Source organism: Lygodium microphyllum, chromosome 16 (assembly GCF_053477565.2).
Source record: "Lygodium microphyllum isolate KBCC chromosome 16, Lygodium_microphyllum_v1.1.10, whole genome shotgun sequence".
Taxonomy (NCBI): domain Eukaryota; kingdom Viridiplantae; phylum Streptophyta; class Polypodiopsida; order Schizaeales; family Lygodiaceae; genus Lygodium; species Lygodium microphyllum.
Genome location: NC_141150.1, coordinates 109,985,504 through 110,057,592, shown reverse-complemented (window position 1 = coordinate 110,057,592; position 72,089 = coordinate 109,985,504). Strand labels below are relative to the sequence as shown.

Here is a 72,089-nt window from a genome sequence, read left to right as displayed (position 1 = left end):
TAGAAATCTAAATACTTTCAACACTTATTTTCATTCCTTCCAACAACAGAGTGAGTGCTCAAAAAATGCGTAGAAGAGATGAGCTACATTATATCGTTATGCAAAGACAATATTTCAAAGGGTACAGAACTCGAACCTACAATTTAATTGTGATTTTAACCAGTGCAATTGACTAATTACAACATATATACTCACATGCTTTGATCACAGTAAACCAAAATTATCAAAATTAAAAGTACACAAAAGTTTAAAAATAGTTTGTATTCGCTCTTTATAAGAATTTTTACAAGAACTCCACTATCTTAAGGATATGTGGAGAAGCACATTGCTTACATGTCAAGGATTGTTCACTATGAGTCTCGATCTTTCTATTATTTAACTTAAAATAGAAGTTGCACAGGGGCTCATTGGACATTAATTGGATTTCTTGTCTCAGAAAAGAAATGGGTCAATGACTCTCTATGTTGACTACAAAAGAATTATGACCATTCCACAAGATAACCACATCTATGAGAGTTGTATGTATCTCATCTCGGATATCTTGATCCAAGATGATCCACTCCCCTCATAAAAGTCGCCATCTTCTATATCAAAAGAAAATGCACATAGTTTTTCTAGCGATGAAATACTTGTAGCTAAAACCAAAAATATGATAGGTAAAAGTGACCAACACAACAATTCATCTAAGTAATACCTATATCAATTAAATCAAGGTATAAAATTCAATAAAAAAGATTTACCTGAATGCAAGATCTGATAGGTTAACCTTGCACTCGATCATCTCATCAAAATGTGTTATTTTGACTTGCCATGACTCACCCAATAGCTGACTCATCCATTCCTGAGATGGACACTTGCATTGATAAGTAATCTTTGTTTTCTTCAGAACCTCACATGAAACAAATAAATGTGCAAACAATGAAAATAGAAGAAACCAACTAAGATGCACATCTTTGGAGCTTGTGGTAGGTTTCGTAGCACTATTGATGTCAGATTTTATCTTCATTAACAACTCCAAGCTACCAATCAACCATTCACAACTAGATAATGGTGGCAATGGGACATGTTGCAATCTCTGACTTTCTACTACACATAATGAATTATAAAAAAAGATATTTTGAGTTTCAACTTGACTTGCAAAGTTATTATCATAGATCAAAGAACCTATATCTTCATGCCAAACATGTATCTTGCCACTCAAACATTCCACATTCTGCCATTCATGCAGAGTCAATAGATATAGAGTTATCAGTAAAAAACATTTGAATTAGAACTCTACAAAGATTATACAAAACAACTATGATACAAAAGAATAAACAATGATAAAATTTAGAAACTTACTGTTTTGTTTATATTTTGCAATGTGGTTCTTGTCGTGCACACAAATTTGTTTATGTGTATAAATATGTTGGATCAACACTTCTGTTATTATACTTGTTCCATTAAACACTTTTTAAAACTCTAAACAATGTTTGGGTTCTGCAACATCCTTATGCTTGACCTTGAAACTTCCTCGAGTACTTGGATACATCAAAATCCAATCCAACTTATAGTATTTATCACAAATCCAATTACCACTACTATCTTTCTTGTTGAAGACCTCCATTGCAAGTATGTTACTAATGTTTTTCCTTTGTGAAGACATCCATATTAACCAAATACAAAAGTTACCTATCAACAAGTTTTTATGTGCTTTTATTATTACATGTAAGTGAATTTTTCCATATATAGAATCATTAGTATAATAATATTTTCATGCACAAGCATCCCTTTGTCATTTCACATATACAATTCTAATATTATGCAATGTTATGAGACTGTAGCACCTGATGCTATCTCATGCTATTCCATGGTTTTAGAATCTAGATAAAAGTATCCTAACAAGATAAAAAACTAACAAGATATTTTCTTATTTATAGCATTTTATTTGTGAACATCTAAATATAGAAATTATTAACATTGCATACTTAATGTTCAAATCTATACTAGATATTTCTTCCCATCGATCCTAACGCTAGATGTTAACAACAATAATTCATTAAAAAATACTTAGAGCTAAAAAAAAATTACATTTAATCATTGTAGAGATCAATGCCTTGATAAACTTTGTAGCCCTCAATCCTAAGGCTGTTAAAAAAGAAGTCGATTTCTGGACAGTAGGTGTATCTCACTAAGATGGAGGCCTAAGATACAATAGCAAAAGGTAATTTACCTCAAAATATACATAATTTGCAAATGTTTTCTCCATATAAGAAGTTGGGAATAGTTAAAAATGTTGATAATATGCCATGTCACACTAACATTGGTATATAAGGAGATAAGTTGTAATTTTTCATATCTTTTGGACATATCAATACATTTACAATCTTTCTCTTCCTTCTTGCTCCAAGCTTCCATGGCTTCTTCATCTTTCCTGTCTTTCTCTCTCCAATTCTAGTCTTTCTCTCTCCTCGTCACTCTATTTCTCTCTCTTCCTGCAGTCTTTCTCTCTCCTCTGCAGTCTTTCTCTCTCCTCTTCCTCTCTCCCTAGTTCTCTCTCTGACAAGTGGTATCAGAGCCTTTGGTTCTTGGTCCCAATTAGTCCCTCATTTTACCTAGTTACAACTTTCTAGTTACATGGAATTTTGAGTCACAGGTACACAAGTACGGGAGCAGTAGGGGAGTTTCCAAAGCATCTCTGGACCACAAGGACTGCATGCAGAAGCATTAATGGCAGCTTTCTCGGGAGTTTACACCTCCAGACCACAAGGACTGTATGCAGAAGCATTAATGGCAGAAGCATTAATGTCAGCCTTCTTGGGAGTTTACACAACATCTCTGCTTCAAGACACGATGAATCAGAATTTTTAGTGGATACATTCCTTTCCTTTTAATCATGTGTTAAAGACGGTTCATCTTATCTAACTTCTTACAGCAGGCCCTCATTCAACTTCTTACAGCAGGCCCTCCCCTGCCTCTTCTTTACGCTGACTACGGGCCTTAATCTTCCAGTGTATTTCCCCTTTTGTGCTGCAGACCAGTTATGCATCCTTGGAGCCGAGCGTTAGTGCTTCTTCTGTTATCATTTCCCCTCCCGGAGGCAGCTCCAATGGAGGTCAGGCAGACAATACCTTGAGTGGAGAAAGCTCAGAATAGAGCGGGTCCGTGCTCAAGGAGCATGATTACATCGGCCTGGCAGAGGTCTCGTCTGCGGCTGCGGTGGTTAAGGAGCTCCTGCACAAGGAAGTTGATTGTGTGCTGACGGATCTCAACCTGAAGGAGACCTCCCTGATTGTCCTATGTTGAATGTGCAGCTGGATGAGAAGGCATATGCATCAAAGGCACTGATGCTGCCATTTCATGAACCGGGCTTTTCTGATTTTGGATATTGTAAGACTTGAAAGCTGAGATTGAGCTTCACCATATAGCGGTTCATCTTGATATGCATTTTCGTCACTTCGACGGCCTTTGTCGAAATCGAGAGGCGCAGTTCGGCCACCAAGGTAGCCACATCTTTGGACCATACTGCATTGCCATAGCCATACATACCCTTGGTCTCGAATAGCCATCGCGCATGATCGAACTCTGAGGTATGCTTCCCCATGAGCAACGGCGGATTGTTGGCCTTGAAAGATTTCAGCAGAGAGAGAGCAATTCCGACTCGGGTCTGCTCCTTGGTCATAGGCGGTCTTCTTCCCTAGTTTTTTTTCAGGAGCCTGGGCCGTCAATGAGCCGTCACTGCTATAGCAGTTGCTCATCTTACTCTCTTGTTGTGTTTCCAGTTGCTCCAGCTTCATCCTGCGGCAGATGTTCCAAGGTCTGCGCCTGAGAGAAAGAGCTCTAGTGCTTGTTGCTCCAACAGTTGTCGCAGCTCTAGGTCGCTCAGTCCCTTGTTTTGGGGACTTGAGGAAGGAAAATACAAGACCACTCTCTGGCCAGCCTCCCACTCGGTCATTCATTAAGGCTGGAGAAGGAACTGGTTGGCTTCGACCTGCTAATGATGCTACTGATAATGATGCTACTGATTTTGGAGCAGACAACAACCATTAAGAGGGCGAAGGGATGCAATTGGTGAGAGTACTCCTTAGACCAAGATAAGGCGAAGTGCTGTGGAGCTGTTCCTGCATCTGCAAACGACGACCATCTTGTTCCATCCATGCATTGTCATCTCCCTGCTCATCCTGCTCTCCTTGAGCTATGCTAAGGCCTGACCTCTGAGCTTGGCCAACTTTTGTTTGTTCCTTAGACAGCCAGCTCCTATTATTCATCTTGCTGCCAGTTCTGCTTTCTTGTTCTTAAGTGTGTCCTTCAAAGCCTCCAGCCTGCCTCTTCTTTTGCAGCATATCAGCTACATTTTCTTGCCTGCAGCCGTCCTTTCTGACCGAAGCTATTCATCTATCTCCCTGAAGTTCTCTCTTAGTTCACAAAGTGAACCTTCAAGCTCAATTTTATCAGCAAGCATGTGCAGCTCAGGATTCCAAAGAGATCTGCCTGCTGTATAATATGTTGCATTTCCAGGTTGGGGAGTCCAAGGGTGTTGACTCTGGAACATTCCAAACTCCTTGCCAGCTCCCCAAGCATTTAGAGGAGTCATAGATGCACCATTTGGAGCTTTGTAACTGCTTTCAAACACATTTGAAGTTAATGGAAAGCCAACAGAGAGAGAGTTGTCTCTTGATCTAGACTCCATATACATGCCATCTCCATCCACCAAAGAATTTCTACATTCCCCCCTCAGTGATTGAACCAGTGGCTGACACATTTGAAACTACTGGTTCAAGGGGCAAAGCATTTATTCGAGTAACATGAGGAGCCAATATAGCCAATGGAGAAGGAACAGAAGAAGGTAAAGGCCCATGTAATATGTCCCATGTAATATGTTAGCTGGTGCAGAGGGGTTCCAATTATCCCCAAAGGACTCCGAAGCTTTTGTTTGGTTCCAAGAGCTAAATTGAGCATTTCCAAGAGATGCTGAATTGCAGATCTCATCTACAGATTCCTTTCGCACTGAAACAGCATCTACAACATTACCGTCAGAATTCACTTGGTTCAACTTTACTGATGGCCTGAAGACAATTACTTCATCTTATTCCTCACCTGAAGTCAACTTCAGTGAGGACAACTCTACCTCTCTTGAAAGATAAGAATCTACTTGCTTTTCATTCAGACTCACAAATCCTATTACTTCATTTGGCGTTTCCAAATCCTTTGAGACCAAACATTCATTGGTTGACACAAAGTCACCATCCCTCATTTTGTCCCTCTTAACTTTGTCACCATAAACATCATCCTGGCCCCCTTCCATTCTGTTGGAAGTTCATCCTCTTGCAGGATCACATAAGAGACTTAGATTTGCAAGCTGATCGATCTACTGCAGCTTTCTTGGTATCACCATAATCATCATAGATCTGAGGAATTGATGTGTCTATTTTGAGAATCACAGTCGTGTGTAGGCTATAATGATGATGTTTCCAGAGCAGAATGAGGAATTGATGTGTCTGTTTTGAGAATCACAATCGTATGCAGGCTCTAATGATGATGCTTCCAGAGCATCTACATCCTCTAAGAGAGTTGTCAGATTTTCGTCGGTCTATTCTTTTGCATCAACATCGTCTTGAGTGCAACACTTCATCTTCTTTATCGGCAATCCAATTGTTTTTATTGTTGCCTTTCTCGCCTCTATGAAGCATCTACTGGGTTATACAGTGGCATGACTCCATCTTTAGACTGACCAATTCTGAGACAGACATTGCAAGGAAGACAAACAGAAGTCACAAGGAGGAAAAACAGACTGCTCCTTCAACTGAGGATCACATTGTAGAAGTTTATTAAAAAAAAAAAGCTTGAGGATAGTGGACTCTCTGATATCTACTTTCAAATTTAGAAAAAACATTGAGTCTTGGTTGTTGCTACAGCTGTTGCAGGGACAATGGCTCCTGAGATCCAGTAACTTCGTCAGTTACATACACTACACATGCTACCCTTGCATTGTGAGTCCAAACCTCAGCAACAACAACATTGCACTTGAGGCTTGTGAGATTAGCAGAGATATCTGACAACAGTCCTGGTCGATCAGTGCCAGTCAACTTTATGGATGTGTGTTCAGCAATTGATTGAACGCCCACAGTATGCCAGAAGTACTCAAAACACTTGGAACAGGGCCAAAACAGGGTGCAGTCCAAATAGGGACAGATTTGGAAAAGTTTCTACAGAAATTAGTAGCATCATTCTAACAACAAAGAAACAAGTCGAAGTGATACTAGTTATCATAAGCTTCGAGTGGAGCCATTAAACGTCTCATTTGGACACATATTTCTCGAGCTAGAGACTATTTGGTACCGGCAGTTCACTAGCAGTTTACTGTGGACAGTTCTGGAAATTCTTAAACAGAGAGGGGTATTGCTACTCCTAAATTCAAACCAGGATTTCTAATTGATACTAGACATCCTAACCTTCGAGTCAAGCTATCATACACCTTATTTGGACTTCTATTTTTCAAGGAACAGCATATCTCTTCAACTTGACTGCAATGGCAGCAGCTAAGAACAATAGCTCCAACTCTAGTGAACAACGTTGGCTTCAAATACAGGCTAAAATGGAAAAACTTGGACAAGGTTGGCTTCAAACACAGGCTAAAATGGACAAACTTGGACAAGATCAACTTCAAACAAAAGCTAATATTGACAAACTTGTAGTTTCGATTCAACAATGTATTGCTCTTATGAAAAAAACAGCAGGACCTGAATCAAATGCTTATGCTCATGGCCAGCATCTATATGCTGATGGTACACTTGGATCAAATGCTTATGCTTATGGACAACATGTATATGCTGATGGTACACACTATGATCCACATGCATCTTATGAATATGAGCAGCAACAATATGCAAATGAATATGAGCAGTATGCAAGTACATCTGGACAGCATGTTAATGCTTATAAATATGATGTACCATATCATAATGCAGAGTATCATTCCATTGAACCTTGGCAGCAGAATGGTTATTATGGTCAACATGCTTATGCTTATGAGCATCCATCTCTTCAGCAAAATAGTTCTTATGGATGTAACAGAAATGGTTATGCTTATCAGTACACTTCTAGCTTTGATCAACAACAAGCAAGTGATTATGACCAATACAGTGGGATCAATGATCAAAGGCAACATGCTTATGTATATGAGCAGCAAACATCAGTAGAAGCAAATGTATATGCTCAACCAAACTGTTCCTCTGATGTGCAGCAGGGCTATTATCACCATATGCAGTATGAACAGCATGAGCAATATGGTTATGAGTATGGACAGCCATCTGTTGTACATGATGAGCATGGACTGCCATCTGTTGTACATGATGAGCATGGACAGCCATCTGTTGTACATGTTGAGCATGGACAGCCATCTGTTATACATGAACAGCAAGATGACTATGAGCAGCATGTCAAAACTATCATAGAGCTGACCAATGGTGATGAACAGGTGTGTAAATTGCTATCTAAAGCTAAACGTGTTAGACACCTTACTAGTGATACAATACGGGAACTGCATGCTGCGGGCTTATGCTATCGTTGTGCTAAGCCACTATCTTGTAATCACCAAGCCACATGTAGGGCAAAGTCTGCTAAAATAATCTTGCTATTTGAATATTATGATGTAAATGATGAAGAACATCTTGTTGAAGATGATGAAGAACATCTTGTTGAAGGCCATTCTGGTATGAGTCCACAACAAGAAGTTCAACAACAAGAAGTTAAACAACAAGAAGTTCAGTTCAAGAAGGCAGATTATGGACAGCATGTGGACTTGGAAGACCATCATGCAATGGAGACTTTGTTAGTGAGTACTATCATGATGATCATATTTCCAGCAGTATTTGATTTCGATCTTATGAAAGTTGAACCAATGCATGGCAAAGATACAACTTTTCCTTTTGATCCGGGAGGCTACAGGCTGATTTTGATCTCCTGTATAGATTAGTACTACTATTGAGTATTATAATATTTTCCTTTATCCCTTGTAATGCTGTACAGAGTAGTACTCTGTTCTATCCATCTCCTCTTTAGCTTGTTTCTAGGTTTGTTTTTTAGGACAAAAACCTTTTTGGGAAGGGATGGATTATAAGAAGTTGGGAATAGTTAAAAATGTTGATAATATGCCATGTCACACTAACATTGGTATATAAGGAGATAAGTTGTAATTTTTCATATCTTTTGGACATATCAATACATTTACAATCTTTCTCTTCCTTCTTGCTCCAAGCTTCCATGGCTTCTTCATCTTTCCTGTCTTTCTCTCTCCAATTCTAGTATTTCTCTCTCCTCGTCACTCTATTTCTCTCTCTTCCTGCAGTCTTTCTCTCTCCTCTGCAGTCTTTCTCTCTCCTCTTCCTCTCTCCCTAGTTCTCTCTCTGACACTCCAAATGCAATGATATTTAACCATGAAGTAGTTTTTAAAAAATGACATTATACCTGTAATTCTTTTCACAAAGAAGCCCATAGATGTTCAACAAGAAGTTGAGTTATTACAAGATCATTGTTTTTTCACTGTGAGATTCTTGGAGTACAAAAACAAAAGAAACCTCGTGTCAAAGCATACATATACCTTACATAGGCTTTGTCCAAATGGGTTGAAATTTAACCATGGAGCAACATTAAAAAATGAAAATATACATGTGGCTCTCTTTGTAAGATATTGAAGAAGTTGAGTTTTTAGAAAATCATTTTTCTTCAATGTGGGAGATTCTTGGAATACAAAAGCAAAGGAAAGCTTAGTATACATATAACTTGCATAGATTTTTTCCAAATAAGATGAAATTTAACTATGGAGCAATAAAAAAACAAGACAACATACATGTAACCTTATTTACAGAGAAACCCAAAGATGTTAAAGAATAAGTTGAGTATTTAAAAGATCATTGTTCTTGATTTTGAGAGACTCCTAAAGTACCAAAACAAAAGAAAGTTCATGGCAGAGCGTGCACATAACTTACACAGGTTTTTTCCAAACAAGATAAAACTTTACCATAGAACACCCATGGAAGAGAACAATATAGCTTTCACAAGGCTATAGATACGATAAGCAACAATGAGGCTATAAAATTTCATCGAGAAAGAAGAAGCGGGAAAAGAGAAATGATAAATTTGAGTTCCACCTAAGAAAGAGGGGGAAACTGAAAAGAAAAGATATGAAAATTCAAACATTAAAAAATGAGAAAAGAAAAATTTGACGCACTAACTTTCAGGAATTGACATCCTTGTATTCCCCACATTTCCCTTATTTTATTGTTGAGGGAAAATTTGGGCCAAGATATGGCTAAAAGATTCATGCTACATGAATTGGAATCCCAGCTCTCTCATTAGTTAGGTCTATTTTTGTATATTCACTCCTTAAGAGGCAAAAAAGAGAGTCCATATTTCTCTTAATGATGTGGAGGGTAGGATTTAATCACATTTTTTTCAAGATGAATAGTCTAATGATCTTGAGATCTTCCACATTAGAAAAAAATTGAGGTATTGAAAATGTCCTCTAAGTGACTTTGACCAAAATATTCCTCAAAAAATGGAGCCATAGTAAATTTTTGCAAATTAATTCCAAACTTGTTGGAGATTGTATATTTAGAACCTACTCCAAGATATTTCCAATGATATATGGGTTGATAAGGTTTGCATGTGGAATAGAAGTTACATCAAAGATTCCCTTTGGCCTAGGGAACATTATTGTACATGAATATTTTAAGAGAAAAAATGAATCTTTCTAGAATCTAGCCATTGAGGGACTTGGTTGACTAGTCCATCATACTCCTTGATTATTTTTTATATCATTTTCACAAATATTCACCCTCTCTTTACCCTTTTTTCTAGTCAAAGAATTGGGTTTGATAATGGATAGTATGTTCTCAGTCCTTCCCTTTACCTTGTTCCTATTGCGGCTTCTCTTACTAAATAGTCTATGTTACAACTCATTCAGATATTAATTTTTTTGCCAAGTATGATATCCCCTAAATTCTTATAGTTAGGTGAACCAAAAAATTATGTATGCTTTCTATTTCTACAATCAAGACAATTTCTCATTACCTAACAATGAGTAGGGTGGCCTATGTAAGGGTGCTATGTAAGGGTGAATCTAAGTAGTTGTAGGTACAAGCTCAAGTTGGTCAAGCATCATAAGCTAGCATATTGTGATCTATTGCTCCATTTATGATGGGACCTAAAATGATTTATCTTGTTGCCAATAGATTGAATTTAAGATATGTTGGTGGCACCATTGGTTTACTGATTGGATCAACATTTGGATATTGATTTCTTTACTTGCTTTGACAAAATCTAAGGTCTATAAGGATTTTCAAAGTTTAATATTTTTGTAGATTGAGATCCATTCTTTTATTTTCTTGGTCAAATGAAGCCAAGTAAGTGAGAGACAGACTTGTCCTTCAATGATTGGGTTGAGTGGACGATGTCAAGTGGTAGGCTAGGGTCTCTAGATTGATTTGAAGATCCCCTTTTTTGCTTTTCTTGTCAACAATGCCTTTTATGCAATCAAGTGATTGAGGGAAAATTTTGTCTTGCAATTATTGGTTTGAGTGGTCAAGATTAGATACATGCTAGGGTCTCTAGGTTGATTTGAGGACTTTAACCTAGGGACATCCCTTAAGAACACAAACCACTCTTAATTATTCAATTTCTTTGGATAAACTTTAAGTTCAATGGTTATTGTGGATTTCTAGAGAGAGGTGTTAGGCATAATGCATGACATTGGTAGTACTTAGTATTTTCCTAACCTCCAAGTGAAATGACAAATATGATGCTATGCACTTGCTAATACTATGACCTTACACAATGAAAAGTTCTACAATATTGTTATAAGGTTTTTATTGTGGTACCAAAGGTCTTTGACCCTTAGGGAATTCATGTAATGAATGAAGCTAAGGGGAGAGTGGGGAATGAGTTGAAGAGAGAGAAAGAGAGAGAAGCAGAGAAGGAGAAGAGAAAGAAAGACTAGAAGAGGAGAGAGAAAGAAAGAAAGAGAGAAGAAGGGAGAAGGAAGCCATGGAAGCTGAAGGTGAAGGTGAAGAATATGTTCTTGATAATTAGTGGTTTCCCTAAACTAGGACTCTTACACCTTATATACCTCGATCAATGTGATTGGGTGTCTAAACCCTAGTTATTATGTTCCCGCTTATTACAATCCATGTCCATCCTGAAAGTTTTTGCCCTAAAAAATGAAGACAATGGGAAGGGAGTAATAGATGGGCTAAAGGAGTGGGGTGTAGAGTACTACTCTAAGCCACATTACAATGAAAATGGGTGGGTAAAGACTAGGGAGAGCATGTTGTCCATGACATGCCTACTGAGGTAAAATTGTCATAACTTTTGATTGGCTCCTCGAAATGGGGCATGCCACATGTTGAGGGCATGTCCATGAATCCCACAGACCTTTTCCCACTAGTCAACATTTTGTAAGATGAATACAGATGTGTACTTTTTCAGCCCATGTAGGAAGAAACACGTCGCTAAGATTTGGACAAGTACAAAACTATTCCAAAATAGTGTACAATCTACAGGTAGGGTGTGGTCAAAAGGGGGCATAACTAGCTAGTCTTTAGCCCATTGGGCATCTTGGAGTTGAGAAAATTCATTGACAATAGTGGATGGGTGCAAGGAGGCTTCTTCCATGGGTAGGCCTTGCCATTTGATGAGGTACTCCTTGATGGATCGAGATCTTAAGTACTTATCTCATTGCCCAATGATTGCCTCAGGGATATACTAAATGATACCTTCTTCGTCTATAGGGAGAAGCTCTTCCACATAGTCCATTAAGGTGCCAATGAAGGGCTTCACCTGCTGGTTAACATGAAACACATTGTAAATATTGGTGGTAGGGGGAAAATCTAATCAATAGGCCAAATCATCAACTCTCTTAAAGATCTGATAGAGGCTATAGAAATGATGGGCCAGCTTATTACTATTGCCCTCTTAGAGAGTGGAAGAATGGGACTTAGGCACTTTCAAGAGGAGGACCAGCTTCCCTTCTTGGAATTCCAAATGCCTTCTTTTCTCCTCAGCATAGAGTTTCATGTGAGTTTGTGCCTTTTGAAGATTTAGTTTGCATTTTTGAAGCAGGGCATGCATGCAATCTAACTTGGCTTTGCTCTGAGGGTTGATCATGAATAATAATGTAGGGAGGGGAACCTTATACCTATATAATTCCTCAAAAGGGGAAACCCCAATGCTAGAGTGGGTGGAGTTGTTATAGGCAAACTCAGCCAAGTGGAGCCATGTATCCCAACTGTGTTGTACATCATGGCAAAAGTGTTGTAAGTATGTCTCAAGCTTTACTCTTTTAGTCAGGCCATCTGTCTAGGGGTGGTATGCAATGGATGGAGCAAGCTTGGTGCCCATAGATGTGAAAACTATTAGCCAAAAGTTTCTCATAGACTTAGCATCCCAATCATGCATTATAACTTGTGGCAAGCCATGCAACTTGAAGACATATTCCATAAACTAAGTGGCAACCTGAGAGGTAGTGTATTGTGTCTTAGTAGGGATAAAGTGGGTAGCTTTGGTGAGGCGATCAACTACCATGTATATATTTTTCCATCCTTTCTTGGTAATGAGGAGGCATGTGATGAGGTCCATAATGATATGTATCCATTTCCCCTCAAGAATAGGAAGGGGTTGCAAGAGGCCAATGGGCATGCTATCCTTATTCTATTATCATGGAATGCACTTGGTCACAAAATCCTTGACATCCCTCCATAAGCCATTTTAGTAAAAGCTATTGGAAATCCTATCATATATTTTGAAAACACCCAAGTGACCAGAAGTGGAGCAAGAATGCATCTCTTTCATGATCTTCTACATGAAAGGAGAAGTGTGGGGAATGACAATCTTGCCATGGGACCAAATAAGGCCATGCTTGAGTTGATATTGGGAGCTTTCAGTCATCACCCCATGTTGTAATTTCTAGAGGATGTAGCTAAAGTCCTCATCCAACAAATAAGCTTCTTGAAGATCTTCAGTCCAATCACTATGAAACTTTGAAATGGAGGATACTCTACATGCCCACATCCGAGAGAGGTAATCAACCACCATGATATTATCTTTGCCCTGAGTGTGAGAAATGTCAAAATCATAGTTTTGCAATGTCATCATCCATCTCCTTTTCTTAGGAGTTAAAGTAGACTGAGTTAAGAAGTACTTGAGGACTCGATGGTCACTCTTTACTTGAAAGCGGCTACTATAAAAATAGTGGTGTCATCTCTTAATAGCATGGAGGATAGCCAACATCTCTTGGTCATACACATTCATTTTGCATCTCCTTGTCATCAAGCATGCAACTCTCAAAAGCAATCATACCATGCTCTTGTAGCAAGAATGCACTAATACCCTACCTATTGGCATCACACTGAATGGTAAACACCTTGGAGAAATGAGGGCATATGAGGATGGGAGCTGAAGTAAGCATTTTCTTCAATTATTTAAAGCTATGATCAGCAGTGGCATCCCAAAAGAAATATTCATTTTTTAGTCAATCAGTCAAAGGTGCTACAATTGGTGGCATAATGCTTAATGAATCATCTATGAAATGAGGAGAGACCAAGGAAACCATGTAATGAATGAAGTAGTGGTGGATGGAGTGGGCTAGTCCTTAACACATTGCACCTTCTTGAGGTCAACTTGTATGCCATTTTTTCTAACAATGTGTCCCAAGTACTCCATAGATGTCTGCATGAAGATACACTTACTTTCCTTAGCAACAAAGAGGCGATGCTCTCTCAATATATCAAACACCCTTCTAACACGTGCCAAGTGCTCATCTTGCAACTTGTTGTAAATGAGGATGTTGTGAAAGAAAATGAGCAAAAACTTGAACACAAGGGGGTGAAGACTTGTATTCATGAGGCTTTGAAATGTGGTGGGGGTGTCAGTCAACCCAAAAGGCATCACTAGAAAATGATAAAGCCCACGATCGATTCTGAAAGCCATTTTTATCTCATCACCCTCCCTCATACAGATTTGATGGTAGACAGAGCACAGATCAATCTTAGTGAATAATCATGCCCCTTTCAACTCATCCAACAAGTCATCAATCCATGGGTTAGGATAGCATTTCTTCACTATGATTTTGTTTAAGTCTCTGTAGTCTGATGCACATGCGGAAAGAGCCATGTTTCTTTTTGACTAACAGGACAGGGGATGTATAAGGGGAAGAACTTGGTTCAATGAAACCCATCTCAAGAAACTCCTTGACTTGCTTTGCAACCTCTTCATGTTCACACTTGGAAAATATATAAGGTAGCTTGTTCACATGTTTAGAATGGGGCTTTAAATCAAGTGGGTGGTCCACTTATCTCTTAGGAGGAAGGGTTGTAAGCATTTGAAAATCCTCAAGTAAGGCCTACAATGCTAAATCCTTAGAGACTTTGAAGGACTAATTTGACTTTTTCTTATTCAAGTAGTGCAAGACAACCATATGTGAGCATTTCTTAAATTGAGTTGCTTTGCTATAATGAGCTGAAAATGATGCCAGGAGGCATATTACACGGTGGATTTCGTAAACTTTTATTACTGGGGCTCATACAAAAAGTGGATTCTTTGTGCGAGAAGTTGATGGGGATGCCTATCCTTTTCGGGCGTTTTGTTAATTTAGTGTGTACATGGGTGATTCCATAGCGGGTGATTCTGCAAAATACATATTTAAATTAATAAACGTTTATGAGTTTAGAGTGCGCACTTGTGATAAATTAAGGTTAGGATTGATTTCTAACCAATTAATTTATTTATGTAGTTGAAGACTGCTAGGTATTCACTTTTGTCGGTTTAATTGTATTATTTTACTAACGATTGTGAATGCTTCAGTTGATGCGTAGAGATAGCAGTGGTGGCAATGGAAAGCATTGGAGGATAGCGTGTATTCAAAATTTATCGTCAATATTTTGATGGGCGCATGTCTTAGGCATGGTGCCTATATTTTGTCGCACTTATTTATCAAGGCGTTTGATATTTATTTATTACTTTTGTATGCGCGTGGGTGCACGATTTAGATATTTGTATTTGGACATTATATTTGGGTACGCCTAACTTCTTGGGCACCCATTAGCTTTATTTTCTATTTGGCACAAAAGCAAACTCAAAAGCTAAAGTGTGCTATTTTGTAATTTGGGCTATTATTTGAGCTTGAAGATGATTAATACATAAAATACATGCTTTGTGGAGTGCTCACACAAGGCATGGGGGGAGATTGCACCCAATTGGTCTCTTGTTCATGTCATGCAAGCTTTCTACATTGATTTGTGTGCAAAAAGTAGAATTATTTTGTTCTTGGGGACCTTCTGACGCTCACTACGCGCGCTTACGGCATCCGATCTATGCACCAGTGGTATCAAAGCGAAGCTAAGATCGAGAGCTTCCAATTGCTTACCATCTTGCGTGAAGGCGGAGCTCCTGGAACGATCAATCTCTACAGTCAGTTTCATTGTGAACGGTCGATACGGGTGTATTCCTGGCGGTCAAGAACCCCTATCTATAGCCTCTGATCGCGAAGGATCGGCCTGAGGAGGCGGAGGACCACATGGATATCTCCTACATCAAGTTGTCTTCAAACAGAGATAAGACTCCATAGCCTAAAAGCTTAATGTCAATGGTTAAAAAGCTTAATAGTGAGCTTAATAAGAAGCTTTAAAAAGCTTCAACTCATGAAATTTAACAAACTGGTATCGCGGCACCTCAACGTCAGAATCGGCGCAAAAAATGCCCCCCTCCTAAATCGTCGACAGTTTACATTCAATTAAGCTTAGTTACTTAAGCTTCTCAATCATCTAAGTTCTGCAAGTTCTATTACTCCTGCAAGTCTTGTAAGTCATAGAGGATCAAAACAAACTTACTTCAACTATTCCCATAAAGGCTGTTCATACGCAGAAGCACAGAGTTCGTTTATTGCTCTCTGGAAGACCCCGTTCCTATTTGCAGACTTGCTCAACCAATTTCAGCAGACACAGAAGTTCATATGCAGGTCATACGAAGATTATACGCAACTTCTACGAAGATAATGAATACCGCAACCGCAAAAGACAAAGATTACAAAAGCCAAACAAAAATTATAAGCCTTGTATACCCGACTTTGAGCTACGCTCATCCCGCTAATCAGATTTCAAGAGTGCGAGGTCTTTTGGATTTTAGAGGAGGACAGAACAAAATATGGATGATTTTATGGTTGAAGGTGATTTACCCGAACCAATGATGGAACAAAAGTTGGATTTGATTATGATGCAGCTTGATGAAGAACGAAGAGCCCAACAAGCTTTGCAAGTTCAATTGGCCAATCTGCAACAAACTACCACTGATAAAGATGAATCGCAATCTGAAGATCTCATACGACGTACCATTGATGCGACACTTGAAGCCCAATCCATCCGCAAAGAAACAAATATAAGTAAAAGAAATTTCAAATTTCGTACTTTCAATGGATCTCGAGATGGAAAGACTGTACTTGCATTTATCAGTCAGTTTGATGATTACTTCCATTAAGAAACATATGTTGAGAAAGACAAAATTAAATGTGTCACTAATCATTTAGTCGATCGAGCATCTCTATGGTGGACTGTGGTTCGCAAGAGCATTGATTGTCCCACTACCTGGGAGAGTTTCCAAAAGAAGTTTTTGCAGAATTTCCTTCCTCCTCAATTCCATGAAAAAGCCATAAAGCAATGGGATCTTCTACAGCAAAGAGATCACGAACTTATTTCCCAATACACTGAACGTTTTTGGAATGCCTTACTGCAACTACGCATGCTCGAAGATGTACCTAAAGCGACTCACAAACGCAAGTTTATGTCTGGCTTACTTGGACATTACTATGCTGAAGTCAATATGTTCAAACCAACAACCTTGAAGATGCAATTTCTTTGGCTCATGACACTGAAGACAAGATTCGCGGAAGAGACAAGCGTCCACAACAATTTCAAACTAATGGTAACTATGGTTCCAAGCAATTCAATTCAAATTTTTGAAGATTCAATCAAAGTCGTTTTCTTCCATCTTCATTCTGTAAGTCTTGGACATGACCACCTGCTTTGCCATCAAATACCAATCAAAGCCCTAAGCCATCCTCATAGCCAAATCCCAATAATCCTAAACTTCCTGCAATTACCAACAATGTATCTAAAGCCAAACCCATAGTTTGTTACAAATGCCATCAACCTGGACATCTAACAGCCAATTGTCAATCGAAAAAGCCACCTGTCCATATCAATTATCTTGGAGCAATGGAAGAAGAAGAACGTGAGGAAATGCCTGATTTTACGGAAGATGATGACGACATTGGTACTACTTCGGATACTTTGCCAGGTATGTCAACTCCACATTCTTTGTTAACAATGAAATGTTTTGTGCATGGTAAAGAAAAGACTATTTTGCATGATGATGGTAGCACACATGATTTTATTTCTGCAAAGTTAGTGAAAGAACTGAAATTACAAACTGTTTCTACACATTATCGCATTAAAGCAGCATTCCTAGGCACAAGATATAATGGAACACAAGAAGTGCATAACTTAGAAATTAAAATTGGTGACTACACTAAACGTAGAAATTTTCTAGTTGTACCTTTGCAGTCTAGTGATATTATCTTAGGTATGCCTTGGCGTCATCAGTATAATCATGATATAGATTATTCTACGCATTCAATTAAAATTTATTTTCAAGGAAAACAAATTGCATTGCATGGTATGCATGCTTCTAATAATTTTCCAATGCTTACTCATACTTAGGCTAAACGTGCATTACGTAAAAGTAGTAAATCTTATTTAATATGGGTGAATGAACTTCAAGCTAAAGAAAAACATATGCATCCTAGGCATAAATAATTTCTTGCTCAATTTAAAGATTGTTTTGCTGATGATTTACTACCTGGACTACCACCGTCACGTCCTGAAGATCACAAAATAGATTTAATTCCTGGTACACAACAACCATGTAAAGCACCATATAGGCATAACCAAATTGAACAAAAAGAAATTCAAAATCAAATAGAAGAATTGCTAAACAGAGGATTAATTAGACCTACTAGTTCTCCATTTGGTGCACTTGTTTTATTAGTAAAGAAGAATAATAATACTTATCGCATGTGCATTGATTATCGTACCCTAAATAAAATTACTGTTAAGAATAGATATCCGATTCCTAGGGTAGATGATCTTATGGATAAACTACAAGGTTCTGCCATATTCAGTAAGATAGATCTTAAATCTGGTTATCATCAAGTAAGATTGGATAAATTTGATATATTCAAAATTGCATTTAGAACACAATTTGGACACTATGAATTTCTAGTGATGCCTTTTGGTTTAACTAATGCACTAGCTACATTTAGTCGAATGATGAATCGCATATTTCTGAAATATCAGTATTGTGTTATAGTATTCTTTGATGATATATTGGTATTCAGTAAAAATGAGAATGAGCATTATGAACATCTGTCTTTAGTTTTCAAGTTGTTAAAAGATAATTAATTGTATGCTAATCCAGAAAAGAGTGAATACTTTCAAACAGAAATTGAATATCTAGGCCATATTGTTTCATCAGAAGGTATTAAGGTTGACCCTAAAAAGATAGAAGCAATTTTAAATTGGCCCATACCCAAAAATGTGCATGAGTTACGTTCTTTTCTAGGTCTTGCTACTTTTTACAGAAAGTTTGTGCGAAATTTTTCATTACTTGCCTTGCCTTTGACTAAACTTTTAAAGAAAGGTATTGTTTATAACTGGACTGACAATCAACAAAAATCTTTTGATTTATTGAAACATGCATTAACCCATGCTCCTGTATTACAACTACCTGATTTCAATAGACCATTCTTTTTAGTAGTTATGATGCTACTGGATCTGGCATAGGAGCCGTCCTTATGCAAGATAACCATCCCATAGCCTACTCTAGCTGTAAACTGAAACCATTTGAACTTAAATACTCTACCTATGATAAAGAATTGCTAGTTGTAGTACAAGCCTTACGTCAATGGAAACATTACTTAATGGGTTCTGAGTTTATGATTAAAACTGACCAACAAAGTATTAGACATCTCCTTAGTCAACCCCCGTACAATTAGAATAAAACAAATTCATTGATTATATTCCATAATGTGTGTTCTCATGCCCATACATGAGAAAATTTACAACTTCACGAGCTGCCTCATCCCGCGCATCAGCACATCATCAAGATCAAATCCACCTATAGCTAGTGTTTTTAGGTGTCCCAAGTAGAACTTGGCCATACAAGGGACCAAGTAGTTCCTAGGTGCGCAAAGGATTTACTAGTCAGAGTCCCCCCTGGCACCCTAACCACCTCCTACTTTTAAAACGATCCCTACTACGAGATTTCTTGCCATCGGAGCTGGTCCATGCTTCCACGGCGGTAAAAACATCCCCACTTGGTATGGGGATTCGACACTATCCTTGGGGGAGGTATAGGGCTCCTCAATTTTTATCTATTCCAATACTTAATTCAATCAGGATCTAATCTAGAAAATCACAAACAAGATTGATAACTTCAAGTAGTTATAACTTCAATCAATCATGTAACTTTCAAGTGATGATTAATCTAGTAGCAATCGACCCTTTGAATTTCACATAGTGAACTCTTCTCCTTGGAATTTAACTAAGGGTATCTAGATATTGGGGACTCTAACTTCCTAGTTTAAGGTTTATTCTTGTAACCAAGTTTCTTGGCCTTAAGTCAGTTTCCTTAACTTAGAGTTATTTCCGATCTTTAAAATCTTCTATCAGAGCTTCTAGATTAAAACTATATCCTTGGCTAGTTTCTTTAGGGTTTCGTTCTTAGTAAATTTGTCTTGAATTCACTGGTCTTTTTTTAAAATGGGGTTAACATTAAATTCCTCATGATTTCTCTTGAGTTCTAGGTTTTCATAGTTCCCTTAACAATTTCTAGTCTATAAGATGTTCTAATAATTTACTAAGTGAATGCTCTTAGATTGCAATATTTCTTAAGAAAATTATCTTATTTCTATTGAATTTGAATATGATTTTTTTGAAAAAACTATGGTATTGTGATTGGTAAAGGGTTGTTATATCTACGCTCGTGACTTTGTTAGTGACTCCCGTGCTCGCAACTCCAACCATTGCTTCCATATTAGCAGGGCCACTCGCGATTTCCTTTTTTGAATTCCTTCTCTTTAGGGCCATGACGGAAATATGATTTGTAGAAGTAGAAGAACACAACAATAATACCGGCTAGCAAAGGTGTAAGACTCTTGATGATGATGATGGTTATTGTGGGATTTGATAATGTAGGCCTTGCAGATGGTTCTTCTTGCTTCATGGAGAGTAATACTTCTCTCTCTCTGACCTTGGCAAGCAAGGGTAAGAGCAAGAGTAGCTCTTTCTCTAGTACAGAGCAAGAGCAAGAGAATAGGTATGATCTCTCTCTCTCTCTAGTCGACGGAGTAGAAGCCTCTCCTTCTCGATCAACATCTCATCCTCATCAATGATTGCCTTCTTTTTTTATTTCTTGCTGGTTATCCCCATGCCCTCAATTTATAGTTTTGCAAGGGGTGCTAATCAAGGCACGTTAAATTTTTTCTTTCGTGTAATTTTTCTTTTGGTGGGGGGGGGGGGGGGGGGGGGGGGATTATTATCCTTCCTAGTTTGCAATGCGATAGTGAGAACGATCCTGACGTCTACAATAATGAGGACACTGTTGATTACATCCATGTTCATCAAGCTATTATATAGCTTATAATCGGCTATTTTTTGATGAAAAAAATTATATAATATATATGCTTTGTTTCATTTTAAGTATTTAAGATATATACTCTAAGGTATATAACTAACACATTCATTGTCTTTTTTTTTGTAGGGGAAGAGGTGAATTGTGAATTTAGAAGATGATTTTTTTTAAACTTTATTGTGGGTCAAAACATTACACATATGGGCCATATTATGTACCATTATTATTCACATATTGGCCATAAGCATAATCATCAAATACATGCTGACCACCATAAGCATAATCATTGGATACATGCTAGAGAGCTTCCATCGACGAACTTTTTTATTCAAATTCAGCCTATGGAAGACCTATAATTCCAATTCTCACACCTTGTTTAACCCTATACGTTCACTGTTTGAGCTAAGGGTACATTGTAGGATATGGGAAGTAATTCAAGACATGTACCACCTATATTTGGTCCTAGAAATACTCTCTTAGTGATTGGTGTATGCTAGAGGGTCCAATTTGAATTTGCAATAGCTCCCATGACTCACATAGCTTCCATGACATCCATGGTTTCAAGGTTTTGACTCCTCAATGAATAATCCTTGAATTAAGAATACACTCAATTGCCTTTAGTTGGGTAATAATAAGGGTATTGATGAGTCCCCCAAATCCAAGCTTATGGTGTTCAAGAGGCCTCTAATGCAACCAAGCTTGCAAAATCCTTCTAAATCCCTAGTGTAGATAAGGTTCTTGATTTGTAAAAGGCAAAAACCCTCTATCTTGAAGCATTATCGATGAAAAGTAAAAGGCCATTTTTTTCCATGTTTAACCATAGGACATTGAAGCTTAATAAGTGGAAGATTTGATCAAATATTGGTTGAATGAAGAGAAGAAATCTTGTAGATGATTCCTAGAATATTAAAACTTGATTTAGAATATTCATTCACTAATATTTAAGGGATTTCTTACTATTCTCCACATTCCACCTAGGGTTTATCAAGCTTCAAAAACAAGAGAAATGCTTGCCTTTAAAAAAGAAGTAATGTATTTCTAAACTTATAGCCATATTATGGAGTGACATTGAGCAATAATAGATGCCTCTTGATGCTCCAAATGGTAAAGAGGGTGAAAGTATTTGTTGCTACCCTAATTCTAATAATAGAAGTTAAATGTTGCTTCAATGGAGAATAAAGAGTATTCATAAGGTCTATGGAAGTTTTTCATGGCCAAGAATGAAGCATAGGAACCATCCAATGCTCAACAAGAGAGCAATCATTAGACATTTGACTACTGCAAGTGCTATAAACTAGCACAATTTGTGTTGAGTGGCCAAATGTACACATGAACTAAATGCCCAACACAATGGTGCTCTACTTCATCCAAATGATATAAACAATTAAGTTAGAGAAGCTACTAGAGATGGAGAGGCCTTGGAAGGAAGATAGAAGCAAAAATCCTCCATGGGAGCTTGACCAAGATCTTGGAGAAGAAGGGAAAGAGTTTTTCTACGAAAGGTAGTGAAGATCTCTTCAGGAGGAGGACTATACAAACATGAAGTATACAACATAATCATTCACATTAACACGCTATCTTGAAAATTATTGATCAAAGATTTCCTAAATGAAGATAGCATTGTAACCACCATTAGAATTTTAAGAGATAGAGACATGGTGTCAGATTTAGCCACATCAACCCCCACAGGGCGCTATCCTGAAAAACTTTCTTTTCATATGAAGATAAAATAAAAAAGATACAATCAAAAGGTACCATCAAGAAAATCACCCTTCAAATGACATCATATGACATTTAAGGGCTAATTTATACATAATAGACTAGGTGCCTACATGCATACTAAAGTATTAAGGTATAATGCAAGTCTAAACATATTATATGGAAGATATGTATATATTGAACCCATAAACCATATTTTAATGTAAAAAATGTGTAAAATTGCAATGCAGCACACACTTATATTGTGGCTAAGGTCCTTGAGAGTTAGTGATGCATAGTGGGTTTGATTTCTAACTTCTTCACTAATCTCCTAGCCCCCCTCTATAGCACCAAGCATACTACCCACCATCAAGGTTAGTATAAAAATTTGAAATATTAACTTACATATTGTTAGATTTGGCTCCATAATTCATGTTGCAAAATTATTTCCTTTGCAATTTCCATGTACCAATGTTGAAATAACATGGCATCAACAAAATAATTTTTTGGTTTAACCAACTCCCATTTTGATTGTAGTTGCCTTAGCCTAGCATGCACAAAAATTCTCAATTTGCATTAAAAACCCACAAGAATAACCACTCTAAGAAACCTTTAGAAATCTAGAGAAGAAAAAGAATTACACTCCTATCAGTTTGACCTAATCATACCATTCATGAACCCTTGCCCTCACCTTCTTGCAAAATCTTTAGCTTCAAAGCATTCGGGTAGAGCTTGAGGAGTAGGACATGTGACAAAGTGGTAGAGCTCATGTATGATGGGCCTAAAGCAAAGGAATATGAGAGCATGTGGTATCATGCAAAGAATGATGCTACACTAAGCCAAACCTAGGTTTTCCTCATTGTATTTGCAATATATTGCAATATCTTAGTAAAAAATATGTTGTCATTATTAATAATTAGTTACACATGTAGTGAAATCTTCAGGGTTCCAAAGACCCAATAGGCTTTTAGCTTAGTAGGCATATTCCAACACTAACACCTGGTGGGGGGGGGGGGGGGGGGGGGGGGTTTTGCAAGGAATATTACCTCCTATGATGTGGTCAAAATGTAATCATTGCATGACAAGTTATAGAAATTGATGTGAAATTTAGTTTCGGTGAATGATAGTATAATAAATGACATGAAATTTAAATAATGCAAAGGAATGCTAGTCAAAGTACTTTCATTAGGGGGCTAGTAGAACCCCTACTTCTCCTTGTGCTTCAGATTATACTATTTCAAATGGTTGATGAGGAGGAAGTTAAGTAGAGTCTAATTTGATATACTTTATGAGTCGGATCCAAAGAGTACTAGGCTCACAACATAAAAGTTGAGTTAGATACATGGACTACATTTATCAAGTTTTTTCCTAAGGAAAAGAAGGTAGGCTAGAGAGAGCCTTGATCTGGCATATAAGCTTTCCTATTTAGCAGTTGAAAATTCTAATCTTTTCCCTTAAATCATTTAAGAGTTAGAGTTAAGTAAATAGACCAATACAATGGAGATGTAAAGGAACCAGACATGCATAAGGAACTTCCTTCCTTATATTTGCATGGTAGAAAGGCTCTTTGTGCCTTAGAAATCACGAAGGTTAACTATTAAGATTCTTGAGAAGGAATTGCAACTCAAAAGGAACTTGATGATCTTCAAATCCCAAGTATGTGCAACTCAAAAGGAACTTGATGATCTTCAAATCCCAAGTATGTGAGTTAGAGGACCAATGGTTTCCCAGAAAAGAAGCAAAAACCAATTTAAGAAAATTACGAATAATCAAAGGACCATAACCCTTCAAGGGCTAGGATAATGCATTCCTTATGTCATGACAACTCTATAAGATAGTGGAACCTTAGATTGGAAAGAAGATACCTATGACACATTCCAAGTTGCATAAGTTGCATCTCAAATATTTTTTGATGCATTAGAAAAGATTTTTTGTGCTTGTCTGGATTTTTACTAAATCAAGTTGACCCTAGATATGTGCTAGGCCTCCCCCAAGGCTAGACACAAGAGCCCTTCACTAAGGGCCTATTTTTGTCCCCTTTGGATGCTAGTACAAAGCTCTAGACATAGGAGATATCTCCATAGGGATCATACGCTAGCTAGGAGATGATGAGGGTTTGAGGGGCCTCTAGCATAAATCCCTTGGGCATCTAGGAGTAATCTAATCACCCATGAGCCTAGGACCTGAAAGGCCTTAATTCTAGATATGGGTAGATCGGTGGTATCACCTTTGGGTAGAGTCATATATGAATGATTCATTTTATGTAAATAACACAATATGATCTAGTTTGAAATAAAAAATTGTTTTTCTAAAAGGATTGTCCTCAAATTGCTTTTGTAATGCATGACTAAGTTATGTGAATGAATCTTGTGCTTAACAATTTAATTAAGAAACCTATTTTATGTGTCAATTAAATGTGCTAGGTAATTAGAGAATTAATTGATCTCATCACAAAAATGAATGTGGGAGGGCACATCCTCGATGGATCTATCCTATGGTAGAGTGGTCTCGATAAGTTGAGATGTTCCCCCAAAATAATAGGTTAGGAGAAATATTAACTTAAAATTCAACCGTGTGTCATTTTAGGGGGCCATGGTGAGACTTTTCCTTATGGGTAAGGGTTAACACACTATCTCCCTCTTGTTTCTCACCCTCTTTGAACTAAGTGTAATATAGATCCACTTTAGTTTAGGTTGATTTGCAGAAATAGCTACCTATAATTGATGCTAGATAAAATGTTAGGTGACCTTAGTATTATTTAGGGACCTTATCTTTAGGTTGATCCTCGTAGGAATGGAGAAAACCTTTCCTTGTGAGGTAGACTCAAGTGATTCTAGGAAAAAAAGTTCACAATATTCCAAGGGAGTTCTAGATAGCATTGCCTAGATTTATGGGCTACCAAAATTGTGCCATCAAGGAAGTGATAGATAGTCACATTATAATAGCCATGAAAAGAGGACCAAAAGGACAAACAAAAGTACGCAAATGCTAAACCTATTTAAAACTTGTGTTTTAGGTAAAAACTCAAAGTATGAAGGCTTTGAACTTGCGTGTGCAAACTTATGTGGAGCTTCTTTCTGTGTCTTTCTATTTCTTATCCATGTTCCATTGCATGAGCTTGAGTAAGAGTGAGATTGTGTGAGGATGTAAGAGCCTCCTTGATCTTGAAGGTGTGATAAGATCTCCTCTTACTTTGCTCTCATCACTTCTTTTCTCTTACTTATTAGTGCGTTCATGTGAATAACTAGAATAAGAGGAGATACCAGATCTTGTGTTGCAAAACAAGATGCCATTGTAGCTTCTCTCAACACTACCCAAACAAAATTGGTGGAGATTGAGGTACTAGTGAGAGTGATCATTTAGCTATCATGCTTTCTTCTCACGAGGTTCACTCATAAATATATATGTATACCACATGGGTTCAAACAAATGGATTTTTACATTGCATCTTTTACATATTTTTAATATATAGAAGGCTACTATTGTAAAGAGTGAGACCACATGGGAACCACATGTAAATACCTAGTTACACTAACTAGGGTATAAAAGGTGTTAAGAGGCCCAATTAGGGCATCTACAAAGTAACAAAGAGTTATCCCTTCACTTTCACTAAGCTTCCATGGCTTCCCCCCCCCCTCTCTCTCTCTCTCTCTCTCTCTCTCTCTCTCTCTCTCTCTCTCTCTCTCTCTCTCTCTCTCTCTCTCTCTCTCTCTCTCTCTGGCTTTCGCTCTCCTCTAGGCTTTATCTCTCCTTTTCTCTCTCTTTCTCTCTCCTCTCTATAGTCTTCTCACTCTTTACACTTAAAGTGCATACATGCCCTACTTCATCAATGTAAGGTGAATCTTTGGAAAAAACAAGATCATATGAAGTTTTATGGCAATGAGAGGAGATGTACATGAAGTTCTAAGAGGGAGAATTGATCCTTTTGAAAGTGCGTTTGAAAGTGCATAGGTTTTCTTACTCCACTCTTGAGGATGGCAGCAACCACAAGCTGGCCCATAGGTTCTATGGCCCATATCGGATCATAAAGAGAGCTAGTGAATTGAGTTATTGCTAAGAACTCCCCTCCTCAACCAATATTCACAATATGTTTCATGTCAGCTAGTTGAAGACCTTCATTGGCACCTCAATGGACTATATGGAGGAGTTACCCCCCATTAATGAAGAAGGCATCATCTAGTATATCCCTGAGGTAAACATTGGGCAATAAGATAAGAATTTGAGGTCATGGTCCATTTAATACCTCATCAAATGGCAAGGCCTACTCTTAGAATAAGCCTCTTGGAAATTAGCCACCATTATGGAGGATTTTCCCTACTTAAGAGAGGCTCAATGGGCTAAAGACTAGCTAGACATGCACTATTTTGACCCCATGTTACATGCCTACAACAATATATTTTAGAATAAATTTTTACTTTTATTAATAACAGCCAAGAGCTTCATACATGGATTGAAAGTACTCGTCATAAGCTCCATTTTCACATTTGGAAAGCCCATTCAAGGGAGCCCATCAAAAGTTATGGTAGATTCACCGCAAAAAGCTTGTGGTGGACAACATGTTGTTCATAGTCTTCAAGACCCCATTTGTGATGACTTGGTGGCCAAGTTCCCATGTACTGATATCCATTTCATGTATATCATTCATATATACACATACGCCCCAAGTCCTCTTGGATGTAAGCTCCTTATCTAAAATTCCTCTCACTATAATGTTGATCAGAGTAGGACTTTGCAACCCCACTCCTTAGCCATTGCAATAAGTCCCTCCCTTATGTTTTTTTTTTTTTTGGAAAAACGTTTAGGGTTAGGATGGAGTGTAAAGAATGATATTGGATGAAAATCATGGATAAATACCCAGTCACACTAATCAAGGTGCAAAAGGAGTTAAGATACCTAGTTAGGGCATCTAGAAATTAACAAAGAATTGTCTCTTCACCTTAACTAAGCTTCCATGGCTTCCTCCTCTCTCTCTCTCTCTCTCTCTCTCTCTCTCTCTCTCTCTCTCTCTCTCTCTCTCTCTCTCTCTCTCTCTCTCTCTCTCTCTCTCTCCTCCTCTAGGCTTTCTCTCTCATTTTCTATCTCCTCTCTACAGTCTTCTCGCTCTTCTCTTCTCTCTCCTATCCTTTTCTTTACAACCATATAAAGGGGTTATTCACATGTTGAACAAAGAAGAGGTATCTTTAATATAGAAAATTTTACAAATAAGAGTATTTGAAATAACCCTTGAATGCAAGTGATATAAGGGATTTACATGTAGCGAACCCCCAAGGACTTTCTTCTTCTTTTTATCTTGTATTCTTATAGTTTGAATGAAGTAGGAAAAGAGAGAGTGAGAGAGCAGAAGATAGAGGAGCCTACATGAGAAAGCTTTTGAGTTTGGGGGACCCCTAATACAGTAGATGATTCATCAATCTCCCATTGCTAAACTTGTATGCCTCAAAAATGATTTCAAATTCAAAATCTCATAGGAGCATCCAATATGTTAAGTGCCCAGTTAAATTGGATTTTGAAACTGAATGGTCAACATGAAAAGGTATTGTTACCATATTTATAGACCAAAGAGGACATCATCAATGCATCTAGCTCGTAATTCTGTCTTTTTCTTTCACAAAAGGACACCGATTAGCATGATCAATCAACTAGAGTACTCAACCATCTAAGCTTCTTGTGTAAGCATAATGCTAATTACCACAGCCAAAGTATTCACAAAGACATGAAACAATCTAGGTAGGTTCAATGCTTACAAAAATGGAGTTGATAGACACAATAGCAACAAGAGAATGTGAAAATAAAAATCACATTTTATTTGGGCAACGACTCTAACCTCTTTTGCATTAAATGTACAATGGTGTCAAGTGGTCAACTAGAAAACAAAGGAACTAGCTATTCCACTCAACTTGGCCTAGGAACAACCGAACTCATTTTCCCTATCCTTTTGGCTATTTTAGCAAAGGAAATTCCAAATTGTTGACTTCATAGATGGTAGTTTAAACATGGACATTTTATGGTCAAGCAACATACCTCTTTAGATAGAAAATACATAATTCATAGAATTTAAACTAAGTTGAGTTTCTCAACACTTCTAAGTACACAAAGTAAGGATATGTAATATGTGCCTATAGGATGCAAAAGCACACAAAATTCATTTAAGTACAACCTCATAAGCTCGATTAGATAGGAACCTACAACATTCTAAACTTGGTGATGAAAAGTAGTCAAGGGATTCGACCACATCATTGTATAGATAAAGACTCCCTCCTCTATGCTAATAAATAGTCTTGTCCTAATTTTATTCCCTTTAATAAAACCATCTATGAAGGAATGCATTTTGTGACAATAATATCGTTTGGAATCAGTAAATGTTGAAGATAAAGGATTTGTAACAATTGTGACATTAAATTTTTGAAAAAAATATAGACATAAAGCCTCTTATCCTTTTTTTTCAAAATGATAATAGAAGAAAACCATGTTTCCCAATTGGAAGCTACACAAATAAATCAATCTTCAATTATTTATCTAGAGCTTCATTCACAATCTTAGCATGGTTATGGTTCATCCAATAGCATCGTTTTTTGAATACCATTGCATCTTCTCTTAGTTAATATCATGTTGAGGAAATATTAGATCCACACCCTTCATAGCCACTTAGTTCCAAGCAAAGGTGCATTTGACTTGTACTAGAAGGGTTATCAATGCTCCTAAAAATCTAATATTAATATTAGTACTTAATTAATGCTTCCAAAATCTAAAACTAAGTTTTTACTTAATTTAAGTAGCCAGTATCCAAAGAAATTTCTTAATCTTAATGCATCTTAATTATAATTAGAACATCTTTTATAGTATGCAAAGCAATTTCTTTAATTCAATCTTTCGAAATGGGCAAAGTACAACCAAAAACCTTTTTTAAATTGTGTTCCTTATGTCTAATAGTTCTTCAAATGTTGGGAAGTTTTGTTCATGTAATAAAGAAGACCTAGCTAGCCTAACTAAGGGAGAGAAGAGATAGAAAGACTACAGGAGAAGAAGAAGAGGAGAGAGAAAGACAGGAAGGAGAGAGAGAGAGAGAGAGAGAGAGAGAGAGAGAGAGGAAGAGAGAGGAAGAAGGAGAAGCCATGAGAGCTGAAGAGAGGTGAAAGAGATATTTCTTGATGATTCTGTGATGACTAAGGAAACCCTCTTACACCTTTTATACCATCAGTGTGACTCGTATTTTCCCATATGCCCGGTTCATTACAAACCATCCCATATCATGAAGTTTTTGTCCTCAAAAAAAGGGGAGGAACAAGGAGGGGAGGCTACAGAGTACTACTCTGTGCATGATACAAGGGCAATGTGCAGTCCAAGATGGGTCTAATGTAGGAAGTCAGACATAACTTTGGATAGAAGACTCCGAACGGGATGAGTGAGGTGTCATTGCGGAGCGCACAAGATATAATTTCAGCCCATGTGGGTAAGGTGGGGCTGAAAATAATTTAGGACCAAAATTTTTGCAAAACAGATGGCTGTCCTAGAAGCAGACGGGTATGCTATCCAAGACAGGACTGTTGTAGGAGAACAGGCATAACTTCTCATAGGAAACTCCGATCGGGACAAGTGAGGTGTCATTGCAAATCCCTTAAGGTGTATTCTCAACCCTTATAGGTAAGGTTGGGCTAAGAATAGCTCAGGACCAAAACTGGTGCAAAACATATGGCTATCTAGAAGTAGGTTGTAGTCCAAACAAGGGCCAATTTTGGTCAAGTTCTAGCCAATGCAGCCTCCTTGAGGTGGGAAAACTCATCCAAAATAGAGGCCAGGTGCCAAGAAGCTTCCTCTAAAGATAGGCCTTGACATTTGATCAAGTACTTATGAATGGACCACAAGTACAAAGTTGCTTTTTAAGTTGTCCTATGAGCATTTCAAGCACATACTAAATAAGGCCCTCTTCATCCATGGGGGGTAGTTCCTCCACATAATCTTTAGGGGTGCCTATGAATGGCTTCAATTGGCTCACATGGAATACATTATGTATCTTAGTGTTAGGGGGGAGTTGGAGGTGGTAGGCCAAGTCTCCGACTTTCTTAAGGATTGTGCAGGGCCCGTAGTAACAGTGTGCCAACTTGTTGCAAGAGCCATCTTTAAGTGTAGCATAACGGGACTTGGGGACCTTGAGGAGTACCAATTCTCCTTCTTGGAAGTCAAGAGGGCACCTCTTTGCATCCCCATGGAGCTTCATGTGCTCTTGAGCCTTTTTGAGATTGAGTTTGCATTGCTGAAGCAAGGCCTACATGCGATCCAACTCTTCTTTCCCAAGGGGGTTAAGCTTCTCATTAAAGACCATGATGGGGTGGGGCACCTGATAACCATACAATGCCTCAAAGGGGGATACTCCAATACTCAAATGAGTGGAGTTTTTGTAAGAAAACTCAGCCAAATGCAGCCAACATATCCAAGCATTCCGCACATCATGACAAAAATGTCTCAAGTAGGTCTCAAGCCACTTGTTAACCTGCTCGGTCTACCCGTCCGTTTGGGGATGATAGGTTGTAGATGGCCCCCATGGATCTAAAAAATGTCTGCCAAAATTGACTCATAAATTTGGTATCCCGGTCATGCTCTATGACATGTGGCAATCCATGCAACCTAAATACATGCTCCATAAATTGAGTGGCAACTTGAGATGTTGTAAACTGAGATTTGTAGGGATGAAATGGGTTGCATTAGTGAGGCGGTCAACTACCACATAGATGTTGTTCTAGCCCTTCTTGGTTGTAGGCAACCTAGTGATGAAGTCCATTGTAAGGTGGGTCCATTTGCCCTTAAGTATAGGCAAAGGCTGCAATAATCCACCCAGTTTAAGAGTGATGTCCTTATTTTGCTGTGACAAGGCATACATTTAGACATGAAGTCTTTAACATCCCACCATAGGCCTTTCCAATGGAAGCTTTTTGCAATGCGATCATACATCTTAAACACCCCTAAGTGACCAAAAATTTTAGAAGAATGCATCTCTTCAAGCATTGGTTGAGTAAAAGGGGAGGCATGGGGAATCACAATATGGCCATGTGTCCAAATAAGACCATTGTGGAGCTGATATTGGGAGTTGGCATTTATAACACCTTGCTATAATTTCTAAAAAAGAGGGTTGAATTGAGCATAAAGCAAGTAAGCCTCTTGGATTTCTTCTATCCAATCATGATGGAGTTCAGTGATAGATGAGACCTTACCTGCCCACATGCAAGAGAGTGCATCAGCCGCTACATTATCCTTGCCACAGGTGTGAGTAATCTCAAAGTCATAGTTTTGTAAGGTGGCTACCCATCTTCCTTGCTTGGGAGTTAAGTTGGGCTGAGTCAAGAAGTATTTGAGCACATTGTGGTCACTTTTCACTTTAAATTTACTGCCATACAAGTAGTGATGCCACTTTTTGATAGCATGAATGACTACCAACACCTCCTAATCATAGACATGCAACTATCTCTCTTTATCATCCAATTTGCGGCTCTCAAAGGCTATCACAGCATGTTCTTGCAGAGACAACACCAATACCCTGTCCACTAGCATCACACTAAATGGTAAATTCTTTTGAGAAGTCATGGCACACAAGAATGGGAGCTAAGGTAAGAAATTCCTTCAGCTGAAAACTGCAATCAGCCAAGGCACCCCATAAGAAGGCTTCTTTTTTCAGCGTATCAGTTAATGGTGCTACAATTGTAGCATAATGGCTGATAAATCTCCAATAAAAGGAGGAGAGTCCAAGTAAACCACACAATGAGGTGGTGTTAGTGGGGGTGGGCTAGTCCCGAACACACTGCACTTTCTTAGGGTTAGCTTGGATGCCTTTCTCACTAACGATGTGTCCCAAGTACTCAGCCTCAGTTTGCATAAAAATGCACTTGCTTTCCTTGGCAAACAATTGATGCTCTCTTAGTATATCAAAAACTTTCTTAACATGGTGTAAATTCTCATGCAGTGAATTGTTGTAAATGAGTACATCATCAAAGAATACCAGCACAAATTGGAAAAGCCATGGCTGCAATATCTTATTCATGAGGATTTGAAACGTGGCAGGGGCATTAGTGAGCCCAAATGGCATGACAAGGAAGTGGTACAAGCCACAATTAGTCCAGAAAGCTGACTTAACTTCATCACCCTCTCTCATTCATATCTAGTGGTAGCCGGATCTCAAATCAATCTGGGTGAAGTAGCGGGCTCCCTTGAGCTCATCAAGCAAGTCATCAATTCTAGGGATAGGATACCTATTTTTGACTATGATCTTATTGAGATCACGATAGTCAATGCACATTCGAAATGACCCATCCTTTTTCTCGACCAATAGGACCGGGGAGGCATAAGGGGAAGAGCTAGTCTTGATGAATCCCATCTCAATGAGATTCTTGACTTGCTTGGCTACTTCCTCTCACTCACATTTAGAGAGTCAAAACGGGGGTTTATTGACTAGTTTGGTATGGGGCTCCAAGTCAATTGGGTGGTCTACTTACCTCTTAGGTGGGAGGGTGGTGGGGGGTTGAAAGAGATCCCGATATTCAACGAAGAGTGCCTTTAATGCTGTATCTTTCTTCCAAGAATTGTGCTGGTCATCAACATCCTTATTCAAATGCAAAACAAATATTTATGAGTGCTTCTTAAATTCCTTTTTTAGTTGTCTTGCTATTATAAGCTGAAAATCTGCATTTTCTGCCCATGCACCACAAACTCCATGTACAGCTGAGTGAAGTTCATAGAAATCTTTCCCAACTACTTCAGCCAATCACAGCCTAAGACAACATCCACAGGGCCCATATCAAGTGTCATTAGGTCGACCACTATTGCATAATTTCGAGCCAACCTAAGAGGCACTTGTGTGCAAACATGGGTGCTTATCTCTTCACTCCCATTAGCCACTTGGACTTTTACTAGAGGTTGTTGTAATTCAATAGGAATACATATGAGATGGGCAAGGGTGGATTTGTTCACAAAACTGTGTATGTTGCTACTATGTATGAGGATATATACATTCTTGCCATTAATGTCCATGTATCTGAAGAGTGCTCGGGCTCCTAGAACCCCTCCATGCATCCATGGAGATTGAGCAAACTGATATAGGGGTAAGTGGGGGGGGAGGGGAGGGGGTAAAGTATCAGTTCCATCCAAGCCAAATGTGGGGCAGCCACCAGGGTCAAAAGAACACCATATTGTGGAATATGGGAATTTCCCATAAGTTTGGGACACGTGGTCAAATCTTTGGATTTGTCACAACTTGAACACTATAACTCCAAATTGAGTGCTCTATGGCTCAATAGATTCCATTTTTCAAGTGCTTTCCAATGATAGGTCACATCATATGGTTTTGAGAAACTTATGGGCATGCTATCCAGGTGCCACCTTTTTAGTATTCAAAAAATGGGAATTGGGAGATTTCCAAACTCACTAATATTGTGTTAAAGGGAACCCATCCGGAGAATCATAAAACTTATCGGGATCAAGATCCTCTTCAAATTCTACATTTTCAGTATGTGTCATCATCGATGGTGTGCCATGTGGGTCCTCATCCACTCTATCGCAATCTTCCAACACATACATGCTATTAAACCTAACAATGGCATGCTTAAATAGGCATTGGGATGCATGATCGGGTGTATATTTATCCCCATAATTGAAGCATAAACCCTTAGCCTTTCGGTCCTTGACAACATTTGGGGAAATGAATCTTTGGCCATTCAAATCTAAGGCATTTCGAGTCTTACTTTTAGCATATTTTTTGTCACCTTTTGCCCCAAAACTACCATGTTTTCTCTTAGCATTAAAAGTGGGATAAGTTGATAACTTGGGGCTACCATTCAATGCATTGTTGCTATGATAATTTACAGGATATGGGGGTTGCCTAGTGGGGTATCTTTGATGTCCTGAAATGGGCTGCATGCCCTCATTGCGGCGGTATTTCCTACCATACCCTTCGGCCAACTCTATGGCGTCAAACAAGGTTGTTGGATTTTGAGCCATTACATCAGCTAAGAGATTCGAATCCATCCCATAAATGTATTTATGCAATATGGCCTCATCATTGACAGCTTCCACATACATGGATAGGTTCATAAAATGATTAGTATACTCCCGCACATGAGATTACATTGGTCAAAATGATACCATTGCCTTGCCAAACATTCCTTGTCTACCGAGGAGACAAAAACTTGAACCACGTGCATCTTGAAATCTTCCCAATCACAAAACTACTAATTTTCCCTTTGAATGTACCTCCACCATGTGTGGGAAAAGCCCTCCAAGTGAAGGGAGGCGAAGACAATTTTGGCCTCATCGATAAAGGGGTAAATGACAAAGTAGGCTTCAAGTTTAGAGGTCCATTCCTCTAACTTAGCCAGGGATGAGGATTGCCCATTAAATTTAGTAAAGACAATCTTGTAACATAATTCATTTGGGCCCTACTACCCATGCATGCCATGTGTTGCACGCTGCCCATATATACCTTGCTACCCATACATGCCTTGCTAACCAAAATGTCCCTAGGTGCCATGCTGCCCATGCATTACATGTGGGCCAAATTGATTATTAGGACCTTGCTGCCCAAAATTTCCATGCTGCCCATGTGCATCTACGCTAGGGCCTTGTTGCCCGAAATTTCTATGCTGCCCATGTAGTACATGCAAACCAAATTGAACATTGGGGCCTTGCTGCCCAAAACTACCATGTGCATGCTGCCCATTACCATGTGCATGCTGCCCATGTGCACCGTGCATACTATGTTTCCCAAAATTTGCATTTTGCCCTTGCACATAGCTTCCACTATGGGAGAGCTGTTGTCCCAAGGATGGGCTAGAAGGGTTCGTCTGATGGGTGATGGGAGGATGGGCTCATCATGTCACATAGAGGGCTCACCTAGCTCATAGGTGCTATGGGGAAAACCATGGGTGCTACCAAAACCTTGCTGGCCACGTCTCGTCTCCAAGGGGGAAGGGCGATTGGTCTCACAGGGAGGACCATGCTCCTTGTGTTCTAGAGGAGGGCGAGAGAATGGAGATGAGGGTGCCCATGTGCTCTATGAGCAAGTCCATCTTAGCCATCATCTTGCTATGATATTGATCTTGGCAGTTTTCCATCGCCCTATGACGATGTTCCAACTCTAGATGCCGCTCAGCATGATGGGTCTCATGTTGGCATAGTGTGTCGTTAAGTATAGCAAATTGATTTGTCTCCGAGGGGGGCACCTTCTTCAAGCATGTCTCCATGATCCTCTTGGGAAAAGCTAGGATCATTCATAGATGCACGGGAATCTCTGATCTCGTGCTGGAAGTCTTCCTAGGCCTTGGCTTTACCCTTATGACGTGCCATACTAGGTGCAGTCCGCTGGACCCCCCCTGTCACAAAAACTGCAATATCTCAAGCTAGTGAGCTCTGATCACCGAGATTCTTGATTTTAAACGGAGCCCTTGATCCCCTCTACGAGGTCATGCAAAAGTATTTCTCATAGGAAATATGCAGAATTTGCTATAATTGACTTTTCAAATCTGAGATAGGGTACACTTATCTCCCACTGCATACATCCACCATACATCCATCAAGTCATACATTTTCTTTGCCAATATATGTGCATTTTGCCATCATATATCCACCAAGTCATACATTTTCTCTACCAATACATGTGTATACATCCATCATACATCCGTCAAGTCATACAATTTGCTGCCCATACATGTGCAAGCTGCTTGGATGTCAATGATTGGGGCTCAGGCCCACCAATTTAAAGTACCTACACCTGCAAACAAATTTTGGGCTCCGAATCACCAAGAGGTGAGCAAGGTTCCCCTCAGGCCGGGTCGTGCACCCCTTCAAGGTCTTTGATGGAAAGGGGGGGTCACCCCTCTTTTATCTTGCCACCTTGCCTGGCATCAAGCTTTTCCTCACTCAGAATATACATGGCAAACATTTATTATTAAGCAACTAGCATTATATGCATTTACAAATTGAGGGTTGGGCCTTTCATGATATGCATGATCAATAAGGAAAATGGAATGGGGAAAGGGGTTACCTCTGCAAATTAGTGACTCATTGATTGCATCACTTACCTTTTCTTACAATTTTTGGCTTAATGATAAAGATTCAAGACCAAACATGGTTATGGGTTAGGAGTTAAATTCTCAGCCAATAGGAAAGAAATTTGAAGTGTGCTCAGTCATGCATGCATTTCAGGAAGTGCATAATGGAAGAAAGCAATCAATAGGTGATCCATAGCTTCAGCCTAAGTAATAAATCATGTAAATCTGGAGTATAATTGGTCATGCATGCATTTCATGAGGTGTATAATGGAAGAGGGCAATCAATTGGTAATCCTTAGCTCCATCCTAAACAAGAATTCATGTAATTCTTTAATCTTTTCAAACAAGAGGTTGGGCTCAACAAATGGTTGGAGAAGAGAGACCAAGAACCATGAGACATACCTTGCTTAATCTTAGGGAAGAGGTAGTGGCCGCCCACTCCAAGAAATTCATGGTTATCCTCCTTCTTGTAGCCCGTAGTCGTATGGAGCCTTCAATGTCTTGTGGCTTGCACTTGTTGAAGCTTGTGGCTGCTCCCAAGGCTCTCGGGACAAGAATTTGAAGGGTCTTCAATGTACCTTGAGCTCCCTTGAAGGTTTCATGGTGGCTGCCATGGTTGCTACCCACAATAGGGTTTTAGGAAGTGCCAAGAAGATGAAATGTCAACCAAGCAGGTCAAGAGTGGGACCAAATGAGTGCCTAGAGCTAGGGTTTAACGCTAAATACCATGGCTATGAGCTGGGGGGCAAGAAGAGTAGAAAATCAGCCCATTCTTCTTAGTCTCGTTGGCGATTCGAGTAGGGGAGCGCAACAGGGGAAGCAGCAATGGTGCACATGAGCTTCTATTGCAACTATGGCAAGACCTTTAAGAAAGCTCATAGGCCCTATGAGAAGGAGCGTCTAGATGCTGAGCCCAAGATTTTTAGAGAATATGGTGTCCGCAACAAGCGGGAATGTTGGAGAGTGCAGTATGCCCTTAGTTGCATCCGGAATAATGCACGTATGCTTCTGACACTTGATGAAAAGAACCCACAGCATATCTTCGAAGGAGAGGCTCTAATATGCCGCATGTTTAGGTATGGTCTCCTTGAGGAGAGCCAGAACAAACTAGATTATGTCCTTGCTTTGACTATGGAGAACTTTTTGGAGCGCCGCCTACAAACTTTGGTTTTCAAGTCAAGAATGGCAAAGTCAATCCACCATGCTCGTGTTCTCATCAAACAGAGACACATCAGGGTTGGTAAACAAGTTGTGAATGTGCCCTCTTTCTTTGTGAGGGTGGACTCTCAGAAGCATATCAACTTTGCATTGTTCATTCCTTTTGGAGGTGGCAAACCAGGTCGTGTGAAGAGAAAGAACTTGAAGGCAATATCCAAAAAGGCTTTAGCAGGGTATGGGGTGGCACTCAAGTACTCCAGGGTGAGCCCAAGGTCTCAAGAAAGTGACTCGAGGTGCCATGCAAGCCCTGGAAGAAGGGGAAGAGAGATCTTGCAAGATTTTGGGTTGGAGCTTCCATGGCAGCTTGAGGGTCCTGAGAAAAAGAAGGGGGAAAACTCACTTTTGTAAAAGATAGTCACAGTTAGTCTTTTCCCCAAGTCTAGAGGTGTCTTCTTGGAAGAGGCACCCCTAAAATTGCTCTGTGAAGTAGAAAACGAGTTGCCATTCTTGCTCTTCTTCCTCCAAATGCGGTCAAACCTCTAGTGAGCTCCCCAAGAAAGGCTACATAGTCTTCAAGAAGATTGATAGCTTGTCTGAGTACTCCCTGTGTACCTATGGGAACTATGTAACTAGGATTTTCTAACTGTGAAGAACTGTAAGGAACCTAAATCTAAGGGAAGAAGAAGGATCAAGGACAAGGCTCTGATACCAACTGTAATGAAGGAGACCTAGCTAGCCTAACTAAGGGAGAGAAGAGGGAGAAATACTACAGGAGAAGAAGAAGAGGAAAGAGAAAGACAAGAAGGAGAGAGAGAGAGAGAGAGAGAGAGAGAGAGAGAGAGAGAAAGAGAGGAAGAAGGAGAAGCCATGAGAGCTGAAGAGAGGTGGAAGAGAGATTTCTTGATAATTCTGTGATGCCTAAGGAAACCCTCTTACACCTTTTATACCGTCAGTGTGACTGGAATTTTCCCATATGCCTGCTTCATTACAGTTCATTTGCTCTATGAAGTCAATAGTTGCTCCATTAAAAGGTGCAAAAACTAAATTATTATGATCTATGAGTAGGATTGTGATGGGGTCTTCAAAGGCATAACTTCTAAGGATGCTAATATAGACTCTAACCAATCAAGGCAGCACATGATCGAAGCCGATCTTAGCCATATCCACCCTGAATAAAGTGACCAACTTTGAGTGCATTTGCAAACAATGCTCCTCTTCATCATTCTCAAGAGCTTCCAATGTATTGATATCCTTTTCTTACATATGTTGGGAACCATTGGCCAAGGCATTCTTTGTAGTTACAAGAATGTGAAACATCCTCTTGCTCCACTATATATCAATCTAATCATTGGTCAATACTATTTGCAATGAACCTTTTGGATCCAAGGATAGCAAAATAGCATAAGGTAGGAGTTTTGGATATCTTCCATGACTAGAATCACCAATCATGCATCAGAGTGGACTACCCCACTTTCTAGTATGATAAGGTAGACCATGCTGAGGGAAACCTCATGTTTATAATTAGCTACATTCATATTAATTAGCTATACCTTAATTTTTGTACTATCATTAATCTTTCTTATGAAAAAATATTTCACAAAGAAATATTCTTTTGTATGAAAGATATACTCACCTACTATAGAAATAAGAGCTTTCAACATATCATTCATTCACACAAGAATTAATATTATAATTTTAATTCTACAATACTATTATCTTAATAGATCTCCTATTAAATTATGAATTTTTAACTATCAAAATATCTCAAATTTAGTTTTAAATAAATAGCTATTTAATAGATAAAAATAAATACTTAATAATGAAATAAATGTTAGATACTAGTAACACCTTGGTGACAATTTGCATGCATCGTATACCAACATGTTTAGGAATAAATATATGTTAGGAAGAACGAAAAGTCTTAGGTTTTAGTAACATATTGGTGCCAGTTTTTTGTATACATCCTACATCAACATGTTTAAGGTTAGGAATGAATGTGCATTAGGATAGTAACACCTTGTTGTCATGTTGCATGCATCCTACACTAATGTGTTTAGAATTAGAAAAAATATATATCAAGGTGATAGGAAATATCTTAGATTGGCATAGTGTAATTGCACCTTGCTCCATGTAAAGAAGGAGGTGAGTGTTTCTCTAAAAACCATGTTTAGAATGAAGTGAAAGTTTTTTCACAAATCATGTTTAGCATGCCTAAATGGTGAAGCTGCATAGTAATGTTTGTATTATACTAGACATGATTTAACATACTTTCTTCATGCATTAGCATACTTAGGTAAGAAATATCCTAAACTTAGTGCTTAGAAAATATTAACTTAATGGGAATAAAATTTGAAATGATTATCATATAAATATTAATAAATGTAAGGACATTATAAATATTTATATTAATAAATGGTTATATTTTTCAATTCAAAAACTAAATCAATTTCATGTGCATATTTTTAGATCTCCATGGCACACATGAATGAAAAGTGTAAAGAGAGAGAAGCACTCACAAAAACATTAGTATAAAGCTTTCATTAGTAGAGTTATTAAAAGAATGGCAAGTATGTAGAAAGAAGACTTTTTAGTTCACTTTCAAAATGCTAATGAATTAGATACCTTTGTATGACACTTAGCTATCTAAGGATATCAGGAAATATGTACTCTCATTAGCTACATACACACAATTTGACCTCAAAGACATTTATCCACAAGGTTCCATGCATGTTGGGCAATATTACAAGAGAAAAGATTCTTAAAGATATTTCATTTTTTAATTCCAACTATAAAATATAATCTGGAGCTATTAGTAGAATTTTGGAGAACAAATAGACATGTTGGGCCCATCTCTATTCATGTAGCTATTGATCAATGTCCAGAATCAATAAGTCAAAGAAGTCGTACCATCTTAAATGAAGTATTCCTTCATTAGAAAAATACACTAGAGGAGAATATAGTACTACATAAAGCAACGTGTTGATGTGGAGAATAAGGAAGCAATGTCCCTTAATGATGATATAGAAGTTGAAGATATTTGGCTCCACAAGGAACCCAAACTACCTTGCCCAACCCTCAGGATTTTGTCAGCAAATTGAATTGTTTATCATTATGATTCTCCACTAGGCAATGGGATTACAAGCATTGAGTTGTAAAAATGGCAAACAAAGGCTTTTTGGAGATGATGTACACTACCTTGCCCAACCCTCAAGATTTTGTTAGCAAAGTGAATTTTTTATATTTATGATTCTCCACTAGGCAATACGATTACAAGCATGGTTTGAGTTGTAAAAATGGAAAACAAAGGCTTTTTGGAGGTGATGTATACTACAAAGTATTTAAAAGAACAAGTGGACCACTCTTGTTGCAAGCACAAGTTGTAGACAAAAGCATACATATAAACTTTCATCATCCTAGTATCATTCAATTTTTAGGACTAGCTTTGTGTAGTCCTAAGGGATTTTTGGCACTTATTTTTCATCATTGGAATGGCTCAAATATTCCACATTGCTTGGATGTGGCCAATACCAAGAGAAATCCAAATGTCAGGTTCCCTAAAGACCTTGTTACCAAGCCCCAATATGATAATTTGTATGCACATATGCAAGTGAATATCCTTTCCTTGGTGGTTGGTTTTGTGAATACTATAAGAAGCTAAGAAGACATACATTTCTAGTGAGACATTATTGATACTACCTTGTTACACTAGCATAGGTATAAAATGTGTGAGACATGTAAATTTTGGGACCTTTTGATAATAATACAATTACTGCCTCTCTTCTTACCTCCTTGCTCACAACTTTCATGGCTTCTCTCCCTTGTTTCCTATCTTTCTAGTCTTTCTCTCTCCTCATCACTCATTCTCTCTCCTATTTTCTCTCTCTTCTACTCTCACATCTTAGCCCTCTTCTTGACAAGTGGTATCAAAGCTTAGGTCTTTGAACCATTTGGTTCAATCTTTCTCTAGATTTTCTTCTTAGACTAGTTACATTCTAGTTACTCAAGGATAGGATGTAACGTGTTCGCTCGTCCGCTTGTGGGACATGTCTTAGCAGCCCATCGGGAAGAGAGTCTAGAAAGCACCGCCTGGCACTCGCAAGGAATGTCACAGGGTTTGCAATCTAGGTCTTCTTGAGTCTCCCCACCCCCCCGAGCGGAAGTGTCCGGCCGTTCCCACTTAGGATCGACCTGAAGTCAGGGTTCCTTTCCTATCAGCAAAGTCTCTAGGAAGTAGCCAATGTCGAGCTCCAGATGAACCACTTTGCGTAGGAACAACAAAGTCGAAGCAAATTTATGCTGCACTTGGTTCATGGAGAATGGGAAGCGAGAGGGATGCAAAGCTCTTCCTCTCTGCCATAAGGCATAGTCCCATTCTTTTCCCCCTAAAACAGTATGAATCAGGGTTCTAACCAACATTGTCTAAGGTCATCGTCTAACTTTTCCTAACATTTCTCATTAAAATTTCCTTTGAGGAAAGCTCTCGGCTAACTAAGACCACCCTTCCATAGGATAGACCCATCGGGGTCACATCCACCACGCTTTCCTCGGGGGTTGTTTTAGTTATCTAATTACCTACATCACATTATGTTTGACATATAAAAGCAGCTTCATTAATTAACCCATTAATCACAAGTTCCTTTACGTAATTTAGGGCACGAACACAAAGACAAGATAAAATAAGATCAAACAGTTCCTTAACTTATCTTCATGTTAATGTTTGTCTCCCACCCATACAGGAGAATTAAGTGTCCCTTTCTGCCTCTGCAGAAATAATCCTTCTGTATCCCGGAAATAAAAACCCGAAGGTTTATCCTACCAAGATTCTACCCTGTAACTAGTATCCAAAGCCTCAGGATCCCATCCTGAGTCACGCAGGGGGTTAGGCAATGAAAGGGATTTACAGCCTATGTCCCCTCAGGCACCCTTAGCATTGTGTCTCCTAAACGTAAACCCTGCAAAGAGACCTCTCGTAGCAGGAGTCGGTCCAAGCTCTCGGTGCGGAAAATAAAATTACTCCCTTGGTATAGGGCATCACTGCTAGCCAAGGGAGTCGGACTAGAGGAATCCTTCCTTAATTAATCCTTTTAAGAATCAAGCACAATCAAGGCAACCAGCCCAATGTCATCTTCTAAGAAAACATCCTTTGTCCCCATGGCAATCCATCATCACAGACCCGGCCATGAAATCATCAATCACACCCCACTTGGATTAACATCCAAAACCACATTAACAAATAGTTTGAATGCACAACCACTCGCTTCAAGGCATTGCAATCCCATTGCATGCACAACCAAAATTTAACTTGGATGTATCAAAACATTTGCTCAAGGAATTTACACGCAACCTTTTCTAAGGTAGAAATCCTTCTAAGATAACAATCACCTAATCAGCTTAGGTGGCTCTTCCCCTTAGGGTTTATACGGCTAGACTCCAAGCCTTCTTTGCTAGTCATTAAGTTTCATCATAACTTAGGCCCTATTTCAAAGGGTGTGTTTTAGGTCCAAATGTCTACTACACAATAGCTCTCTAACCTTTCATCCCCGAGTATGATACTATACATAATTTTGCTTAGCACTCCATTATTTTTTCCTAGAGTGCATTCCACCTTAAACTTAACATCAACAATATATACGTATCTTAGGGTTTACCTAGCAAGGATTTTTGCTAACAAGACCATAGTGCATGCAATACTCTTCTTCTTCCTGGGATTTTCCAACCTTAAGTTCTCTTAATTCTTCTTAGAGAAATCATGTTCCCCCTAGTGTTCATCTAGTTCCCCCCCTAGGAGTAACAACTTGATCCTAGATTGGCTCGGTTTAATAGAAATTGTCCAATTGATTGCAAGTTGTCTTGGTTTGATCCACAAGATAAGTTTCCAATTTACCAAGAGTCGATGCTATCATAATTTTCAGGTTTTTAATCCATTTAATGATTGCTTGTTCTAATCAAGTACATCAATAAGATCCTAACTTATCAGGCCATTGGTTATCACAATCTATCATTTCATGTGACTATTTCAAGGTGTCGATGTAACAACTATGATTTTATGTGAACGGTTCACTAATCTAGCCTAGGCAATATCACATATGGAATTTCATATGATCATCTACATCTATGAACAACTAGGAATGAAAGAATACATAACCAACATATAGCTTTTATGAGTATCCTTTTCCTTCAATGGATATTAAAATGAAGACTATGACCTATGAGCGTGTAGAACCATAGAAGTTCTTCCATTCAGGCTAATAGAACAATAAGCATAGATAGAAAAAGGGTTTGAAAACACCGAAGTTCTTCAAGTACCATCTCCCAGTTGAAACCTTGGTTTTTCTTCAACTTGTTGATACTTTCATAATCTCCAACTGCAAGTCTACCCTTGACACAAGAAGCCCATTACTCCAAGAGTGCTTTCCTCTTCTCCTTCTAGCATCGGCTTGCCTCTCTCTCTCTCTCTCTCTCTCTCCCCCTACTCACCTCTCTCTCTCTCTCTCTCTCTCTCTGAAAATCTCTATAGCGTCTCTTCATCATTGTTGAATGTGTGTTATGGGAGGGGGGGTCTTAAGCCTTATATAGGCTTGGGAGGGGGAGCCTACCCTCTCCCCATGCTCTCCACATCACCTCTCAAGGCCACCAGTTGTCCGCTCTGCATGGCGGTTGGACTGCAGTGGTGGTATGTCTGTCGAGGAGAGGTAGATGCGATTCGTGAATATGATCGTCATGATGATGAAGATGTAGATAACGGGGGTGATGATCATGATACTGGCGACGGCTTGTGACGTGGATGGCGAGAAGGCGTCGACGACCAGTTCTTTTCTTCGTTTATATATATATATAAAAACCTTTTAAACTATCCTATCTAACCACTAACATTATCCTTACAACTTACCACTAACTATTCTAACTATTTTCTAATATTCAAACCAACTTATATAACTAACTAACCTTAGAACTAATCTTACTAACATTCTAACACTTACTAACTTAAAATTTTGTAGGAAAAAGCATGCGATGAAGGTGAGGAGTATTGAAAATGCCTTTGCGGAAGCGGAATGTTACATAAGATGTCAGTTTGGAAGTGGACAAGTGCTATAGAGACCAAAGAGACCAAGGAAAACCTAGTCAAAGCTTTCATAGTGGCTTGGAAGTGGACAAGTTTAGAGACCAAGGAGACCAAGGATAGCCTAGTCAGAGCTTTCATGGCGGCTGCCAAGAAACTCTCTCTTTTTCTCTCTAGTGATCATATCTTTTCTTCTAACCATGGGTCAAAGGTTCTACAATTCTAGAGTAACAAGTTGTTGCCATTGACTAAGGGGAAGTCTCCAAATGCATGCCCATAAACTTTGGCACAAATTTTGATGACTTCCTAAGATTTTGTGCTTCTATCCTTCTTTATGTTGGTCAAGAAACCTTGGAATATTCATTTGGGAGCCATTATAGCAAGCCTCTACAAGATTTAAGCCTTTGATATTCATCTTTCTTCTTAAAAACCTTGATAACTAGTAGGCCATTCATAGCCATAGATTTGAAGCTTTAATTTCTTCAATATTTGGCTCTTCATGACTTCTAAAGCTTCTCTATTTCTATTGTCAAGCAAGATTGGCTTCAAGATGGCTGACATTGCAAAGATTTCAGTATATTGAGCTTCTTGCAATGCATACTAGAGTTATATTTTTGGGCTTTTGGTTAGAGATTTTAAATCTTTAGTATTCAAGTGCTCAAGACTACTCAAGGCATTGATCCTTAAATGATTTAATATATTTGAAGTATGTATAGGTTGAATTGATTAGATTCTTAGAAGCATGAAGCTCTTTGTCAACTTATTTGGGGCAATCTCTTTAACTAATGGATTGAAGTTTGATTCTAAGTGAATCCATCATCTTCTTCAAGCTCAATAGAGGTGTTTCACTTAATCTTTGAAATTTTCTCTACATCCACTTGTTCTAAGACTTTTCATTGTTGATGGGAGATTCTTGATCAATTAAGCCTCTAAATTGCTCAATCGATAAGGGATTGGTGCTTCTCTTCATTAATAAAATCCCATCAATTGAATTTTAGTAAGCATTTCAATCCTCTTTCATAATGATTACCATTTATAATGTCTTGATGTATAACTTTGATTTATTATGTGATTCTCTTGTACCCAAGGAAGAAATATTGTAAAGCATAAATACTTGCAATCAATGAGTCGCTTGATTGCAGTGGTAAGACCCTCAGTCAACCTCCATTTCTTGATTCCATTTTCATCAATTGAATCTTGGCATATCATTGAAGGCTGAAAGATTTTATCAATTATCCATCTCATCTCTATTTGCTTAAATAGAATGCTCTTGCCATGTTGATATTCACATAGAGGAAAAAGGTGGATGTCGAGGGAGATAGTGGGACAATAGAGAGGTGACCCTCCCCCACTATTAAAGATCCCAAATGGGTGCAACCAACTAAACTAGGGGGAACTTTGCCCACCTTCTTTTGAGGATTTGGAGCCTATATAGGGAGCTTGTCACACTGTTATATCCCTCATCATAGTTACTACGAGCGGAATCATTGAAGTTCTGAAGATCTCATCTGAAGAGCATTGATCAGGGCCTCATTGATTAGTTATAGGGATCATATAGGTCTATTTCTGGTTAATTATAGGATATTTTGACCTATTTCACCTTTCATTAGTAGGATACAGATGTGCATGAGAGTAATAGAGCACTTGGGGTAATGATTGTTGGGATTGATATTTATCCATTTATAGGTGATACATGTTATTCCAAGTTAATTACATATTATGCATCGGGTATTCTAGTCAAACAGTGAATTGGATTTTGGAGGTACTTCTTACTTGGTTATAGGTTTTGCAAAGTAATATAGAAATTTTTCGGGGTCTATATAAGATATTACATGTCATATTCAATCTCTACAGGTTATATACATGGTAGACAAGGTTTAGAGACCTTAGTTTGGGTCTAAGAGAGGTGGATAGAACAAAACAATGATTTTACAGGTTACAAAACTATTCTACATAATGGAAAAATAATATTCTTAGAATATTATATTTTAATTCTAAAGTGGAGTGTTATATCTCAACCTAAATAGTTATTTATTAGCTTCATTTTCTATCAAAATGTTCTCGATCCCAATAGCAAAGAGAATAGTTATAGCCATTTTAGTGACAATAGGTCTATTAAGACTATACTATAATAGTGAGCAGAAATGACTAGAAACAAAGGAAAGAACAAGTTTAATAATGATGTTCATTAAAACAATAAAGAAAGAACATGAGGCAATACCTAAGACACATCATAATAAGGAAGAATCTCAAGAGTATAGTGCATATAATACTCTCAATACTACTCTTTATAACCATGAGACTAGGCATTCTATCAGACACATGGAGTTCCTCTCTAAATTGGATTAAGTGGTTGAGCAGATAGTTCAATCCAATATTCAAACTAAGAAATCCATGGAGCAGATGGCCCTCTCTATGGAGAATTCCTTAGAAAATTTTACTGCTTCTACTAGAGATTCATTACACAAACTTAGTGCTCAAATCTCTATGTAGCACAAATGGTATACAAAAATAGTAGAGATAAATAGTCCTTTCAACAAACAATAATGCTCCACGAGGTATTATTGGAAAAAGGGTATACCACACACCACTTATGAGATTGGGGAGATTGTTTTAGGATTGATGAACCTATTTTGAGTATTCACAGGTCAAATCCTCCTCCAGGAGCTAGAAATCAACCACCTATTCCTCCAAAAACCAACTACCATAGTAGTGCCTCTAATCTTTCAAATCCCATTGGTAATTAGATGGACATGTATCCCTAAGTAACTAATGGATAACAATTCTTTGTTGAGAGGAAACTCCATAATAAGATTGTGTTGATCAAATATAGTGGCCATTGATAATCATCGACTGATTTGGAGGAGTGGACTTTGAAGTTAGGATCTTATTTTGAGATTTTTCCTAGGTTAGATAATCAAAAGATTCACTTTGCTACTGTAATAAAGCATAAATCACCTTGGTCTAGACTAGGCTAGGGTTAAATATAAAAGGTGGGGATGTAACATGTGAGGTATCTTTTTGCCATTTTAATGCAATACATGCTTTGAGGTTCCTTCCTCTGAAGGGGATGCAATGGCAGTGGAGAAGGAGAAGAGGAAGATGCGGGAGAGAAGAGCACACACAATGTAGGTGCTATCCAATTGAACTGACAGCCTTATTGCACTATCATATTATATATGAATAAAGAATGGGCGGTCACAGTATACACGGGTAGGCCCAAAGGCCTTTTACCCCAATAACCTCCCATTAAAAGGCCAATGTGGCTAGGGAGTGAAAACAAATAAAAGTTTAAAAAAAGACAAGGTGAGGAATCATAACATCTCACCCAATGCCCAATCTGAAAGCGATCTATGCAAGAAGTGTCGAAAACCTCTGCAGAAGAAGAGTGAGTCAAGCATCCCTGAGTCCATGACATCCAGGAGATAAGCGATCCCGCAGCTCCATACAATGGAGCGATCCAAGAATGTTTCTCATGAAGCAAGCACAACTCATCAGTGCACGGCTGTAAAGCATTAGAGTCACGCATAGCATCAGCGTGGCACATATAAGACAGCGGAGAGCAGTCAAAATCTCCAGAGTCAATCACTGAAAGAGGGCCAACATCCCGGACACTCGTCCAACGGGGTCTCAAGACTACATGTGGCCTCAACGAAGCAGAAGACTGACATATGGCTGGCTGTCTAGCCTGCAAAACTATAAGAAAACAGCTCTCATGAGCCTGCAAGGGGTACAGTAGCAACTGACCAACCAACATCCTGACCCTGACTGCTATGCATAGCTACGTCATCTGGGCCAATAAGTGCCTCATTTTTAGCATAAACAGCTTGCTGTAATAGCACTGTAGCTATTGTAAAATCAGCCATAAAGTGTACCGAACACTCATCAAGAGGGCTAAGAGGTGTTTGCATCTCATAGAAGATAGCATGACGGCTGCGTATGACCTGCTGGGCATCCCATAATCTGTAGGCCTTAAAGTCACCATCTCCATAACCAAGGAGGATACATTTACATGACATAGGCTCATGTGGCATACGTACATATGCTTGGCAACCAAACATCCTCAAGTAATCATAGGAGGGTTGCATGCCACTCCATGCCTCATGGGGTGTAATGCTATCCAAGGTCAAGCACGATGTCATGTTAACCAAATAGGCTACTGTCATAAGGGCCTCAGCCCAAAATCCATAAGACAACCCAACTATGGTAAGCATAGAAGTAACCTTTGCCTGTAAGGTCAGACACATGCCATGAGCAATCCCATAATATCGTGGGCACAAGAAATCAATGCCATACTGTTGACAAGAGGTCCAAAAGTTGGGAGAGAGAGCATGACTCTCATAATTCATCTACAAGAACCTAGGCCTGCTACCAGTAAAATCCATAAACCTGTCAAGCATAACTACAGCATCCTCAATCTGCACCAAGGGAAAAGCCCAAGCACGATGGGTAGCATGATCAACAAAGGTCACAAAGTACGACGCTCCACCAAGTGACCGGGAAGGCATAGGTCCATATACTGCACAATCGACAAGATCTAAAGGAGCATGCCTCATACGATTGCCATAAGCCAAGGGGGCTCTGCAAGGACCAAGAGTACAATCAAGGCAAGCATCAAGATCTGTAAGTGACATAGGAGGTAGCAATGAGTCTGAACGAGACAAGATCTCCATCTCTCTATGGTGCATATGGCCTAGGCGATAATGCCATAACAATGCATGTGGTATCCGGATAACTGCAACCATAGAATCTCCCACATGAGAGACATGCACTAGGTAATGAGAACTAACTCAAGAACCTCTGGCCAAAACCAAGCAACCATGATAGATCTTCCATGACCTATCCTGAAGAGAAACAGAGTAACATGCATCATGCAACTGACTGATAGAATTCAGGCTCTTACTGAGCATGGGAACATGTAGAACATCCCTGAGCATAAGAAAAGTCCCATTAGGCAAAGCTAGGTGTATGTTCCTTGTACCAACAATAGCATAAGTTCAAGGCCCAGATCAATACATCCATCAACCTCCCTGTAAGAAGAGAACCATGCTCTATGAGGGGTAACATGACAAGATGCCATAGAGCCGAAAAGCCAATCAAAGGCATGGGCATGATCATTGAGCAAGTAAGCTATAGGAAACTAGATGACAGGAGGACATGCTCAATTGCATCCTCATGGGTAACTACATGTACCTCACCACTAGAAAGAGTGGTAATACCTGTTGCATTGCTGACTCTCTGCTCATGTCGAGTATGTCTCTGTCTCTATTGCTCTCTAATCCATCTAAAGAATTTTCTTTGAACATGCCCAAGCTTCCCACAATGGAAGCAAAAAACATCTGAAGTAGAAGAACCTATAGAAGATGACAAGGAATCCAAGTCATCATGAATAGGGCTATCCATAGCATCCACGGAGCTCAAGCAGTCGAGGGCTATCCCAACATAGGGAACCTGCTCATAAAGACAATCATCTGCTAGTACATCAGTGGTAGAAGCATGTTGCAAATGCTCATGAAACCTCAATGGATGGGAGGACATAAAGGCATCAATCAAGGATGCAAAAGCTCCCACATGAAGAAGAGTCGTAGCCAACTGCATGATATAACCAACCATAGTACAGTAAAGCATAAAACATCTGTCATAAGAGAATATGATATTCAGCCATGAAATCAGCCCATAACCATATGCATACGCATAGCTCTGCAGTACATCATGCCACCAAGGAACATCCAAGTCAAGTAAAGATCGACAAGTGGCAAAGCATCCTGCAAGAGTCAAGCTCTAGGTGAAGCCCAAACATCTATACAACAACATCCAAATAAGTGGCTCTATAAGGTATACAATAGTAGACCATGTGCATAGACGGGTAAGCATACATAGCATCCACTCTCCAACATGGACGGGCAACAGGAGCCCAACTAGCATAGAAGCTAGACAACAGAGGAGCAAGAAAGCCATAACTATAAATCCGAAGCACTATCCAAGTCCACTGATCAGTAAGTATCCCGCATATCAAATGCAAACGAGCAATCACAGCTCAATAGGCAACTCTCAAAACAAGGGAGCAGTTCACTGCTCAATACCTGTAAGTGCATCCGAGATCCATAATCGGAGCATCAAATACCATATAGCATCCAAGGTCGTAACGGAAAAATCCAAGTCAATGTCCAACTGCTCAAGGGAATACTCAAATGAATGTCGAGACGAGCTAAAACAATTGCCATCCATAGCTAAAGCATAAAGCATTCACCAAGACATCATAACCTATATTGGGTAGCCTAGGCATAAACCATGTCATAGATGAAATGCTAGCTACAAAGAAGTGATAGTCAAACCCAAATCGAGCTCTAATCTCAACTCAAAAGCATTCCGAAGCATAAACAAGACATGTGGCATAGTCCAAATACATCATGACATCATACCGAGTAGCCGAGAGCACCCCATGAGATCAATAAGCCTTGATAGGCTGGAAGCAAGATCCAAGTGAAGGAAGCTCCAAGAAGTGTGAGCTATGGCTGTCCACAACCTGTGAAAACCCTATTGAGCTGAAAACTGAGTGAAAATGAAGATCTCATACCTCGTGTAGAAGGCTGGGATGAGCTCTTGAAGACCCGCTCTGATACCAGTTGAAGGGGATGCAATGGCAATGGAGAAGGAGAAGAGGAAGATGCGGGAGAGAAGAGCACACACAATGTAGGTGCTGTCCAACTGAACTGACAACCTTATTGCACTATCATATTATATATGAATAAAGAATAGGCGGTCATAGTATACGCGGGTAGGCCCAGAGGCCTTTTACCCCCAACATCCTCTCACCATCTAAGAGGGTGCATGCTCTTAGCCATCAAGATATGGGGTGCATACCATGTCCCACCTTGACATGAGGTGAGTATTCATGTTGCAGCTTACATCTATGATTCTCAGCCTTCCATGGCAATACTATTCCATGCTTAGCTACCTTGGCTATGGCTTCCTTGCAAACATGGTGTATTTCTTGTATTTCTTTGCAAGTATGGTGTAATTCATAAATTTCCAGTTATTTGACTTGCTGTGAGAACTAGTATATTACATTGGTATTAGAGCATGGACTTTGATCCATGGGAAGAGTCATTTTCTTGGAGAATTTAGTCACATGGACAAGTACCAGTTGATTGGAGTACCAAGATTTGGTCACAATGTTTGGTACAATTCAAATCGTGACTAATCAAAGTTCTCTGCAACAAGTCGAGACTAATTTTGGAGGTTTCTTGAAGAAGATCTTGAGGAAGATGGAGGTTATTGGCCGAAATAGCAAGAGTGGTCAAATGGAGGACCATTTTGAAGGTTCTTGACCTTAACTGGAGTCTATACTGGAGATTATAGGAGTTAAACCTTGGATTACTTTTTCGAACAAGCTTCTTTCCTCTTTCTCAAGCTTTCTCTTCAAGCTACCATGGAGGAAATTACTCATCTCTCTCTCCCATTGTTTCTATCATCTATGCAACCTATATAGGATCAAAGTAGGCATCCTAAGCTTGAGATTAAACACCTATATGCTTGGATTTAGTGAAGTATCCATCACATGGTTAAAGAAGCATGCTAGCAGCATTTTGCTCCAATTTTCCAGTACTTGAAACTGCCATTTCATCAAACATTTGAAGATTGGAGGCTACAAGCTCTTCCACAAGGTTATTTGGATCACAAAGGTGATGTACAAGGCATCAATGGCATTCTTCTTTCTCTTCTCTTCAAGATTGAAGCTCTCTTCAAACCCTAGCCATGGCTAAAAATGTATAGCATGAAGAATCCTTCAATTTTTTGAAGATTTGGCCTCTTCTTGACTTCTTTTAGCTTTTTGATAGCAAGGGCAAGCATCTACATCAAGCATTGAACCGACATTGAAGATTTCTTGTAAGATGGGAGCATTCTCTTCTCTTAAATTTGGCCAAAACACGGCAACCACTTGATTCTTCAAAATTTTTGGACTTTGAAGGATGGAATCATGGGGCTTTTGGTTCTTAATACCTCCTAAGGGTTCTATGCATGGGATTTTGTCAATAACTAATGGTCTTGCTTCAATATTGTAAGAATAGGGCTTCTTCTTAGCATTGCAAGTGTATGGGTAGCATATGCAAGCTTATGTGCTTCAAAGGATTGAAGTCTTCTACCCTTTTGAATGCTTATCATTGATTCCCTTTCAAAATTTCCAGTCACATTTGGACTACAAGGATAACTTCTATCAAAGATTTTGGATATTGGAGCTTTCATGAAGGAAAATTGGAGTCTATCAGCGACATATTCATCATGGGGATTGCAATTTGAGAATATTCTTGGCTACATCAAGTGGGAGATCAAGAATTTCAAGTATCAAATGGTAAATGGGAGCTTCCATACTCATCTACTCCAACAATGAAAGAGGTATTTCTAAATTTCACTCTTAATCCCTTTAATATCCAATTGCTTAAGCCATCCAATTGTTAAAAATGGATAAGTAAGAGTAGTCCCATTTAAGATTTACCATTTGATTGCATATAGACCCAACTTAGGGTTAAATGATGTTGTGCTGAATTCTTTTCATCCATCTCAATAAAAAAACCAAAAGTCAATTGTTAGTAATCTTCTCCATTTGTTGGAAACTGTATGCCTAATCCTAACCTTGATTGCTTGATGGATTGAATGCAATTTGTCTAAGAGTAGAATAAAGTGGTAAGTGGAATAAAATTGTAAAGCAATGAGTCACTGCTGTAAGTATTCCTTACCCATACTCATTCCATTTCAGCCCTATTTCATCTCAATTCTTGCATATCATGAAATGGCAAGTTTTTTATTCAGCCATGCATATCATGCTTTGATTGATAGAATACTAGCTTTGCCATGTATATTCCGACTGAGGAAAAAGGTCGAAGTCGGACGAGATAGCAAGACAATAGAGAGGTGACTCTCCCTTGCTATTTAAGACTCCATAGGGGTGCATAACTTGGCCCGAAAGGAACTTTGCACACCTTCCGGAGTTTCAGAGCCCATTTAGGTACCCATCTTGCCGTTTTATCCCTCACCATAGGTGGTGGACCATGGAAGACCACTTGGGAAAGAGTGGATGAAGAGTTGAAGACTAGTGCTACCAAATAGGGCAGTTTGTGACATCCTTGAACAGATATACAGGTCTTTTCAATAGGTACCTATCAATTGCAGATTTTATTGGATACCTATAGGTGTCCTATAGCCCATCACTGATCTATTAATTGTTTCGGGGGTCTACAAGTACTATAGGACCCATTTCAGGGTAAAACAGGGTTTCCACAGGGTGTTTACAAGTTATAGGGATTCACAGGACATGTTTATAGTTTCTTTTATATGAATTTTTGTCATGATCTGAGGGGTATATCAAACTTTGATTTGAATCATAAATTTCAATAATCAGACTCCAGGAGCAAAAGTTATAGCAAACTTTTTGACAGGGGGTCTAGTGGGACTGTACCTAAACAGGCTGACAGGAGTGTACTATTTGAGTTTATTTCACCCATATACCCTATTGTAAGCTGAGATCTTGCTAAATCTGGAGTAGTTCGACTATATAAGCTTCCTTTGGATCAAGAAACCATTGGCATTGGTCCAATACTAAGCAAGTTATTGATAGTTTTCTTCCCCACAGTCATTTTGAGAGCACCTATCCATAATGGCCAAAAACAAAAGAAAAGATCAAGTCATGGAGACCATTCAAGAAGACATCAAAGAATATATCAATGATCAAAAAAACACTAATGAAGCCCTCAATCATGACCAACAAGATGATGTTGTAAGTATTGGTAATGCTCATAGTGCACGAATGGGTAATGATGGAAATCCCTTGTCTCACAAACCTTTTGAAGACTCTATGCTTTCAAGAGAGATACGTATGCTAAACATTGAGATGTATGTTCATTATGAGCAACTATCCAAATCCTTGGAAAAGGTTGAGAACACATCCAACAAAGTGGATGAAGGACTTCAACAGCTGGTCAAGTTTATGAAGAGTGGATTTGAAGATGTAGTAGCAGTTATCAAGGACTTGAAGACTCAAATCACATCTTTTCCACCAAATGTACCCACTTCACATATTGAAAATGCTTCAGCACCTAGCCCTCCAATATGAAATGAAAGGGGATTGATCAGCCTATAATGTCAACCTTTGAGAAGGGAGAGCCATCAACATTGAAGAGCGCTCATTATCAGTCACCAATGTCATCAAAGCATCATACTTGTTCTCAATTCAATTCAAGACATGAGGTTGCTTATGAAGAAGAGGAGGACTTAAGAGAAGAAGAGAATGAGGAGTTTCATGGATGTAACCCCTTCTACAAATCTTTTCCTTCTCAATCTACTATTAAGCAAAAAGAATTGGATTTTCATGATAAGAGTGGAATATTTGATGAAAGAAGGTCATTTCATGATATCACCAACAAAGACAAGTCATTTCATGGTCAGCCCACAAATGGACAACATCATTCTTTTGGATTGGCACAATCGAATCATGGTGGTAATACTTCTAGACCAAACTCTTTTGGAAGAGATTCAATGAATAGAGATTCTTGGAGACAATCATCTCTTGGGAAGCACTCCAACAATTTTCAGCCAACCTATAATGAAAGGGAGTACAAAGAAAAGATTATCATTTCCAGCTTCAAGGGGAATAATGCATCTCCAACGGAGTGGGAAGAATGGGTAAACAAATTAGAGATTTACTTCACACTTTTCACTTGCCATGATGAAGCCAATATCTATTTTGCGACACTCCATCTTGAAGGCTATGCACATACGTGGTGGAGATATATGCAAAGAGTTGGTCACAATTTTGCTTCTTGGGAGGATTTTAAGAAGGCAATGTTAGAAATGTTTGTCTCTCCAATGGAGAAAGAAAGATTGCAAATAAGATGGTATGGTTTTCAAGAAAGGGGCATGTCCATACGTGATTACTCTAATATGTTCCTTAATCTTTCTATGTGCATTGAAGGGATTGATGATTTGGCAAAGGTAAACAAATACATCTTTGGTTTAGATTCAGCCCTCTCTTCGGAAGTAGGTGCAATGCAGCCCAAGACAATTCATGAAGCCATTTTATATGCTGAAAGGTATGGGAAAAAATATAGAAGAGAATCAATGGTGGGTGTTCAGCCAAAAAGTGCAGGGTATTCATTACCTAATCAACCTTCAAGGGTTGAGCACATTTCAGCTAGCAAAGGGATGTTTATAGGCAAGAAGGCAAGAGAAATAGTACCTACAGTAGTAATTACAGTAAGTTTCCTAAATATCCAATGGTCTATGGATCAAAATCAAGTGGAGGAAATGGTTATAGACCAATGGTTGAAGCAAAACAAGGCTTTGCAAGGGCTGAAAATGCACAAAAGGGATCTCAAAACAGCACTTACAACAAAGTTCTTTCAAATAAAAAATTAGAGACATGAGGGCCAAAGGGTTATGTTTCAAGTGTGAAGAAAAGTGGACACAAGACCATAGGCTGAAATGCAAATCCAAAAATAGAAAGCTTAACTTTGTCATCATCGATAAGCCGGATGAGGATGAAAGTGAAGATGAGAATAATGTGGAAGAAAACCCTATGGTTGAAGAAAGGCATGATGAAGATGAAGAAAATAATTATGAATTTTATGATATTGTGGAAAGTTTTCCTTTTGATCCAAGTGGTTCTTTATGTGCAATCTCTCATGATGCATGGACCAGTTGTAAAGGAGAAAACACCCTTAGACTTGAGGGGCTGATCAATGGTAGAACGGTTCACCTTTTGATTGATACAGTCAACACCCATAGCTTCATTAATGCCAAATCTTTGTATGAGTTGAGATTTCTTCCTCAATAAATACAAGTGCCGTTGAAGATTCAAGTGGCTAATGGAGCTTATGAATCAAGTAATGAAGTATGCATACACACTCCTATTACTCTATCTCCTTCATGTATTATGGAAGTGAACTTGATCACTTTGAAAATGGGTCCCATAGATATTATCATTGGCTATGATTGGTTGAAAACCATTGGAAATTTTTCTTTGGACTTGCAAAACATATTGATGGAATTCCAATGGAATGGATAGCCTATAATATTGAAGGTCATTGGTCAAAAGCAAATGGAACTCATTCCTATGAAGAATATGTGTAAAGAAATCAATGCAAGGTCATGCATATTCACTCTTTTGCTTGCGAAAGTGGATGAAGAGCAGTCACTAAATAAGCCATCATCTTCTTCAAAGAAAAAGGATCCAAGAATGGAAGAGCTATTGGAGGAATACAAAGATTTATTTTAGCAACCATCATCTTTGCCTCCAAAGAGAGAGGTAGACCACCCTATTGACTTGCTGCCCAACACAAAACCCATCAACGAGCCTCCCTATTGCTTGTCAAAGTTTGAAAGGGAAGAGGTGGAAAGACAAGTTAAAGAGTTGAGCAAATGGGTTTAATTAAGCCAAGTCAATCTCTGATTGCCTCTCCTGTACTCTTGGTTAAGAAAAAATATGGATCTTTTCGCATGTGCATTGATTATAGGGAGCTTAACAAGTCCACAGTGAAGAATAGATATCCAATTCCTCGCATTGATGACCTAGACTTGGATGAGCTCAAAGATGCAAAGGTCTTCACCAAGATTGATCTTCGTTTGGGCTATCATCAAATTCAAATGAAGGAAGGGGATGACTATAAAATAGCCTTTAGGACTGAAAGAGGGTTATACCACTTCTTGGTCATACCATTTGGGCTTTAAAATGTGCCCACTACTTTTCAAGCACTCATGAATAAGATACTGCATCCTTTCTTGTTCAAAATAGTCCTTGTATCCTTTTGATGATATCCTCATTTATAGAAAATCCAAGGATGAGAATTTAATGCATGTGCAGGAGGTCTTTGACATATTACGAAGACATACACTCTTTGAAAACATGTCAAAGTGTTCTTTCATGGAAGATGAAGTGGAATACTTGGGTCACATTGTGGGAGACCAAGGCATTCATGTAGATCCTAACAAGGTGAAATGTGTCAAAGATGGCCTACTCCTATGAATTCTACTTCCTTGAGAGGTTTCCTTGGATTATCTTCATTCTATAGGAGGTTTGTCAAACATTATGTTCATGTGGCAGCTCCTTTGACCAATAGGTTGAAGAAAGAGGCTTTCTTTTGGAACTCCATGTTGAGTGTTGAAATGACTTGTTTTTTGGCTGATTTTTGTTGTTTTTAAGCGCTGAATGGTTGATTTTATGAGATGATTGATTGGTTTGGAAGTGGTTTGAGAGTGTTTTGGATGATATTGATTGAGTTTTGGAAGCTCATGATGTTTATCAGTGGGGATATGTGGTTCTGTGATGTTCTAATAGGTTCTGATTGGTTCTGTATACCTTCTGTTTTGTTCTGTTTTGGTCTATTTTGTTCTGATTGTCTTCTGTAAGAAGGGATGGAGTATTGATTGATGAAGATTGAGATATTGTGAAAGCTTATTGAATGGTTTGTGAGAGTATGGAATGGTTTGAGTATGAGTTATGTGGTTTTGATGACCTTCTGTAACCTTCTGTAGGTCTTCTGTAGAGCTTCTGTTTCTGTTCTGTTCTGTTTTGTACTGTAGCTGTTCTGGTACTGTTCTATGACTGTTCTGTATGCTTCTGTATGTGTTCTGATGGATGAGAGTGTAGCTTGGGAAAGTTTTCTAGCCTTGGAAAGAGGTGAATACAAGTGCAAAAGAGCTGAAAGAAGTGAAAGAAGTAGCTGCTGAAGACTCAAGTGAAGACTAGAGTGAAGTGACAGTAGTGAGCTACGAAAAGACACTGTAGTGGCTCTGGTGACTCTTCATATTAGACATACCTCTTGGGAAGGGTATCCACGACCTAAGAAGGATTATTGAGAGTGATTTTTGAGAGATTGTAGTGAGGATATGATGTATTATTGATGGAGAGAGAGAGAGAGAGTCAGAGATAGCCAATTCTACAAAAACAGAGTGATTGTATATGAGAGATTGAGAGAGAAGACTATGAAGATATTGAAGATGAATACTATGTGATGTATTTCCATTCAAAGATGGTGTATTAATTTGCTTTCTTTGTTCTATTGATGGATTTTGTGAAGATATTGAAGAATATGGTTGATTCTATCAAAACCGTGGGAGATCTACATGATGCTGTATAAAGATTTGTTGTGTCTGGTGTTCTTTTCTTCATTGTGATCATATAAAACATGATAAACAAGCTTGTTGATGTTACAAGATAGATTTTATTTCAAGAGAATTCCCTTTTCCTTGGTATTCCTCTTGGGGCTCCATGTTTTTGATGCGCAACCGGGGAAACTTGCCATCAACAAGCACCAGAAGAGGCTGAAAATGAAGGAAATGGCATTGCCAAGAAGAGAAGAATTCAGTGGATGTTTGTAAAGTTCCTTCTTCCACTGAAGAGTTGGAATTCCTCATAATCAAAGCCACTTTCCACAAGAAGTTCATCCCACAATGGCGTAAACACATCACCATCATGATGCATGCTCTATGTGGTGGACAGTTTCCTCTTCCTGTTGAAGCAGCAGAAACTTGCATCTTGGTGGCAAACTGTTTGGGAATAAACTGAAGAGCAGAAACAGAGAGAATGACCATCCATGGAAGATTTGGCATTCATTGAGAAGTTTCCAGACAACATCAAGTGGGAGATTGTGAAGAAGCTTCAGGAGTCTTGGTCTGTAGAGGTTCACAAAGACAAGAAGGAAAAGAGTTGGAATTTGTTCGTGGATGCTCAACAGCAAGATACATGGGATGCTTGGTGCACTGATAATCTTCTGTTTGTTCAATTGGCAACCCACTGGAAGTTGGTAGACAGAGTGTTCTTTACAACATACACTATTGAAACCATCAGAAGCTGGCATTACTATGATGATGGTACCACCACAATGCTCAGACGTATGCATTTTGACACCTTCAGAACCGAATACCTTCCTCTGTGCAGTGGAATGAAAGAAGAATTCAGGGACGTTGAAAAGAAAGAAGTAGAAGAAATATTGGCAAGAGAGTCCTCCAGAGACTGAAGCCTTCTGTTAACTCTCTGTGGAGCACTAACAACATAGTGGAGCCAACCCCCTGATGAATGACACAATAAAGAGGCAAGCGTTAGAACGAGTCCAGAGATACGTGAGAAGAGAGAAAGCAAAAATCAAGGCTGAGAACGAGCTCGCAGTAGAAGCCGCCTTTGACGCCCTTGCGGAACTCTTTACAGAAGCCCCAATGGCACATCAAGCCCTTCCTCCTCCTGCTGGAGGTCCACTTCCAAGCCAGATCCGTCCTAGAAATATTGATGACAGGCCAGCGAATGTAGTTCCATTGCCAGTTTTTAAGGGAGAGTACAATGAAGACCCCGATCTTCATGTAGCAGAGTTTATGGTAGCATGTGTGGCTAACAATGCCAGAACCCTTGAGCATTGGTTGGAAATATTCCCCGCCACTTTCAAGGGCGCGGCGTTTCAGTGGTATGAGAGACAAGCAGCAGGAACTTTTGGCACATGGGACGACCTGAAGTTGGCCTTCCTCACTAAATTTAGGCGTGAAGGTTTTGAAGAGCGAATGAGAGAGGAATTTATGAACCTAAGTCAGTCCTCTGGAGAAAGAGTAGAAGCTTATGTCTCACGAATGGAATCCATCCTGAAGAGATGGACTAACCATAATCTAGATGATGGCATTCAGAAGGGAGTGTTTCTCAGAGGATTACAACCAGAAGTCTGTAAGTTTGTGGAGCTGCAAAGACCAACCACACTGCAAGCTGCAACAGAAGGTGCAAGATTGTACGATAAAGTGGAAGCTAGATTAGCGATGAATACAGGAAGAGGAGTCCTACCTCCTCTGATGCTAGGAATGATGTACCCACCAAATGCAGTCCCAGGGACTGTCCCCTACCCTTACCAGCAGATGCCCCCAGTATCACAGTACAGTGCACCAAATCCACAGTGGCCACAATCCATGCCTCAAATGATGGTTCAACCACAACAACAATGGTCCCAACCAATTTCCTCAATGCCAAGTCAACAGCAACAGTGGAATCCTACCAACTGGAGTCAACAGCCAACATTTCAAACAGGAGCTCTGAATCAGAACCAGAACAGAGATCCCTCTGCACCTCCCAACATGTTTATGCAGTGATTACAGAGACTCCTCAAAACCCTCCTGCCAGTGCCTCAGGAGGAGAAAGCTTGAAGGACTACTTATCCAACTCAGTTGCAAACATCAAAAAGGAGTTGATGGATGTGATTATAGAGCAGCTACAGATGCTGAAAGTGAACACCTCTAGCATATCCAACGTTGCAGGAGCAGGAAGAGATGTGATGCGGTCAAATACTTGGTGTGGTAAGTGTCATCAAGCAGGCCATTTAGCCACTGAATGTACACGAAAACCAACCATCCCTGGAGCTTTCTGTTCCTATTGTTTGCGGAAGAACCATACAGAGGACATTTGCTCTCTGAAAGAGATGCATGATAGGAGAAGGAAGGAAGAAGACGCAAGATTCAACTTGCTGGAATCCAAAATGACAACACAGGATATTGGACCCAAGCCCAGAGAGTTTGGCCCTAATTTCGGACCCAGAAGATTTCCTTCTCAAAGTTACAGAGGAAGACAGCCTGGCGGTGGTCAGAGATCAAAAGTGGAGTGTTATAGATGCGAAGAAAAGGGACACATCTCACCAAATTGTCCAAATCCTAGAATGTCAATGGATTACAAGCCCTTATGCAGTCGATGCAAAGGAGAAGGCCACATTGCAAAGGACTGTCCAAGCCCAGCCCCAATGAAAAACAGTGCTACTAATAGTCCGGCCAAGGCCCAAGAGCCTACCTCCAATTTAGTGGAATTGGAAGTTGCTACCATCACTCGTGCAAAGCAGAAGGAACCACCTATCCAAAAAGAAAATGACCCTCCTGCCAGAACAGTGAAGTTCAATCTTCCACCAGAAGAACAGAACAGAACAGAGCTTGACAGTGCCGTACAGAGCCCTACAGTGCCACAGAGAGTTACAGAGATAGTTACAGAGACAGGACCAGAGGTCCAGGAGATGGAAGAGGAGGAGGTGCCACAAGTGGCAGAAGAAGTTCCCATGATTCCTCTGTTGGAAGAAAGAGGGAAAATGAAAATGAGTGTTACCCCATTCCCTAACCGGTTAGAGAAGCCAATGGATCCTATTAAGGAATACGATCTGGTCAAAGATCTAGATACCTTTAAACCAAACCTTACATTCCGACAATTATTGATGTTGTCTCCTAGTTGCCGAAAAAGGTTCAAAAGTATACTGACAAGAAGACGTGGATTAAGGATTGCTCCCTCAACAGCAACAAAGTCCAATAAAGCTCCAGAGCCTGTCAAAGAAGTGGATGTGGCTAACGCCTTCCTAGATCCAAGTATCCCAGAGAGTGGTGTGTGGATTGAAGGCTGCTTCATTGCAAATGCACTGATTGATGGAGGTTCATCAGTGAATATTATGACGGATGTGACAATGAAGGATCTAGGCCTACAAGGTGTGCAACCAACCCAATGGCTCATTAGACTGGCGGATCAGAGCAGAATCAAGCCTTTGGACATTCTCCCATATGTGAAGACTACAGTGGCTGGAAAAGATTATTGGCTAACCTATCTGGTGGTGAAGCCAAACTCTTATAGTACATCCTACCCTCTGTTACTGGGCAGACCATGGCTTTTTGAAGCCCGACGGATTGGTTCAAAGGAACCTTGACCTTGGGTAGAGGACCCAACAAAGTGGTGCTGAAACTGTATGGTTCTCAAAAAGGACATGGATCCACTTCCTTGGAATTATCTTCTGACTCCCCTAATGAGGCTACTGATGGAACATCAGCAGACGAAGATGCTGTCAAACAGATCCTTCCCAAGAAAACAGTGGCACGTTCCTTAACAGTGGATACTGTAAGCCGACTTCCAAAAGATGCAAAGCCATTATCAATGGGTGAATACTTCCTGCCTGAACCAGGAATGACTTCTGAAATCACTTCTGACAGTGAGATAGAAGCATGGATGTACTGCTCTCCCTGTTACATGACCATAACAGAAGCAGAGACAGAAGCAGCGACAGAGGCAGAAGAGGAAACAAAGAATCTGTTCTTCTGTTACAGAGCTCCGACAGAAGCAGAAGCAGAGACAGAAGCAGAGATAGAGACAGAAGAGGATGAATATGATATTGACGAAGAAGGTTATGAAAGTGAGCCAAAAGAATCTATCCCACCTGCAGAGGATACATTTGAAGAAGAAGTTCCAGAAGCATCAGAAGCAGACGAGCTCATGCTAGGGGACAGAATGGTGATGGTACCATTTGGTCTGGTAAATGGATCTTCTCACATGCAAAATCTTTATAAGAAATGGATTAAGAAGAACAAGCCGTCTTTCAGCAGTGGCTCATGCCGTCCTAACCCATCCTTGCCGAAGAAAGATGATGATGATGCACCGTGCCAACAAGCACCAGTCCCACAAACCCAACAGGCATTAGAGGGTCCCTGTTATGTGACGTTCTTGGACGTGTCATCAGAAGAGGAGTCTTCAAGTCAAGAGGTAATTAATCTTGAAACCAAACCCGAAACGGCTCTAATCCCATTCCAACATCTCAAGGAGCAAATTAAGACTCCACCAAAAGAAGTAGTTGGGTCTAGTGGGACATCAGAAGAGGACACCACTCCCTTGAAGGAGTCGGATCTGTATCCAGAAGCAGTCCGTGGGACCTTCATCCATGAAGTAGAAGGTGAAAGGCAGTTAACCTTTGTAGATGCAGAAGGCACTGAACGCCACTTGAAGGTGGATAGCAGTCTCCCAGAAGAGGAGTTGTCAACCTTGTACAACTTGTTGAAAGAAAATTTGGACGTGTTTGCATGGTCCTACAAAGACCTAAAGGGAATTGATCCCACAATATATCAGCATCATATTGACTTGGAGCCTGATGCCAAGCCAGTACGGCAACGATAGAGGCGAATGAACCCGAAGTATTCCACATTGGTGAAAGCGGAGCTGCTGAAGCTTTTGGAAGCTGAGTTTATCTATCCAGTGGCAAATAGTGAATGGGTTTCACCCATCGTGGTTGTACCCAAGAAGAATGGCAAGCTTCGAATATGTGTGGACTTCCGCAAGTTAAATTCCAAGATGAAGAAGGATCACTTTCCTATCCCTTTCACAGACCAACTGTTGGACACAGTGGCAAGACATGAGCTTTATTCCCTTCTGGATGGATTCAGCGGATACAACCAAGTCCAAATCGCAGAAGAGGACCAATCCAAAACAACCTTCACCACAGAATGGGGGACCTACGCTTACCGAGTGATGCCATTTGGACTCTGCAATGCCCCTGCTACTTTCCAGCGAGTCATGATGGCCGCATTTCAAAATCATCTGCATGATTTCATTGAGGTATATTTGGATGACTTCTGTGTCTATAGTTTGATCCGTGAACACTAGGAACACCTGGAACAATGCTTTGACCGATGCCGGGAGTATGGGATTTCCCTCAACCCTGACAAATGCATCTTTGGGGTCTCTTCCGGAGTTCTGTTGGGCCACATTGTCTCTGCACAAGGGATATCAACAGACCCTGCAAAGATCGAAAAGATCGCAGCTCTGACCGCACCCACCAACCTCAAACAGTTGAGGGGATTCCTAGGCCATGTGGGTTACTACAGAAGGTTCATAGCTCATTTTGCAACAAAGGCAACCTCCCTGCACAAGCTTTTGAGGAAAGATGCAGAGTTTACTTGGACGGAAGAATGTGACAAACCCTTCAACACTCTCAAGCAGTGTCTGATTGAGGCACCCATTCTGTAACCTCCTGATTGGACGAAGGAGTTTCATGTACACACTGATGCATCAATTGAAGGCTTAGGCACAGTTCTCTACCAAAAGGGCTCCTCCAAATTGGATCAACCGATCTATTATGCAAGCCGAAAAGTCACTGATAGGGAACCGAACTACACAGTGACCGAGCTGGAGTGCTTGGCAATGGTGTTTGCCCTAGAGAAGTTTCGCCATTACCTCTTGTCCACCCACTTTAAATTTTATGTGGATCATGAGGCCCTGTCCTTCTTGATGAACAAAGCAGATGTGAAAGGACGGATGATGAGATGGCTCCTTCTATTTCAGGAGTTCGACTTTGAGGTGATTACTAAGCCTGGTCGTTCCCATGTTTTGGCTGATCATCTGTCGCGTATCCCACAAACTGCAGATGAGGAGTAGGATGATCCAGACCTCCCTGATGCTTCCCTATTCTTGGTAGAAACTGTCACTCCCTGGTATGCAGACATTGCCAATCTGCTGGCAACCCAACAGTACCCTCCTGGTATTTCTAGTCGAGAGAGAAAGAAGCTCATGTTAGAATCAGCCCCCTACACCTTGTTAGGCGGTGCACTGTATAAGAAATGCAAAGATGAAGTGCTCAGAAGATGTGTTGCAGGAGATGAGATTGGGATTGTTTTGAAGGCTTGCCATGACGAGCCATGTGGAGGCCACTTTGCAGGAGAAGCTACAGCCAGGAAGGCTCTGCTAGCAGGTTACTGGTGGCCTACCATTCACAAGGATGCCTATGATTACTGTAAAAGATGTGATGCTTGTCAGAGAATGGGGAAACCCACCAAGACAAGTGCCATGCCACTGCAACCTCTCCTTCCCCTAAAGCCGTTTGAGAAATGGGGCATCGACTTCGTAGGCCCAATCGACCCTCCCACCAGAAGGAAACAGAACAGATACATCCTGGTATGTACGAATTATGTCACAAAGTGGTGTGAAGCTAAAGCCCTAAAGCGGGACGATGGTAACAGTGTGGCCCTGTTCATGTACGAGAATATCATCACCCGTTTTGGCAATCCCTTAGAGTTGGTAAGTGACAGAGGTACTCATTTCCTTAATAAAGTCATGGAAGAATTGACAGAGTTGTATAAGATCCGCCATCGCAAGTCCACTCCTTATTACCCCAGAGCCAACGGCCAAGTCGAAGTCACCAATCGCATCCTCTGCTCGATTCTGACAAGAACAATTGCCGCACATCGTCGTGATTGGGATGATCGACTTACAGAGGCCCTCTGGGCGTACAGAACCTCCCATAAAGCAGCAACAGGACAGACACCCTTCCAACTGGTGTATGGTACAGAAGCTGTTTTCCCTGTTGAACTGGAATTACCCTCTTTGAGAGTGGCTATCAAAGAGTGTTTGGGGGACGATGATTCACTGCAACGCCGTCTCTTGCACCTGGAATGTTTGGACGAAATTCGTAGGATGGCTCTACAGTGCATGGAAGCCACGCAAGCTCGACGTAAGGCTTACCATGACAGCTTCATCAAGCACAAGGAGTTCAAAGAAGGTGATTTGGTCCTAGCCTATGATTCACGATTTGGCAAGTTTCCTGGCAAGCTCCAACAACGGTGGATGGGCCCCTATAAGGTACTTGCCGTCAACCCTAATGGCTCTGTCCAAGTGCAGACCGTTGATGCCTCTGATGATCCCTTTCTGATCAATGGATATCGCCTGAAGAAGTACTTCCCTCCTTGGGAATCTTGACAATTACGGTCACTTGATCCTTTCTCTTGTTGGCGTGGCACTCTACTTCTTATGATGCTACTTCTGATAGCTGTCTTTCAGTCACTCCTGATGAGATGGACGCAACCCTCTGTCCCCTCAAACCCCCCTTCTAGCCTTGATCTCTTATCCTCGAAGAGAAGAAAAAAAAGAAGAAAAAAAAAGAAAACATATTGGTCATGGGAGAAAAGGACTTAGGTCCCTGTCATGCCAACCTATTCTTCGAGAAAAGGTGGAAACACCCTCGAAAATAGGAGAAAACAAGAAACAAAAGAAAAAAAAACAAGAAAAAAAAACTGTTATGAGAGAAAAGGAAGAACTTCCCTGTCATAGCAGGCCTCGTTCCGAGAAAAGGTGGTAAACACCCTTGGGCGAGAAGCTGGCTGTGGAAAAGGTGGTAACACCCAGCAGTCCAGAAAGTGGATTCATCACTTGAAATTTCCAGGATCCAATTCCGAAGCTACCTCCCTTGGTACGCTGTGTCCTGGGTCTTTCTGCAGAGTGTCTACCTGTCCTCTAGCAGACGACATGTCCTATCTAACACAACGTTTGCTTTGATGGCTACCTCCCTGGGTACACCTCTTCAACAACTGACGACGCGATCTTCATCGACAAACAATCAAGTGATGTGAGCTTTCATCCTAACCGGATGGGGACGTGAGCATGGGTTGCCCTCTGTAACTATCCACAGAGCGTGAGACAGAGGGTGGGCCGAGTGACCAGTCTTTTCCCTTCAAATCAAATGAGAGGTGAGAAGTGTGAATAAAGTGTTGCACGCATGGGATGGGCCTCTCAATGCACAAAGCACAATTTGTTCTGTGCACTGCACCATAAGGTTCCCTGGCCTTCCTTCTCGCACCGTATGCCGGCACAGGGCGGGATGCACAGTTGCACCATCAAATGCGCACAAGGCATACAACCTTTGCACAAGTGACCGTGAGGATTACATCAATGGGTTTCAGGACATGGTTGCCCTCCTGTATCTCTCAACAGAGCGTGAGACAGAGGATGGGTTGAGTGTGACTGGAGTGTCTTCATTCAATTACAGAGAGGTGAGATTGAGGGACGTTACGCCACTTGGAGTCAGGTATGTTCCCATTTCCCTATGCACCCACGGGATGGGTCTCTGCCGTCATCACACGACATGTCACCCTGTTCTGAACACTGCACTGTAAGGCTCCCTTGCCTTCCTCCTTGCACTTATGCCAGACGGGTTGGATGCACTAATGCACCATCAACTGTGCACCCTGGCATACTCCCTCTGCACCATTCCCCTGTTGATTCCTAAACCGGGTACGAGATATGGGTTTCCATCATTCTTCCTCGAGTGATATTAGTCATGGGGCGAGTGACTGTTCTTTCATTCCATATGAGTGACTGTGAGTTGAGTGCAATATCCCTCATCATCGATAAATTTCTTGCGATTCTTTCCATCAGCTACCTCCCTGGGTGCTGCCACATGGTCCCTGCCATGACGGATGTGTGCCGAGAAGATGCCTTGATACCTCCAAAAGCCGACAACAACACAGGATGTGCCATCGACACTCAACCTTGCTTCTTGACAAAATGGGCCACGTTTTTCTAACCCTCCAACTTTGGTTTCTCCGTGACGGTTATGTTTTAAGTGTGGGGAAGTTAGTGGATGGTCTGTGGCGTGGTCCTAGGCCCCTGTTGTTCGGTTAACCCTATCCGTTAAGGTCTTAAGTGTGGGGACGCGTCCCTGCGCGTCTACATTGCATACCCTTCTGCATATGCCTTAACCTGCTCATGCCTCTTTGCCATGACTTGCTTTTTACCCTAATGGGGTCCCTTCCCACCCACCCGTTTATGTTTCACCCACCTTTGGGACTGTTTCCTTGCAGTTTTCCTTCATTCCTTGCTTTTGAAGACCTGCCATGTGAATGCATCCTACGTTCACCGAACTCCAAATACAACCTTATAGCCCTGTTCCTCTCTTTGAACTGCCCATTTTTCCTTTTTACCTACCCCTATTCCGGTGTACGGTTTTTGAGTTATTAATTTTTAACGCATTTTGTGCCAATTAGCCGGTTTTCCATGTGAACGTGCTTTTCTTGCTTTGGAACCATGATCTGATGTCATAGCCCTACCAACCACTTTTCCCCTGACATTTTTCCTTTTTACTCCGAGTCATTCCGATACACGGTCTGTCCATTATTAATTTTCCGGTTTTTTACGACTTTTTCGTGCGTCTTTTTGACATTTTTCCATGTGAACCTGCCCTGTTTGCATCGGAATTCCAATTTGATTTGCCAGCCGTGTCCTTCGCGCCTTCTCCTACCTTTTTCCTTTTTCCTCCACCCTCTTTCGACTTCTGAATTTTTTATTATTAATTTTTCAATGAGTTTTTGAGCGTATTTTTGGAGTTTTTTGCATGTGAACCCCTCCTACTTCCACCAGAACTGCGGTTTAACATGATAACCCTGTGCCACTCCTTCCTGCGGGCATTTTTCCTTCTTACTGCATGTCATTCCGGCGACCAGTTCATCCGATATTAATTTCTGATCCCATTTTTGGGTTTTTTTTGGGGTTTTTTCACGTGAACGCGTCTTATCTCCGTTGGAATTATGTTTTGATGTGATAGGATTGTCGGGCACGTCTTTCTGCATAGTTTTCCTTTTTTCTGCACCTCATTCCGATGCACGAATTTTCTGATATTAATTTTTAATTGCGTTTTTTGATCCGATTTTTGTGTTTTTTGCACGTGACCGCCCTTTACCCCTCGAGGAACCTCCGTCACATATTTTCCTTGATTTTCCCCTGTCGTCCTGCCCACTTTTTGTTTTTACGCTATTTCGTTTTGACGTCCAGATTGGGGGTTATTAATTTTTCTTTCTTTTTATGAGTATTTACGCGCTCCGTCCCGCACGTGAACGCGCCCTTTTTCCATTTTACGCGTTTTAACGCGCCCCGGTCGTGTCTGCGTGCTCCATCCCCGCATCCGGACGCCTTTTCACTCCTGTCACCGCAAATTTTTTTACCCCTGCCCCGCGTATGCGCGCGGGACCGGGGCGTCTCACCTTTCCTTTTTTTTAATTAATTAATTAATTCATTCATTTATTTTTTTTAATTTTTTTAAAAAACCTACCCCTTTCCCCAACGGACACCCTCTCCCCCCTGCCTCTCAACTGCCCTTCCCACTCTCTCTCTCTCTCTCCCCATCTCTCTCCCTTCTTCCCCAACCTTCCTTCTTTCCCCCCGCCTCCCTCCTTCCTTCCTCCCCCCCGCCCTGTTTCCTTCCCCCCCGCCTCCCTCCTTCCTCCCCCCGCCCTGCTTCCCCTCCTTCCCTCCTTCTCACGCTTCCCCCCCATCTCCCCCGTCTCCTGCCCGCCCTCCGCCTTCTTCTCTGCCGCCCGCCCTCCACCCTCTGCCTTCTCCCCTGTGCCGCCGTTGCCGCCGCGCCGCCCGCCCACTGCCAGGCGCCGCCATCTCCTCCTCCTCCTCCTCCTCCCCCTCCCCTTTTCCTGCAGGTTTGTTCCTCTTTTTTTTTTCTTTTTTCCCTTTAATTCATGTTAATTAACACTAACCCTAGTTAAGTTAGTAAACCCTAACCCTAACCCCACCCCACTAACCCTAGTTAGGTTAGTAACCCTAACCCTAACCCTACTTAGGTTAACTAACCCCCTTTAGGTTAGTCTCCATTGACTTAGTCCCCCTAACTGACTTATCTGACTTCACCTAGACTAACCTAGTTCCCTTTGACTAACCTGACTTGACTTAGTCAGACTTACATGCCTTACACAGACTAACAGGACTTAGCTGACTTAATTTGACCTTACTTACCAAACTAAGCTGATTTTCCTGATTTAACTGATTTACTTAATTTATAAATTAATTTCCACTCAATAAAATTTTCGAAAAATTTCTGCAAATTCCTTTCACTTTTTGCAAATTTTTGGCAATTTTTCAGCTGGAAATTTCCACCCCCAAAATTTCTGAAAATTAAATATTTTCCAATTTATCCCAAAAATTACCAACAAATGTAAAAAATTCATTTACAATTAGTAAAAAATTCTTAAAAAAATTCTAAAAAATTCCCCTCACCCCCCTTGACCATTTTTCATTTATTTTTCACTTTAAAATATTATCATACATGGTACCCCTATTTTTTTAAAAAAACTCCAAAAAAAAAATAAAAAAACAAACACCAAACCCCAAAACGAACCATCCATAATAGTCACTTAAAATTCAAATTTAACTTTTTAAAAACCTACAAACACAAATAAACCCAATAAACGAAACCACCCTATAACCCCACCATAACCGCACCTAAAATATAACCCCCCTCCCCTCCACAATAACAACTTAAAAATTCATTTCAAATCAACAATCCCACTAAGGTGTTCTCTTTGTTGTTTCGTCAATGGTCTTTACTTTTCTTTTACTGGATTCACTCCTTTTGGGGGACTCTTCCGTGCGCATTTAGGCCATTACATACACACCCCTTCCAGGTATTTATTTTATGTGCTTTATTTATTTTCCTTTCCTCCTTAATCACAAATTAATTGTTAAAATAAACTATTTATTCACCCACAGTTTCCACGCGCATTCGCGCTATACACACACATATTTTTTTAATTGAAATAAACCCGCCGTTCACTTCGCACGCGCTACGTGCGCTAAAGAGACACTTTAATTTTTACTTAAAATGAACCAGCCGTCACAAGAGCACGCGCTGGCAAAAAAGCGCTCCACATTACCTTAATTTGTAATCAATGAACTTGCATTTAGAGACCCAGTCTGGGTATCGAAGTCCGGGATTCGAATTAAAGCACCGTTTTCACCTAATAATTGGTAATTAAATTTCTAATAAGGAACCGCCGTTTTCTTGCTAAGGTTTATCACTTAATAAAAATTCACCCATTTCTTAATAATTCCTTCAAATAAACCTTTCATTAAATTAATTTCCCCTCACTGCACTTAATTCCCCTTTTTAACGAACCGTTTCGTGGGATGGGTATGCGCCGTCATTAGAGTTATTTCCATGGTCAAATACTGGTTTATCAACGATGTAGTCTTGATATGTGTCGGATGTGGTATTGTTTTGGTTTACTATCTTTGTTACCGTTACGAGTACGGTGTGTAGTTTTTTCTTTTATTGCCTGATACGGGGTTCTGGGTGTTTGTATGATGCATCGCATGAAGCTTTCGGTCGCATATGTCTCAAGGTCATGTCGATTTTTTTTTTTTTAAGGCTGTGGTTTGCTTGGGGTTAGTTGGTCGAGTCACGTTTTATTGTTTTGGTTGTTCTCTTATCCTTGGTTTTTTGTCTGTTGCTTTGCAGGCATTCTCCTTGATTGTCTGGGTTTGTGGTGTGTGTGTAACCATCTAAATGGCGCCTTCTCACGCTCCTCCCCCTATCCAATACGTCCCACTAGTTAGTAGGGATTACTCTTCCCTACTTACTTTTGACCCTCTCACGAAGGCGGGACTCGCTGCTTTTGTGGCTACTTCTTTTCCATTGCTTCCAGAGGATCCGTCGTTATGTGATGAGTTTCTGGCCTCTTACAGCAAGAAGACAGGACTAGTCCAGGGAATTTCTATGACTTTGACACCTCAAGGCTTAGGTGTCAGAGAGAGAACCAGAGAGTGAGAAAGAGGAGAGAGAAAGACTGCAGAGGAGAGAGAATAAGAGTGACGAGGAGAGAGAAAGACTAGAATTGGAGAGAGAAAGACAGGAAAGATGAAGAAGCCATGGAAGCTTGGAACAAGAAGGGAGAGAAATATTGTAAATGTATTGATTTGTCAAAAGATATGAAAAATTACAACTTCTCTCCTTATATACCAGTGTCTATGTGACATGGCATATTATTAGCATTCTAACTATTCCCAGCTTCTTACAATCCATCCCTTCCCAAAAGTTTTTGTCCTCAAAAACAAACCTAGA

The 72,089-nt window shown here is 39.9% G+C and overlaps 1 pseudogene; it reads left to right on the top strand.

Annotated features, from left to right (window-relative positions):
• Window positions 1–37,268: 37,268 nt before the first annotated feature.
• Window positions 37,269–47,813, top strand: LOC148023235 (small ribosomal subunit protein uS4z pseudogene; annotated as a pseudogene).
• The last annotated feature ends 24,276 nt before the right edge of the window (window positions 47,814–72,089 follow it).